The sequence below is a fragment of the Hibiscus syriacus genome, unplaced genomic scaffold (genome assembly GCF_006381635.1).
Source record: "Hibiscus syriacus cultivar Baekdansim isolate YM2019G1 unplaced genomic scaffold, ASM638163v2 tig00111952_pilon, whole genome shotgun sequence".
Classification (NCBI taxonomy): Eukaryota; Viridiplantae; Streptophyta; class Magnoliopsida; order Malvales; family Malvaceae; genus Hibiscus; species Hibiscus syriacus.
Window position 1 is genome coordinate 554,703 of NW_024063220.1, and position 72,089 is coordinate 626,791.

Sequence of the window (72,089 nt, forward strand, 5' to 3'; positions counted from 1 at the left end):
ATCAAGAGAAGCTCGTGGTGAAGGGTTATTTCAAGTTCCAAGGTATGATTTTCATGGCACATTCAGTCTGGTTGTGAAGTCATCGACTATAAATGAGGTTCTCTTATTAGTTGTTTTGAATTATAAGAAGCTTCGACAAGTTGATGTTAATAATGAGTATCTTTGTGGTGAACTTGTTGAGGAAGTTTTTATGGTTCAAACACCGAGTTTTGAGCAAGAATCATCAAAAGGAGATAGAATTGTATGTGATTTAGAGAAAGCTTTTAATAGGTTGAAACAAGCTCCTAGAAATTGGTATTCTAAGCTTCGGTCCTTTTTACTAAGTATCGATTTTACTAGGACTCAAAATGATGCTTCATTCTTTATTTCGGCATGGTGGTGATCATTGTTTATAGGTTTTGGTGTATGTTGATGATATTATTATCACAGGTGATTCTAATGAGATGATTGAAAAATCAGCATCGTCTCTTAGTCGTGAGTTCTCATTAAAAGATCTTGGTGAGTTAAGTTTCTTTCTCAAACTTAAGGTTGAAGGACATGATGTCGTTTTTTTTTAAGTCAGCAGAAGTACATTCGTGAGCTACTTGAGCGTGCTGATATGTTGGTTGCTCGGTCAGCTCCTACTCTCATGGTTTCCACTCCCAATTTAATGCAAGATGTTGGTCGTTTACTTGATTATGTACAACTTTATTGTAGTTTGGTGGGTGCTCTTCTTTACTTAAGTAACACGCGACCAGATATTACGTTTAGCATTGGGCGTGTTTCTCAATTTATGCATCATCCTTGTGAGTTCCATTGGTTGGCAGTTAAACATATTCTCTGGTATTTTAGTGGTACTATGGACTATGGTTTAGTCTTTCGTGCTTCCACAACAAATCTTCGTTTACGTGCATTATTTGATGTTGATTAGGCCAGTAATTTAGATGGCAGACGTTCATTTTTTAGTTATTGTGTTTATCTTGGTGATAATGTTTTGTCTTGGTGCACATGTAAACAAAAGTTCGTGTCTCAATCAATTACGGAGGCTAAATATGTGGGTTGGTTGATGCAGTTTTTGAGGTTACGTAACTTTGTGCTCTTCTTGGTGATATGGGATGTTGTGTGTTGACGTTTATTCTCCTTTTGAAATGATGTTGTAGCCTTCTTTCTTTTTGTTTTTCTTTTGCACTTTTCTTTGCAGTTCTTTTTTGTTTGTTTTCTTCTTTGTTATTGCAACGTTTTTCTTTCAATTAACACTTCTTTGTTGATCCACCAATTCTCTGAATATTGTTAGATATAACATCTTCCACTCTCCTCCAAGGATAAAGAAGAATAAGTTGCCTTGATTGTTTCCTGATCTAGGATGAACAATAAGTGTTGTCCTTGTATTGAAAGTTTGGGCTTCAAACAAAAAGGTTTAAATTAATAGTGATATAAGGTAATGAAATATATGAAATAATGAAAAGATAAGGTGATAGAAATATAGAGTTGGTTGCGAAAGAAATAGATGAAGTTGATGATATGTTTGAATGCCTTGAAGTAGTCATTTGATGATGATGATGAAGATGGTGCTCGACAATGGTGATGAAAATGGAGATAGTATCTTAAAGTTGTCAAGGAAGAAATTATGTTATAAAGAACATAACCTCATACCTTATAAGACTTCTTTAAGGGGTGGTAAATAGGACGTTGACCCACTAGATATAAAGATTTAGGAACCGGAAGTATCAGAGTTAAAGATGGGGTGATGCCACAAGTATGAATATTCGATAAGTCAAAATAATTGTAAAAAAACTTTGAAGAGAGGAACCTCACAAAATGGATACTTTGATTAAAGTGAATGGTGTGTTTACAAAGCCAAATGTCTTTCTATTTATAAGATTTCAAAGGGTTTGACCGAAACATTACATAGTTATAAGGCTAAGGCATGCACCCTTATTTTCATACATGATCCTTTTAATGAAAGTACATAATGAATGGATTAAATGGATTGTCTTCTCATGTTCCATGCATGTGTCGTCCATCCCCCCTTGTTGTGGCTAAATAATCATGTAGCTTGCCTCATGACTCTTCGAGTTCTAGGCATCTGTTAGATATCTCTTCACCAATGTGCACCTCTTGAAGTGGGGACCTTTCATGAATAGTCACCTTAATGGAAGGTCACAATGGTTAGAAGTAACCTTCATGAAACGGTATGTTGTAGGATGAATGAGTTAAAGTTGAGCTGGTCATAGGTGGATAGAGGCATGATAAAGTATTTGGAAGCTTATAGTGAAAAGGTACGTCCCGAAAAGACACCTCTTCGCAAAAAGACACGAACTATAGAAAATTGACTTTGTGTAGAAGGCATGTTCATTGATGGAAGTTTTCATCCTTTCAACTCCCCAGCTGATTTGAGTAGCTGAACTAGCTCATTTGTTTAGCTCAATCCAGCTATGAGCTCAAGTGCAGTTGTCGACTTTTCCTAGATTTGATCGTAAGCTTCCATGGAGTTGTCCTAAGTTGGTTTCCATAACTTTGAACTTCCTTTAATAGCTTAAATCAACTCTCATCCTTGTGTGACCAAATGTACCTTCACACAATCCAACAAGAATTAGTTAAGTAAAAGACATTAGATAAACTTATAATAACATAACATAAAGATGTGGACTATAGGTTATATTAAAACAATATCATGCACCTCATATGATAATGAATGGAAACATGTTATAATAACCTAATACATGGCATAAACTAGTTACGATGTTCATAACATGGAATGTGATAAGCATAACATAGTATATAACTAAAGTCATGATAATTAAGGAATGAAAGTATAAGAAATGAAAATGAGTAAAGATATTGAAAACACTCTCTTCTTTCATCTTGAATAAGCTCAAAGATGTAAGCAATGCTATTATCAATAGGTGCGCATGAAGGCTGATTTGAATCACATCATTGAACATTTATTATCAAATAGTTAAGAGTATTTAAAACAATTACTATTTCATAATCACTTTAATTTAATCAAATATATACTACACTTTGAATGAAAGATACATGTTGAAACCTTACGTAATGTTCAGTAAAAAATAACTTTTATAAACATCATATTAGACTCCAAAACATATTATAATTATTAAGGTTAACTACATGATTGATCACTTATGTTTGTGTTTTGTCCACTTTTCCTCATTGATTTTAAATAACAAAATATACGGTCACTTTTATTTTTATTTAATTAAAATATGGTCACTTTCGTTTTTATTTAATTAATATGCGGTCACCATGGGTTAATTGTCGTTAACTGTTAACAGATTAGGTGAAGTGATATTTTGGTATTCACACATTTGATCATTTTATTATATATTCTCTCAATTTAGTCTTACTTTTAATAAACTAAAATAAATTTAATCTTTCAATTGAATGATTTCACGTGTCACTATTCAGTTATAAGACTAACTTTATTTTAATTTATTATATTTATTTTCTACCAATGTGTCACCCTATTGTTGAAAAAAAAACAAGCAAAGCAAAACAAATTTGGGCTAAAGGGATTCAAACCTAGGTCTCTTAGGAAACCAAGCATGTAACCAACCAATGAGCCAAAATCAATGCTTAATCTAAAATAGACAACATGATGTATATTTTTTATCTTATTGTTTAAATACTTAACCTAAATTCATAATTTTCTTAATCTAAAATAGACAACATGATGTATATTTTTTATCTTATTGTTTAAATACTTAACCTAAATTCATAATTTTTTTATGTATATTATTTTTTTATATTAACCTATTAAATATATTTTATTATTAACTTAATTTAAATATATTTTAATTTTATTAAAAATATGACTAAATTAAGAGAATATGTAAATAATAAAGATCAAATGTGTGATTATACCAAAATATTTAACTGTTATTAACGACAATTAACTCGCAGTGACCACATCTTAACTAAGTAAAAACAAAAATAATCATATATTATGTTTTTAAAATAAATGAAAAAAATAGATAAAACACAAATATCAATAATCAATTATGTAAGTTAAACAAATCATTATAAGTTGAGTAAATTATAAATTTATACTATTTAAATTTTATTACTTTTATTTTAGTCATTAAATTTTAAAGTGAATCAAATGAAATTTAAACTAATAGAATACTATATGACAATAAAATAAGTTTATCCATATATTAAGTGCTTGAAAAAATAATAATTTTTATAACATCCACATAATAAAGGATGAAATTATAACAAATTTTATTTCTTCCACTTCTATTTATGTTTTTGTTATAATCTTTAAGGAGTAAATAAAGAATGAAATCAATAAAGATAATAAAACATAATAAGGATATCTATGTAATTTCACAAGTCAAAAAAGATAAAAAGCCATCGCTGTTTTGTGAATTCCAAAACTGGTCTATGGGTACTAAGGTACTGACATATATGCATATAAATCCTTCCCTATGTCCCCACCACCACCACTACCAAACCCTAAACCTCGAATTTTCCCGCCATTTTTTAACAGATTAAATCGTCTCACGTCACTATAATTAACCCACGTGACACTCCTTTAGCCACCTGTCATCAAGATCCTCCTCCACATCATCCAAATCATTTAAGACCCTCCTATCGACGGCTGATATTAAATGCGTCATCCATCAAATCAAAATAAAATATCCAGATACTTCCTCTCCACGTTTTTCCGGTTTATATATGAACTGTTCTTTTTCTGCATTTTATTTCTTCCGATTAAACCCAATGGAGGAAGAAGAGGCAAAGAAGAGAGCCAGTGAAGATACCGGCGCCGGAAACGACGAGTCTACGGTGATGAAACGACGGAGGGAGGGGGAGACGGTTGAGTTCAACGACGACGTTTTGGCCTGTTTATCGACGGACGGAGAAGGTTGCAAAACTGACGCTATGAGCGAGTTGTTGAAGCTTCTTGACGAATCAGTGGAATATACGTCTTCTTCGTCGTCGACGACTTGTTCCACGGCTTCGTACGGGGTGAAGGTCAGGTTTAGCGAGAATCCATACTCATCGGCGTTGGTTTTCCAGTCGTCATCGTCGTACGTCACCATCAACGGCAACGAAGAGAGCTGCGGCTCGTCATTTTCGGACTCGGAGTCGAGCGTGATGGCGAGCGTGGACATGAGAGGGATTGTTAACTGGAACGTGAACGTCGTGAACTGCTTGGAGGAGATCAGAGGGTGGTTGGATAAGGAGGATGGGGGCGCGTGGAGTACAAGTGAGGGAGAAACGCGTTGGGAATGGGACGAAGAGAAGCTTGCCAGGTTTTGGGTGGGGAATGCCTGTTTTGAGAACTATTTTCAGGGTTTATGTTAATACTAATTACTTAGTGGAAACTTTTGGAAATAGAAAATTAGGGTTTGTATAAACTGAGCAAAAATGGAAAGATTTCGAATTTAAATGAAAACGGTGTGTGTGTTTTTTAATTTCCTTTGGTTAACAATTAGTTACTCCTTGTGTTTTTTTTAGAATTATCTTATTTAAAATATTTTATTATAAAAATTAATAAATAATAATAGTTATATATATATATATATATATTTATATATCTCATTATTTTTTACTTATAAAATTAAATTCATCGATTCTATCACTCATCTTTTAAGAATAATTTTGTTATTTTTTTAAGATGAAATTCGTCTTCTAAATTTATATACATAATAAATGTATGACACAAATATTATCTTAAAATAATTATTATATATTATAAAATAAATATAATTTTAATAAAATATTGTATTATTATATAATATTTTAGGGATAATTAAACAATAATTAATTATGTTTGTGTTTTATTTATTTTTAGTCATTACTTTTAAAAAACATAAGATATTATCGTTTTATTTTTTATTGAATTAAGATTTAGTCAACTCGAGTTAACTGTTGTTAACAATAGTTAAATATTTTGATATAATAATGTGTTGTTTATATACTCTCAATTTATTTATATTTTTTAATAAATTAAAATAAATATAATATTACAATCGAATAATGTCACATGTCATATAATGTGTTATCATTCGATTAAATAATTAATTTTATTTTAATTTAATATATTTATTTTCACCCATCAAAGAATAACAAATGTCACTCTCTAGTTGAAATAAAACAGAGAAAAAGAACATTTGGACAAAAGATTCTAACCATTAAACAAATATCATTGTTTGGTATAAAGTAGACAACATAGTATATATATTTTGTATCATAGTATATAAATAATTAAATTTATTTTTATATATATTAGCTTAAAAAATATTTTTATATTAATTTATTAAATATATTTTATTTTTATTTAAAAATATATATTTTATGTTAAAATTGATTTAAAATTGTGATTAAATTAATAAATATGTAAATAATATATATTAAATGTGTGGTTATACCCAGGGTTGGGTATGAGACCCGAACTCGACGGGTTCCGATCCGACCAGATCAAGTCGGGTTTTTTTAATAAAAAATGGGTTTGGGTTGGGTCGAGTTTTTAAATGTGATGCTCAGATCGAGTTCAAGTTTATGGTAAAAATATCTGACCCGAAAAAAATATAATTTTATCTTATTGTTTAGGAATAATTATAATAATACCCCTCTATATATTATTTTTTTTCAAGTAAGTCACTGTTTTTATTGAATAAAAATAATATTTTTTATTATTTCAGATCGGGTCGGATTTGTAAGTTATATATAGGGTCGGATTTGAGTTGGGTGAAATCTTGTTTCATGCGGGTTGGGTCGGATCTCGGGTGGAGGAGTTATTATTCTCGGGTCGAGTCGAGTAGACTAAAAACCCGACTCAACCCGACTTATGACCATCCCTAATTATATCAACTATCACGCCACATATTCTGTTAATTGATAATAAAGTTATGTGATAAACAATTTTAATTAAATAAAAACGAAAGTGATTATATCTTAATTAAATAAAAAAACGATAATATTTTATGTTTTTTTAAATCAATAACTAAAAGGGGATAAAAGACAAACATAAATAATCATTCATATAATTAACCCAATATTTTATTTAAATTCTAATGAAAAATATTATTTTAGTATAATTCAAATACAGTTTATGACTGTCAAAAATGATCATTTATGTGTTTTTACATTAAACAAGAAACAAAAACCTTCGAATCTTGGTGTCTTGTTGTTTACAACTTCTGATCGTCCATGCGGGAGGAAAACACCGTCGGTAACGGAGGTGACCCAGGCAGGCGAAACTTCAGAGACTGCAGGGAAAAAAACAATTTAGAACTTCAGAAGGGGAAGGAACGACGGAAGAAAGAACATGGACAAGGCCTTGAAAAGATATTGTGGCAGATTCACCCATTTTCACTGGGATGTTTAGGAGTTCGGCAAGAATTGAAGAAGAAAACTACAAGTCGGGGGCTGAAGAAGAAATGCAAGATGACGGTATTCCTATAATCAAGATTGATAAAGAAATGAAGGAAAGAATACGAAAACCATGGAGGAAAGCCAAGTTTTTGGGGGAAACATTTTCTTACAAGATTATAATCAGCAAAATCACCTCGATGTGGAAACTGGAGAGCGATTTTGACTGCATTGACTTAGGTAAGGGCTTTTACGTCATAAAATTTCAAAACACGAACGATAGGATCAACAAAAGGCCCTTGGAAGATCATGGACCATTATCTAACGGTACAAAAATGGAAGCCAAACTTTTTTGTGGAAAAGGAAAACATATCGTCCACTTCGGTATGGATCCACATCCCGGGTCTCCCGATAGAATATTGATGAAGGTATTTTGGTGAATGTTGGTAAGATGGTTAACACTACTTAAAAGTTGACTCTCGTACAACGTGGACAACCAAGAGAAAAATTGCAAGAATATGTGTGGAAGTGAATTTAAACAACCCTCTGCTCTCGAAGATAAGGATAGGTAACATGACTTTCAACATTAAACATGATGGCATAAATCAAATCTGTTTTTACTGCGATATGGTAGGTCACAGGACGGAACAATGTCCCATTAAAATCATCGACAATTCTCAGAAAGAAAATGAGGAAACCCCACAACCAAATTTAGAAAACCAAGAATCCAAGTAAGAAGACCTACCTAACGAAACAACAGCAAATGAGACCGTTATGGCCTCTGGATGTTGGTCCAAAGAAGGCAAAGAGGTATGCGCAGTAACAACAAAAACCAGAACAATAGCACCCAAGCGAACACAAATGAAACAGCATATTTTAAGCGGAGAAAGAGACACATAAAACAGTTGAAATCCTACGATAAATGAGAATAGCCGGGAAAAGGAATGAATCATACAACAGCGGTAAGAAAATACGATTTATGAAGGTACCCATCAATCACCAATCAGAGCAGTAAGGAGAGACAGGAAAAAAATCATTTGGTATCAGTCGAATTACTACAGTCAAGGAACGAGTAATGAATGCCCTGATGGACATATTCCCTTTGCTCATAAACTTCAAATGGAAATAAAGGAAGCAACTAAAGGAAATAACACTAACATTAGTAGACAACCTGCTAAGGAGAAGACTAAAAACATCAAAGTCAACACCAAACAAAGTCAGAAAGAAGATAACCAAAAAGGGGACAAAGAAGGGAGGACATGATCATTGACCCTCAAAGTCCAAAACACTTGAAACAAATGGTGGATACCAACATAAAAATTGCTCAAGCAGTGCAAAATATAGATAAAAGTATTACAATTCTCAGAAACAAAATCGTAGCTATTCCCGATTATCAGGAGGAAACCATAAGCAAAGTTCTATCATGAAATTGATTTGAAATTGTAGGGGTGTGGAAAGCTGTGAATTCTTGAGGAATTGCAGACATTATTCAAAATGAGAACCCTATAGTTTTGGCTTTGCTTGAAACCAAAGCTGCGGCAGAGATGGGTAAAACGCTTTACAAAAAATTGAATTTCGATAACCAATTTGTGGTTCTAGCCGAGGGGAGATGTGGGGGGTCTTATTATTCTATGGAGCTCGAATATCTTAATGATAAAGATCCTACATAATGCCGATCAAGCGGTTCACTGTGAACTAAATAAAAATGACAAGGTTTGGGTAACTGCTTTCACTTATGATCAACCACACACCTACAAAAAATCGGATTTCTGGAATGACATGAGTAGCGACTCGGACACTGTTGATAAAACTTGGATCATAGTAGGTGATTTTAATAATATAGCTTCGACCAAGGAAGGGAAGGCAAACTCAGATTGCATGGATCATATAGTTCAGTTTTAAGAACGATGGGACAGATGCAAGTTGATAGACATAGGTGAGGTAGGAAACAGATTTACTTGGGTGAGACATGTACAAGGAAAGGTGGTTTACAAGAAAGGTTAGACATAACTCTTATAAATGCAGAAGCCTTGGATTTTCCCCCCTAATATGCTCACTGTTATCTTGGCCAGACACTACTCCGACGATCATCCCATTGTCGTAAATATTGATTTGACAGTCATTTTGGAAAAGAAATAAAGGTCGTTTAGATATGAGGATTTAGGGCTCACTCATCCAGATTTTACGAAGGTCTTTACCATTGATTGGGACGGAAAAATAATGCCATAGTTTAAGCTATAAATGAAGAGGAACAAGAAATTAGTGATTGGAAGGAGTCCTTTCGAAAACATTTTCAGGAAAAAACATATTCTGCACAATTGTTTAAATGGCATCCAAAGATCCCCAAAATATCAAATATCCAAACACCTCCAAGACCTCGAGAGGACTTTAAATGAAGAATACCAGAATATTTTAAATCAGGAAGAGATCATGTGACTTCAAAAATCTAGATAGGATTGGATTCTAAAAGGGGAAAGGAATACTAAATTCATTCATATCACAACCAAAATCAGGCATAAGCGAAACAGAATTGTCAGCTTATTCATTAACGACACGTGGTGCACGGAAAAGCAGCCCCTGATTGACCATATTATAAACTACTATAGACCTCTTTGCCAAGAAGGAAGTGGGAATACTGGATGAACCTTATGACAAAATTAAAGTTGTGATGAACGACGAGGAAATGGTTGTGTTAACAAAAGATGTCTCCATTGAAAAATAAAATCGGCAGTTTTCTAAATGAAAGGTTTAAAAGCTCTGGGCCTAGACAGAATGCAACCTATTGTTTTCAAAAGCAATTGGGATATAGTTAAAATTACCTTGCTAAATTTTGTTTAATCTGCTTTGTCAAAGGGAGTAGTCGATAGCCAAATCTTGAAAGTCTACCTAGTTCTTATTCCCAAAACTGTTGTGGCTGATAGATTACCATTATTTCACCCCATAAGCCTCTTCAACATGTCTTATAAAATTCTATCAAAGACTATCGTCACAGACTTAGACCTGCGCTCCAAAGAATAATTGGTCCTTTTCAAATAGTTTTCTGATTGGAAGAAGTGATGCCAACAACATCCTTGTGGTTCAAGAGGCGGTTCATACCCTCGTAAACTTCCAAGGTCGCAAAGGAGTTGTGATCATGAAGATCGACATACAAAAAGCTTACGATAAAGTCAATTGGCAATTCCTTCAAGATACCTTACAGGAGTTCAACTTCCCTGAAGAGACCATTGCTATTGTTATATAATGTATTCAAAACAACACTATTGAACCCCTCTGAATGGGAGAAAACTGAATGCTTCTTACTGAAGCATGGACTTCGACAAAGAGACCCATTCTCTCCTTATCTTTTTATTTTAGTTATGGAAAGACTCTCCCATATGATTTTGGAAAAGGTCGAGAATTGATAGTGGAAAGCCTTAAAATTAGTTAGAGGAGGAACTAATATTAGCCACCTACTTTTTTACAGATAACTTACTGTTATTTTTTGAAGCAAGCGCGAAGCAAATTGCAAGAGCCAGGGAATGTCTGAGGATCTTCAGCAAAGCCTCGGGTCTTGAAGTAAATCTAAAAAAATCCAAAATTTTTGTCTCGCCAAATATAAATAACGAGGCTTCAGATTATCTTTGTCAACTTAGCGGCATCCCTCAGACTAACAATCTAAGAATCTACTTGGGCGTACCCATTATTCATAATAGGGTTAACGCAGACACATATGCTCCTTTGGTGGAAAAGGAAGAAATTGGCCGAGTGGAAGGGAAATGTTCTATCCTTGGCTGGTCGGCGGACACTGATTCAATCTATTATTTCAGCTATACCAATGTACACGATGTGAACAGCCATGCTATCAACATCAATAACAAACAAATTAGATACACTAAACCAAAACTTTCTATGGGGAGGACCGAGGAGGACCAACTACACTCACAATCACCTAACGAGTTGTGACATTGTTTGCAAACCAAAAACAGCGGGGTCTTAGCATACGCAAGCTAGATTAATGAATCATGCATTAATGACAAAGAACATGTGGCGTATGTTCAAAGAACATGACACCATTTGGTGTAAAGTGTTCAAAGAAAAATACATCAAAAACACATTTTATAGAAGCTAATATGGTTGGGAAAAAATGGTCCACGTGAAAGGCATTTTAAACACCAGAGGGCAGAGACATCATTAGGAAAGGCAACAAACACCTAATCGAATTGGTAATCAAACGAAAATGTGACATGATTGGTGGATGGGGGATTTACCTCTAGTAAACGAGTATCCAGAAAGAGATCTCTACAACGATTAGAAGGTGGCTAAGTTCATTTCAGAAGGAAAATAATGGGACTTGATAGAACTGCAAAATCTAATCTCGGTTGAAATGACTAATTAAAGCTATTCCGATTCCAAAAACAACTGATTCACAAATAGAAGATAAGATGGATGAGGCTTCTCAAAAGATGGAAACTACGGTCAAATTGGCTTTCAAAGAAATCATAAACAAGATTTCTACAGGACAACAAATTCATAAGCTTGGATGGATTGGGAAGGTGGAAACAATGGAACGTGTTAGGATGTTTGTTTGGCTATGTTACCTCAACAAATTGAACGCAAGCGAAGTCAGATTACACAAGCATATTACACAAGAAGGTAGCTACAAGGTATGCCAAGGAGTTTTGGAAACATCAGAACATGCCTTAAGGACATGCAAAACATCAAGAACAGTTTGGGATGGCATCCAGAAAACAACACATAATAACAAGTTTAATGACGGTGAGTTCTAAAATTGGCTAATCAAAAACTGTTACTCAAGAAAACCGAGTACTGAAGGTGTATCTTGGGGTTCCTTATTTTTGGCAACGTTATGGGGAATTTGGACGGGTAGAAATGAAGTAGTTTTTAGCAACACAAGCAAACATCCAAAAGAAATCCAGTACAGCATAAACCTAGCCAGAGATATCAACGATAACTGAAAATTCCCGCATCAAATAACCAAAGAACCTCAATGGATTAAGTGGAGGAAACCACCTCAAGGTTGTTGGATCTTAAATGCTAATGGAGCGTGCAAGACAAACTCCGGTTTGGCAGCAGCGGGGGCCTAATCAGATGAGAATGACGATTGGATTCAAGGATTCTTCAGCAACATTAGAAGAGCCACAAGCGTCATGGCTGAACTATGGGTACAAGGTCTGTTATTGCAAAAGCTGTAGGTGAGAGAAAACTGGTTGTTGAAGCTGATGCGAAATGGTAATCAATGCCCTAAACAAGGATCACTTAGATGGCATTCAAAAAGAAGCAACTTTCAAAGACTGAAGAAATTAGAAAGATGGGCTGGATTTTGGAATTTAATATACCTGACGAGAGGAGAATCGTTATTCCGATCTTTTGGCGAATACGGCTTTTGAAAGATAAGGAGGAACACAGATCTTGAGTGAACCTCCAAAGGAGCTCATAGCTTTCTTACGACTGATAGAAATGAAGAAACAAGTCTACGATGATAGTCTGAGAGTCTATAGTTTTTAATTTTTCATCTCAACCTTTTGTAAAAAAAAATGTGTTTTTACATTAACTAAACAATAGAAATATTAAATATATACATAATATACTTTGAATTGTAAATGACAAAAAAATTAAATAATTTTAAAACTTATATAAATTTTATTAAAAGCGTGGGATTTTAAACGTGAATTTCATTTCAACCTTTAATATGGTAAATTACATCCATTATCATTTAATTATAGTGAAATTTAAACTTAATCATTAATTTTTAAATTTTATCAATTAGATCATTTAACTATTTAAATTATATTAAATCATCATTTGATTAAAGAGAAAAAAGATTAAATTAAGTATATTAAAATTAAGAAAAACATGTCACTAGTGACATGTGTATTTATCTGAAATTAAAATTATTGAATTAAAATTAAGATTAAATTAATAAAATATGTAAATAACGAGGATTATACCAATTTTGTTAATTTTTATATTAATTATTTCGTCAAATATTAATAATAAGTGACTTGATTAACATTATTTAAATATTTAAGTGACAAGATTGATAAAATTTTAAAATTGATGATCATGTTAAAATTCCACTCTTGTTAAATCGTCACCGATGTAGTTCGATCTTTTTATACGAATTTTTTTTATACAATTACAAAGAATAATTAATATATATCTGCATAAATATGATAATTTTATAATATAATATATAAAACAAATTATAATTAATTACTATTAAAATCAAGTATTATAAGTGCAAATACATTACTATGATTTAAACTAAAACAAATCTAGATGTTATCATATATTTTTAACGATGTTGTACCTTCGTTAAACATACTTCGTTTGTTATTATCACTCTTTTATCTCAAAACCTCAGAGATGAAATCTCATCATATGTAGGAACTTAGAGAAGCATCTTTAGAGAAATAACCTTGAGAACTCTAGAAGACAAAGTAGAACGTTTATAAATATGATATTGGATATCTAACCTCACTTAACAAGTCTATGTGATCTACTGGAATCAATCTATTACTAATTAATTCAGTCTGCAAATAATCATAATGATATAAGTTTGCATCAGTTTCAAGAGTCGTTATAATATATCTCGAGTAAGATCAATAGAAAAGAAATGATACACAGATGAAAGCATCTTCTTTTCACTTGTCTCTCTTCCACCTGGAGACATAATATTTTGATATCGTTCAACGATTGATCTATCATTATCTGTTGCTCTCCAAAGAAAGAATGAATCGAATCGTCCATACCTATTATAATGATTAATTATTAGAAACACAAATAGACTTATATAGAAATTATATTAGAATAACTCTAGATATGGTACAATCTAATTTGATTTTATTCCAGTTATTAAAAATGTGGTTAATTTGTTGTAATTAAATTAGAGGGGATTAATTTTAAATGCATAAAAAATACGATCACACAAAGTAGAAGACCAAAATTTAAGGTATTCCCAGATAATTGGAAACGAAAAACGTGACCCATGTTGTTTTCTCCGGAAAAGAACCGTGGAGCCGATTCACTGAAACGTGGAAGGCCGGCAGGCGGATACATACAGCCGACCGTACTCTTTTACATAATTCTACCCATCTCCGGGCTAAATTACCCATATATCACCATGTTTAAAGAAATCATGGACCTCTTTTGTATTTTCATTATTCAATTGATTTAAAATAAAACTATTGATCGTTAAAAACTTACTGACATAATATCATTTTATTAATATTATCTATATAACTATATAAATTTTAAAATTTATGATCGTCCTCAATTTCCATCGGTCCATTTCTAATTTCAAATTGTAACCTTTGTGTGCTTGGGCATTTGTCCTCCTAGTGCATGTAAAGCCATGGTACCATTTAATGTTGGGTCCATGCTTCAGGACTCATCTATATAATTTATAATATAAAGTTTTAGTCACGAGAGACAATGTGGTAAATAAATGTATTGGGGAACTCTTGAAATTTTGACTTTTCCTTGAATAAGCCTTGATTGCGATGCATCATAGTAACATGGCCGTGGCTAGTTTTCGGAACCATGTACAAATTCTTATAAAGGGCACTTATTTTTTAGATATATTCGATTTTGGAATAATAATAGTGGCTTTTTTGACAAACGCCGCAATAGATCCATCTATAGTGACGTTTTTTCAATAAAACCTCAACAATAGCGACATTTGTTTTTGAAAAACATCACAATAGTCCATCTATAGTGGCGTTTATTGAAAACGTGACTATAGATATACTTTTTTGGATCCCCATGTTTTGGGGCCTTGCGCCGTCGTGCAGTTCGCACCGCCGGCACTGCATAGTAAGCATGGTTTGTGCACTTAAATGCCCCTGATTAATTTCACTAGATTTTTTTTGAAAAATAAAATCTCTTGATTATAACGAGAAATCTAATTTTAAATTTGAATTTTAAAAATATAAATTTAACTAAATTAATATTTTAATTTTTATCCGATTTAATTGAATTGATCAATTACTCACAAATTAGTGTCTTACTGGTAAATTTATTGGTAAATGATTAAGATAGGCCAGATAATAATGAAGATCAATGACATGTTCCAGTGGGTGCGTAGCCATCAACCCCAATTTACATGTGATGGTTGATGAAAGGCATTGTCAACCTCTTTTTTGTCCTTTTTTTCCCCTCTACGAATCAAATTGATAATTAATATTTATATCTCTTCTAAACTATTTTAGACCGAACAAAAAATTCAATTTGATTTGAAAAAGTTTGATTTAATTTGATTTCAAGTTATAATTTATAAATTTATTTCGATTCGATTAAAAAAATTATTTTTATTGAATTATAAAATAGAATTAATAACTCAATTTTAATAATTAGCGAATTAGTTTTCAAGTTTAAGTTGAATCTTTTAACATTGAATGATATATCTCTGTTACATATGAAAAAAGTATGAATAGTATATATATATATATATATCGTATATAATAATAGAAAATCATTTAAATTAAAAATAAATAGTACCATATTAATATTATATAATATAATTAAATATAAACAAAAACTTGAACAACTCAACTTGATTAAAAAAAATTTAAATCAGTTTAAGTTATAAAATATGACTCTTCAATTCGAATACTCAAATTTGACCTGATTCGACTCGATTGAGTGCTCTATCTATTTACGTAGTAATAGAGTATGTAAATTTAAATTATTATTATTTTAATTATGAAGAAATGCCTAATTACATAGGCTTATAATAAGGGGACCAACCTCAATTCTCTAGCGTTTTATTGGTGCATCTTCTGTCTTCTTTGGATTCCTTTTTCATAGTTCCTCATAGTTGCGGCTGTAGATGATTACTTGAGGTCATGTCCTTCTTTTAGATCCCATAGGGCGTATAGGGGCGGCTCGACAGAGTGGTGTCAATGAGACTTGACTTAGAGTTTGTACGTTGAATGTAGGCACATTAAATGCTAGGCTGCTGGAGCTGACCGACTACTAAGTAATAGGAAAATAGATTTTGCATGTATTCAAGAGACTAGGTGGAAAGGGGCTCGCGTCAGAGTGTAACGGGTACAAGTGTGTAGTATTCAGGCGTAGATAACGCTAGAAATGGGGGGGTATCTTGGTATCCTCTAGGCTCAAGAAAACGTAGTTGAAGTTTGTAGATATCGTGATAGGATCATGATGATTAAGGTTATTATAGAAGCGAAAGTGGTGAATGTCCTTCAGTGTACCCCCATACGTTGGCCTAGGGGAGGGGGAGAACGTTGCTTCTGGATTCGTTAGATGATGTACGTAGGAACATTCCGGAGGACCAAAAAGATTTCATAAGGGGAGACTTCAATGGCCATATAGGTAGTGAAATCAACGGGTATGACGGTGTTCATGGGGTTTCGGTTTTGGTACTAGGAACGAGGAGGGCGTACGTTGCTTGAATTTACTAGTGCAACGATTTGGTGGTCACTAACTCCTTCTTTAACAAGAGATATGTGAACTTGATTACGTTCTATAGCAGGGGACATTGTACCAAATCGCTACATCCTGGTTCGAATCGGGATCAATGGGATTGCATTGACTGTAAAGTGTTCCCTGAAGAGGCATGTGCATCACAACATAGATTGTTGGTTTTGGTTTCCATTTCGGTTTTGGTACTAGGAACGAGGAGGGGCGTACGTTGCTTGAATTTACTACTGCACACGATTTGGTGGTCACTAACTCCTTCTTTAACAAGAGAGATGTGAACTTGATTACGTTCCATAGCGGGGGACATTGTACCCAAATCGACTACATCCTGGTTCGAAATCAGGATCAATGGGCGTATTGACTGTAAAGTGTTCCCTGAAGAGGCATGTGCATCACAACATAGATTGTTGGTTTTGGTGTTCCATGTACACCACGGGCGGAGTACTCATAGGAGGGCTAAACTATGAAAACCTAGGATCCTTTGGAAGAACTTACATGGAGCGACAGCTGATGACTTTAGGAGTAAGGTTTTATCTCATACAGGTTTTGGTACTACAAACTCAAATAATGCAGATATGTTATAGAAAAATATGGCAAGTTCCATCAGAGAGGTAGGAAAAAACACCCTTGGGTTGTCGATAGGGAAGATCAAGGAACATAAAGAATCGTGGTAGTGGAACGACGAAGTCCAAACTAAGGTGAAGACAAAGCAAACTTGCATCAAGAAGTTGCTACAATACAATGACGACGAAGAAAGATCGAGAGTTAAACAAAGATACAAGGAGGCAAAGCGGGAAGCCAAGAAAATAGTAGCTAAAGCAAAGTATAAGGCATACGAGGAAATGTACAAGAGATTAGACACCAAGAAAGGACAAAACAACATCTTCAGGCTTGCAAAATCCATGGAGAATAGGAAAAAGGATCTAGGTAGCATTAGGTTTATTAAGGACAACAATGATGTCCTTTAAGTGAAAGATCATGATATTAAGAGGGTTTATGGTAGTTACTTCTTTGGCTTATTTAATAACGGTGCCTCTCTCTGTAGAGATAGTAATGTTTATGGGTCAGCCGACCATCAGAAAGATGGGGAGGGACAAAGCTTTCGGTCCAGATCAAATTCCTATCACTGTGTGGTTGACCCTAGGAGAAAAGGGAGTAAAGTGGTTGACTAACATCTTTAATATTATTTTAGAGACTGCCAAGATGCCAGAGGAGTAGAGAGAGTCTACAGTGATACCAATCTATAAGAATAAAGGAGATCCCCAACGTTGTGGTAACTACAGAGGTATTAAACTACTTAGTCATACCATGAAGCTATGGGAAAGTGTGATAGAGGCTAGGTTGAGACAGGTTACAAGGGTTTCGAAAAACTAATTTGGCTTTATACCAGGTAGGTCTACTACGGAGGCGATTCATCTACTTCAACGGCTTATGGAGAAATATAGGGAAAAAATAAAGATCTTCACATGGCGTTCATTAACCTTGATAAGGCGTATGATAGCGTACCCCGCGATACGATCTAGAAGAACTTGGATACGAGACGGATCCCAACTGCTTATATCCGGGCGATTCGTGATATGTATTGTAGATCTACTACATACGTCAGGACTACAGTTGGCGACACTGAGGCATTCCCGGTAGAAATCGAACTCCACCAGGGGTCGGCTCTTAGCCCTTACATCTTCATCTTGATTATGGACAACATCTATTGGGCACCTGATGGTGTTCCATGGTGTATGCTTTACACTGACGATATTGTCCTAGTTGCTGAAACAAAAAATGAGCTTAATAGTAGACTGGCTACCTGGAAGACTGCTTTAGAAGAAAAAGGTCTAAGGATCAATATTGAAAAGATAGAGTATTTATGTTCAAACTATAGTGGGAACCAAAACGATGAAGATGTAGAAGTATACATCAAAGGACACGTTCTCCCCTCAAAGGATTGTTTCAAGTACCTAGGGTCTATGATACATAAAGATGGGGTGTAGATGATGACGTTTCACACCATATAAAGGCGGGATGGCTAAAGTGGAGCTGCCACTGGAGTCTTGTGTGACAAGAAGGTGCTTCTAAAACTTAAGGAAAAATTTTATAGAATGACAATAAGACCAGCGCTGCTGTATGGATCAGAATGTTGGACAATCAAGAAGGATCACGTAAGGAGGATGGAGGCCGCAGAAATGAGAATGCTTTGATGGACATATGGTAGGAATCTATGGGACATGAAACCAAACTCTTCAATTAGGATGTCCTTGTGGGTGGTGCATGTATCCGAAAAATTGATGGAGGGAAGACTACGGTAGTTTGGGCATGTCCTTAGGCGACAACCGTCAGATGCGGTCAGGAGGGTAGAGTCAATTACAGTCGACGGTGCCAGAAGGAGAGGACGACCAAGGAGGAAGTGGGTAGACTGCTTGAGATCTGATTTGAAGGATTTAGCCCTTGCCGAGGACATGACCTCTGATAGGAAAGTATGGAGACTTAAGACCAGGGTAGCCGAGTAGTATGGGTCACAACCATATGGTGTAGCATCTCTGCCTTCCTTTTAATTGCCTTAGTAGTAATTTCCATTGACCTGTACTTTTTATACGTTTCTGTCATTGGATTTTATAAAGGCTTAGAACTAGGGTAGTGGAGTAGTGTTGCCTTAGTTTAGGTTTTAACCCATTTGACTTTATTCCTTCTTGTAGTTTGTTATCGATGGCTTCTGTGTATCCTTCTCTGCATATGAAGACTGTTCAACTATGTATTTATTCATTTATAAATGCATTGTATTTTATCTTTATTTTTTAATTTTCTGACTGCCGAGGTCTTACACGGAAGCTGCTCTCAACCTGGCGTTGGGGGAAGCCTACTACCCTACCTCCTCCTTACCCCATTACAGATGGGAATAGGTTTTTGTTGTTGTTGTTGTTGTTATAATAAGGGGACCAAACTGGTATCTTTCTAATAATCGAGGATATTGGTAGGGAGAGCATAAATAACATTGGAAGCAAGAGAACTTTTAGCAAGCTTTGCTAGCATCAGCAGATTGATTTCCTTCTAGGAATCCATTGAAACTCCATCGCCAACTACCACGACAGAGATCAGCTATAGCGCTGACAAGTGAGAGTGGATTGGAAGTAGCATCAAAATTTTGAAGTATTTGAATTGCTGGAGCACAATATGATTAGATCTAAATAACCTCGAAGCCATGTGACCAGGTGAGATTCATACCGGTATAAATAGCCCAAAGCTCTACTTGAAAAGCATCAACAAAACCAATTTTCTTACTGAAACCAAGAAGCCAGTTACCGTCCCTATCACGGATGAGACCTCTGATAGAGCCAATGCATGTGTTCGAGGATGAGGCTCATTAACGTTCAAGCAACACCTCATTTTAGGACTTCTATTGAATCATTTTCAGGGTCGAAGTTTCATCAGTCGTGGAATTGTTGCTACTGTAAAAACGTCTCTGTCATAACCATTTTAAAAAAAATATTAAATATTATTTTAAAAAACAATTATGACTTTTATTTTGAAAATTTGACGATTTTGAATTAATTTAAATTAAATTGAATAGGTCGAATACCTAAAAACGTCTTTTAAAACAATTTAAGAAAAATCATTTTATAAGATAAAATTGGTATGTGTTATCAAGATTCATTTAACGGGTCCGAGAGTCGGTACGCGTGGGGAAAGATATGCACCCCACAGCTCCCAAAAATTGGTACTTAGTCGCATACACGTTGTCGTAAATGGTGGAAATTACAAAACGAATAGAAAGTTAAATTATGATTCATTTATTGAAATTAATTAATTTGCTCCAAATTGATTAATTAGGGAAAATTCTTTAACTTGAAAATAAATCTCGAGATTAGCAATCCTCCATCGGGAAAGCTCTATCGTCTATTTCTTATCTGAAAAGATATTCCCTCCTTGATAAAAAATGCATATCGAATATAAATTAAAATCAACATTTTGCACCAATAAAATGAATTGTTACATAAACACATTGAATCATAAAAACGATTAGTTAATAAAATAAGCTAGATTTATTTCAAGTTCCAATTTCGTTAAAATATTGATCGAATCGCATCACTTCGACCAAGTGATACTTTCCACGCTCATTTACAAATCGTTTCTTGAAATATTCGAATCTCATTAATAAAAAAATATTTGAAATATGCGAAATAAATATTAACAACATAAAAAAATAAAACATTTATTTAATGTACACATAAAATACATAACATGTGAAATATATAAATTCTTTAAGGGACTAAAACAAAACAATAAAAATACATATCAAAAAATAAATAACCAAATAAACATATTTAAAATTTAAGGGACCAAATTGGTATTAACATAAATTTGAGGGGCTGAACAACAAATACAAACAAACCAGAGCCAAGATAAAAAAATATTAAACAATACAGGTACTAGAAATGAAAATAAACCATAAATAATATAAAGGACTAAAATAAAACAAATATAAACATAAAGGTCCAAAAAATAATTAAACCAACTGCCAAACATTGACTAAAATAAAAGATTTGCAAATGTCATGGCCAAATTCGAACATCAAAGAAAATGTCTTAACACATGAAATCAGTGATTATAATGAAATAATCTCAAACATTGTGGCCAAAGTCAAATATTAACAATAATAACATCACATATAATAATAGGACTGAAACATAAGTACTGAAAATAAGTGCTCAAAACCAAATAAAATATAAATTCATTAAATGCTTCAATATGAGATTACAAAACTTGGGGGACCTAAAAGGCTATTACCCTATAACTCATAAACACGGAAACAGAGGGGTGCAAAATAACACCGTTTCGCGTAGTGTATTTAAGCCTAAACACAAGGCTTAATCCCCCACATCCCTCATTTCACCCCATTTCAGAAAATAAGAGAGAGGAAGAGAGGGTTCTGTGAACTCTCTCAACTTCCCTCGTTGGGAAAGAAGGAGCCGCCTTCCTCCGGTGATATTCACGGCGGTGATCGCAGTGGCGCACAGCGGCTAGAGGAAGCCAAAAGGCTCCGAAATGATCCTCTCTCCTCTCTCAACTTGAATCTCAAACTTGTTTAGCCTAAAACCACCACAAGATCCCTAAATCTAGCATTTTACCTTTCGAGAATTCGAAAATCGTTAACACTTGGGATTTCCAACGACCTTCCGACCAAGGTAAGAACCTTCTCTTCCTTTAAGTTTTCTTTTGGTTCTTTGTTTTTTGTTTATGAATGTCCTTTCCTTTTCTCTCTCTCGTTGTTGTTTTTCACCCCAAATGGTTTTTTTTGTTTTATGAATGTCCTTTCCTTTTCTCTCTCTCGTTGTTGTTTTTTCACCCCAAATGGTTCCCTGATATCTTATCTTTCTTCCTTTATTTGCATGCCTCTGATTGATGATGTTGCCGAGGAGATATGATATCATTATCCTATCTCAATTGACTGACCCAAATGAAATTATCTTTAGATTTCTTTTCATTTTTTTTATTAGGGGTTTCTCTGACTTGATGTATCTTGGTGCAGAAATTAGTCACTATGGATGAGGCGGCAGGAGCAGTCGACGGCTGCAGCAGGAAGGACTGGAGGCGGCAGCAGTTATCTAGGGCTAGAGTTTTAGAAACCCTAATTGGACCAAGTCAAATCTTGGGGTTGCTGAGTTCTCTTACAGTGGACTGGTTGGGTCAATTGTTGTTGGGCTACCATTTGTAAACGGGTCGGGCTTCAGGTTCACTTGTACTGGGCCTTTGGGTAGACTGGGTCTTGGGTGTTATCTTTGTGGGCTCCGGGTTTGTTAATGGGCCTAAAAAACATGTAACATGTAAAATAATAATAATAATAATAATAATAATAATAATAAAAATATTTTTTAGACCAGGACAAAAAATGTGTCTACGACTGCCCCTCTTTGCACATTCTTGTGTTAACAAGTTACTTTCACTAATTTTCAAAGGGGAGGATTTTTCAAAGAGTTTTGAAAGATAAAAAAGGAGGAGATTGTTTAATTAAGATTTTGATTTAATAATAAATTGCAAAAATAATTTTGGACTTAATTGAATTCATCAAAACTTTATCAAAAATAATTCGAAGTCAAAATTAACTTGAAAAATATGTTTTAAATGTTTTCAAACTTAGTCGAACATTTTCAAAAACATACTCGATTATTTTTGCGCTGTAAAGTCAAGTTTCCAAATATTTTTCTCTCAAAGGATCGATCCCTTCACCAAAATAATCAATCCCTAGATGAAAAGGATCGATCCCTTCCCCTAAATGATCGATCTGTAACACTCTTAACCCATATACATACCCGTATACGAGTTAAAGATGTCACAACACTCGTATAAAACATTTACTATGCCAAAAAAATGATAAAAAATTTGTTTCTTTTATAACTCCAATTCACATATAAATATTAAACATATAATTTCATAAAAATCGCAATTCATTTGTCCGGCCAAAATAAATTTCAAACATATGTTAGTATTTAACTAACATATTAAGCACATATTCGAATAAAATCTCAAAAATAAATAAATATGTATTCAAACTATTTTTTTAACTTAATAAATTTCTAAGTCAACTTTTACAAATAACCTTCTTAGTCCTTGAAAATAAACTTCTTAACCATAATCACTTAACTTTTCATAATTTAAAAATTAAACCACAATTACACATTTCTTGAATCATCCCCATAATTTAAAATTCATCATTTAGTCCCTACTAATCACTTTTATTTCATATCAGTCACCATTTCCAACTTCAGCAATATTTTCCAAGCATACTTCAATCTTATATTTTGTCATCTTGTCACCAATTTCTCCTAGACATTCCAAATTAGTCCTTCTTCCTTTACCATTTTCCAAAATACTCCAATTCACTATTCTAACACCAATTTCCAACATAGTACCTTAATTTTCCATTATTTACTTAATAATCCTTCAACTTATCAAAACTTGCATGAAGGTACGATAAGCTTTACGTTAATTCAAATTGATCCAAAATTAAATTCCAATCATATGAAATAATTCCTACATCCATTCTAAGCCCTAAAGAAATTTTTGCTTATTTTTTCCAAATTTCTTCACTTAGGCAGAAACTTATAGGGCATTTCCCTATTGATCTCCAACTTTGTTTCAAGTTTGATTTCATCACCTACAACTCATTTTCATTCATTCTAATCATTCCCATAAAAAAATCAACATCAACAATTTCTTATAAACCCCCTACATGGTCGAATCTTACAACTTGGTCCCCTTAGTGATTTTTAATCAACTTTCAAGCTTGTATATGATCCAACACACTCCTAAGATCAAATCCAATCTTATTCCATTGTCTACCATAATGAATCTTAAATTTACCTCCATGCCATCCTTTACTCCAATTTAAGAACCTTAAATAAAATAAAATCCTATTCAATTTCCATCTTTCTCCTTTCAATTTCCAAAATTCAATTTAGTCTAAATTCGTTATTCCACTTTAACATGGAAATTCCCACTAATTCACAATTATCCTGATTAAAATATCAATATAATATTTCTAACCTCAAACTACTTTCCTTTAATTTTTGTAACTTCCAATTCGATCGGTTATTGGAATATTTTATCGAAACTTTATTGCTTATCCTTTTATACAACACGATCAAAAATCCAATTCCCAAGATAATACTATTCTTGGGGAGAACTATTCCTTTCAGGAAATATATAACTTTAAAATTACACTTTAGTCCCTAAATGTTTACAAAATTTATACTTTAGTCACTAAACTTCAAAAATTTACATTTTTGGCACTACTCCAAAATTTGGGTTACTACAATTTGTCCCCTTAGGAATTTTTCCTTTAATTTTCACTGTAATTTAGATAAAAAAGTGAGGAGAAACTACTTTTTCATATCTTTTCTCTTTCCAAGTCGCTCCCCCACTTTATGATTCTCCAAAGAACCTTACAAGTAAAATATTTTTCAATTCTTTATCTTCTTGAGCCAAAATTCATTGGTTCTTCCTCATATGTAAGTCTGGTTGAATCTCAACTTCCTCTAGAGTGATGACATGTGAGGATTCGATCGACACATGAAAAAATTATGAATTTTGTCTATTTTCGGAGGCAATTCCAACTGGTAAGCTACTAGATCAACTCACTTCACAATCTCGTATGGTCCAATGAACCTCGGACTCAACTTTTTCTACCAAACCATAGAACTTATTCCAAGTAGATACTTTAAGAATACTTATCACCTACCTGGTATTCAATCCTTTCTTTTTAAGTTGAGTAAGACTTCTATTCGGTCAACAACTATCTGAGATTATTTTGAATGATCTTCACTTTTTCATTTTTTTATCAAGTCAGGGTTGATTATATCTTAATCTTTTAGCTCGAAAGAATTCAATGTGTTCGGCACGTTCTTTTATATAAGGCTTTATATAATTCCACTAACAACATATACTTTTCCCAAGATCTTGAATTCGATCACACAAAGTCTTAACATATCCTCCAAACTCTGAATAGTACGCTTCAAATGTCATCTATCTGGGATGAAAAGTTGCTGAAGTTAAGTCGGTACCCAAGGCTTATGCAAAGACTTCCAAAATCTTGATGTAACTTGGATCTCTGACAAATAATATTGAGACTGACACTCCATGTAGTCAAACTCTTTTTAATGTATAACTCGACTATCCATCGATTTGTCAGTATTATGGGGATGAAGTGCGTTGTCTTGATTAATCTATTAACTATCACCTAAATTGAATCCTTTTATCTGCCGTCAACGATAGCCCTATTACGAAATCCATCGTAACTCGTTCCCACTTCTACTAAGGAATGGAAATCAATTGCACTAGTGACATGTCAGACACTTTGCATCAAACTCTATAGTAGCCCTTTTCGTATCAGGCCACCAATACCGACTCTTTAAGTCCTGATACATATTGTTCCCACCTAGATGCATAGTCAATGTAATAAAATCTACTTCAGTATAAGCTCTTTCTTAGCTCATCATTGGAATAGATTATGCCTCTATAGTATAAACATCCATCAACCTTTATCTCAAAATCCTTAGTTTCTCCCTTATCTACTTGTTTCATCCTTGATAAGGACATTCCATCCTTTCTCTGATGCTCCTTTACTTGCTCAAATATAGTAGGATTTAACCTTAATTCTATAACTAAACTGCCATTATCTTTCATCGATAACCAAACATCCAAATCCCTCATGTAGAGAAAATTATTTCCGGATAATAGTCTATAACCACATCATAATCTTTAAAGAGTTCTACCATCTCATTTCCCCTAAGTTTAACTCCTTTTGAATCAACAAATATTTTAAACTTTTATGGTTTGTATAGATGTAACACCACTCACTATACAGATAATGATGACATATCTTCAAACAAAATACCATAGTTGCTAATTCGAGATTGTGAGTCAGATAGTTCCTTTCATGTGGCTTAAGTTGTCTCGAAGCATAAGTGACCATTTTTCCTTCTTGCATAAATACACATCACAAACCATTATAAGGCACGCAATATACCACAAAATATTACCTGATCTGGTGTACTAAAATCGAAGACCTATTAAAACCCTTTAATGTCTCGAAACTTTTTTGACACTTGTATCCAAATGAATTGCACATCTTTATTAACAACTTTGTTAGTGTGGAGGTAATCATCGAAAAATCCTTAAAAGATCTTATGTAATAACCATCCAATCCCAAGATACTTCGAACCTCATAAACATTTTTTGGAATTCTCCAATGCACTATAGCTTGAAATTTCTTGGGATCCAACCGAATTCCCTCTACTGATACTACATGTCCTAGAAATGTGATCTCCGACAACCAAAATTCACAATTTGACAACTTAGCATACAACTTTTTATCCTGAAGTTTTCGTAAAACAGTGTGAAGATGGGAATCATGTTAATCCTTAGTCCTCAAACAAACCATAATATCATCAATAAAAAAAACCACAGACTGATCTAGGTACGACTAAATACTCGATTCATCAGATCCATGAAATCATATGAGCGTTCGTTAAACCAAATGGCATTATTACAAATTGTAATGTTTGTACCGAGTGTGAAAAGTATTCTTGGAACCCTTTTCTTTAATCTTTAATGATGATACCTAGATTGAATATATATCTTATAAAAAAACCACAGAGCCCTTTAATGATCAATATATCATCAATCTTGAAAGTGGATACTTGTTCTTCACTGTCACCTTATTCAACTGTCGATAGCCATACATAACCTCATGGATCCATCTTTCTTCTTCACAAAAACACATTAGTGCTCCCTAAAGCGATACACTCGGTCTGATAAATCCTCGATCTAATAACTCTTGTAATTGGGCCTTTAATTCTTTGAACTCGATCAGATCTATATGATATGGAGCCATCGTGATAGGCACAGTTCCCGGAAAAACTTCAATCCTGAACTCTACCTCCCTATTAGGAGGTAATCCAGTAACTCATCTAGAAACAGTCTGGGTACTCCTGATAGTGGGAATATCTTCTAATCTAACCTTTGAGACTCGAGTATCTAACACACTGGCCATGTAAGCTTGACAATCTTGCAGCATTAGTTTCTTAGCAGAAATAACAGAAATCACATTAGTTAAAGGATTTACCTTTTCTCCAACCACTATCACCTCTACATCATCCGAGTCATTCAATATTAATCTCTTTAAACGACAATCTACAATGGCATGTTAACGAGATAACAAGTCCATGCCCAAAATTATCTCAAACTCTTCAAAAGGCAACTCCATCAAGTTTCAGGAAACTCGATGCCTTGAATTTTTATCAGACAATTTCTCTTTATCTGATTTACTCCAACACTTTGGCCCAAAGGATTCGTCGCAACTATATCACTCAAATACTTTCTAGGGGAATACCTTGTTCTTTAATTCATTTGTAATGATGTATGAGTGTGTGGAGTCAGGGAATCATAACAAACACAAGTTCGTCAAAAAGATAAAATGTACCTATTATGATCTCTGAGTCATCCTGATCCTCATCAGTCTTGATGTGATACACTCTAGTTGTTAGTATGCCCTCCAGGTGAGTAGCAGATTTGACGGCCACTTGTTTATATGTCTTGGCTTCTTTGAGGTGCTGCTACATATTCTCAATTGAATTATCTTCTCATCAGTCAACTAAGGACAGTCCCTAATAAAATGGGCAGTATCCACCACTTTAAAACAAGCTCCCATAGCAACTCGACATACACCTCCATGAAACTTGTCGCACACTTGACATTGCTAAGATTGACTCTGAGGTGCTCTAGTACTAGCAGCCACTGACTGAGTTGTTGACCCTTTTCTACATTGGATTCTCTTCGAGTAAAAGCACTAGTTTTTCTAAAGCTTGGCTCTGTTCAATGTCACCTTGAAGGTAGGAAGATTCAATGCTAACATAAAACTCTTTCAGTCTCAAGTACAATCCCTGATAAACCATTCACATCTGTTATTCTCACTGGGAATCAACTTGGAAGAAAATCGGCTTAACTTGTTAAACTAACACTCAACTCATAGACTTCGGTGCCTTGCTTCAGATTAAGGAATTGTGCTTCATCTCTCGAATAAAACTAGGCACCGATATATTTCTGAACTTTTCCCTTGATAAACCATTCACATCTGTTATTCTCACTGGGAATCAACTTGGAAGAAAATCGGCTTAACTTGTTAAACTAACACTCAACTCATAGACAGTTCGGTTGCCTTGCTTCAGATTAAGGAATTGTTGCTTCATCTCTCGAATAAACTAGGCACCGATATACTTATTCTTGAACTTTTCCAGGAAGAATCGTAAGTTAACTTGCTCTGGAGGAAAGTGCATAATGGCATTCGTCCATTAAATTCGAGCCTGAGCTTGCAATAATGATACAAATCCATCCAATTTCTCTAGGCTTGTATAGTTAAATTCATCCAACATCACTTTCACATCATTGAGCCACAAATCCATAGATATGGGAACCTCATTAGTTTCTCTTTTAAATTATAGATCTCTAACTTTTTAATTCTTCGCAATCGACACTCGGGAAGTTGGTGGATCAGGTGAGGTAGGAGGCTGAAAATACGCTACGATCCCCTCTAGGGTTTGGAAAAACATCTCTTGATCTTGCACAGTCACTTCCTGCGGTGTCGATGCTTCCTACTATTCGAACTGAGCAAGAGGTTCAAGGTTCATCTCGTTACTACCCCTATCGGTCTATTTTAGGACCTCCTGTTTAGTCACATGACGCGAGCCTTCACATCCGACATCTATAACATACAAATTTTAAACTTATATTAGTAAGGAGAAACATCAACAAAAATTCACTAGAACATTCTAGATCAGTGACACAGACAACCTAGTGGCATGTACAACTTTTAAAAACACTTTAACTTCGGTTTAGGCCGATAATCGACTAAACATGTGGCTCTGATACAAATAAATATAGGACCCTTAACCCATATATTTACTCGTATAAGAGTTAAAGATGTCACAACACTCATATAAAACAATTACTATGCCAAAAACCCATAAAAAATTGTTTCTTTTATAACTCCAAATCACATATAAATATTAAACTAGTAATTTCATAAAAACGTAATTCAATAAGAAAACATCAAAACTGAAATCAACTTTAAACAATAAATAAGAAAGTCAATATTGTTTAGTACTACAATTAAAATCATCTAATTTAAAAATTAAACTATCAACATATAAAATATTGTTCTTTTACTACTAACCATATTAATATTGCCATATTTTAATAGTATTAACTATATTTTACAAACCATGTATTAAAACATTAATATCAAAGCCACTAGAATATTATAATACATGCCATACCGATGTATAAAATACCAAAACATATGTCCTTACTGATTCATATGGTAGTTTGGTTTGTTGAAGTGATGTTCGGAAACTCTCTACGGTAATCTTTTCTTTGCCATTCCCTATGTGTGAAACAATCACATGCTAATATATCATACTTAGTAATGCATACTAGGCTTAATTAAAAAAAGAAAAGAAAAGAATAACAAGGAATATAAAATCTTAGATGTTCATAATAAATAGTTATGTAAAAAAATCAAGAAAATAGATATGAAACTATTTTAAATCTTTATTTTCAAGCCATAATTTCCATGCATTTTAGGTTCATTATTTAGTAGTCCAAATTTATACCGCGATAGAACCTAAGGTACGTGAGTCTCATCAAGTGCTAATTTGGAGTATATGTATTGTATAACACAATAACACTACACTAGGTATAGCTATGGTAGTTCATGACGTCAAAACACCATGAACCCTTAGTTGCACATGTAGTGCCTGGAGTACATAAATTTACCATATAATAGTACCAAATGGTACTACTGGAGTGCATAAAGCACTAAATTGTAATACACGAATGCACTAATCTATAACACTCCATCTCATGGCATGTCAATTATACTTTTAATACTCATTACACATACATTGGGCTTTCATGTTAAAATCTCAGTTCAATCATACCATAAGAATATCAAAATACTTTTGATATCACAACGGCAATCATAGCTAAAAATCATTCGAATATAAATTTTTAAAACTTTTCCTATAGATAAAATTGAGGTTGACTCATCGCAAGTCTTCCTCATCGTGTGTGTATATATATATAAATTTACTCACCCAATGCCTCACTCGCAATTCGTATTGTCAAATTTGAATCACTATTCAATTTGTCATTTTCTTTTCGCTCACTTTGACTTTGATTACAATCGCAACCTACCGAAATTCATTTGTCCAACCAAAACGAATTTCAAACCTATGTTAGTATTTAACTAACATATTAAGCACATATTCGAACACAATCTCAAAAATACAGTGAATACATATTCAATATTATTTTCTTTAACTTAATAAATTTTTAACTCAACTTTTGCAAAATAACCTTCGTAGTCTTTAAAAAATAATGCTTCTTAACCATAAATCACTTAACTTTTCATAATTTAACAATTAACCCACAATTATGCATTTGTTTAAATTCAATTCCCATAATTTGAAATTCTTCAATTTAGTCCCTATCAATCACTTTGATTCCATGTTAGTCACCATTTCCAACTTCAAGCAATATTTTCCAAGCTAATACTTCAATATTATACTTTTGTCATCTCGTCACCAACTTCTCCTAGGCATTCCAAATTAGTCATTCTTCTTTTACCATTTTCCAAAATAGTCCAATTCACTATTCTAACACCAATTTCATCATAGTACCTCAATTTCCATCATTTATTTAATAATCCTCAACTTCTCAAACCTTACAAGAAATTTTAATCCAAATGATCCAAAAATTAAATTCCAATCATATGAAATAATCCCTACATCCATTCTAAGCCCTAAAGAAATTTTGCATAATTTTTATCCAGATTCTCACCTAGGCCGAAACTTATAAGGCATTTCCCTAATGGTCTCCAACTTTGTTTCAAGTTTGATTTCATCACTACAACTCATTTCATTTATTCTAATCATTCATAACAAAAATAAATCAAAATAAATAATTTTTTATAAACCCCCTACATGGTTGAATCTTACAACTTGGTCCCCTTAGTGATTTTTAATCAACTTTCAAGCTTGTATATGATCCCATAACACTCCTAAGATCAAATCAATCTTATTTCATTGAAATTTCAAACTCCCCTTCATCCATCATAAACACCCATCTAACACTTTGATCATGAAACCATGAAAAACTTATGTCAAATTAAAGATAATTTGATGGAGAACATTTTCTTATTTCACACTTTAGCACTTTGATCATGAAACCATGAAAAACTTATGTCAAATTAAAGATAATTTGATGGAGAACATTTTCTTATTTCACACTTTAGTCCAAATTCTCACTAAAATGGATCAAAAATGAAGACAAAAATCAAACTCACCTTGGCTTTGGTGTTTCGGCAGAACGAAGAAGAAGAGATAAATGTTTCTTGAACTTTTTTTGTAAAATATCTCCAAATCTTATCTTAAAAGCTAATTTAAATTAATTAAAAATTCATTTTGGTTTAAAGTCAAATCTACCATTAATAAATCTTAATATTTACCTCCATTCCATTCTTTTATCTCAAATTTAATAACCTTAAATAAATATAAAAATCCTATTTATCAATTTCCATCTTTGTCTTTCCAATTTTCTAAAAATTCAATTTAGTCGCAAAATTTCACTATTCCACTTTAACATGGAAAGTCCACCAAATTCCATTAATCCACATCAAATTCTACTGATTAAAAATACTAATATAATATTTTTAAACTCAAATTACCTTCCTCCAAATTTTGTTAACTTCCAATTCGATCCTCTTATCCGAATATCTTACCCAACTTTATCGCTTAATAGCCTTTTATACAAACTTTGGATTAAAAATTTGATTCCCATGAAAATATTATTCTTGAGGGGAACTAGTCATTTGTGGGCCAAAATATATAAATTTTAAAATTTACACTTCAGTTCATGAACTTTTACAAAATTTATACTTTGGCCACTAAACTTCCAAAATTTATATTTTTATCACTATTCCAAAATTTTGGGGTATTACAGGATCCCTTTCTTATAATGGTTGAATTATTTAAAAAGGGACCGGTCCCTTTCACAAAAGAATTGATCTCTTGTGCATTAAATGTTGTTTTTGGTTGTAGGTAACGACTATAATGATCTCCAACGACTCCAAACGACTAGTATTAATATGAAAGGTATAAATTGAAGGTTAAAACTTCCCAAGATCAACTAGAATCATATTGAACCAACCTACCAACATCAAAGTTTTGTTTTGTGCTTAATTTGTCAAATTATTTGTTGTAACACACTGTGAGCTACATTGTTATTTCGCTCAAGTGTGTATTGGGTGAGAGCTTAAATTGTGCAAACATATTTTCCTTGTGAGATTTCTTATTTGTTTGCTTTATTTGTATTTACTATTTGGGGAGAGTATGTATTCAAGGTAATTTTGGGGTATAAACCTTGAAATGCTTGTAATGTTACACCTTGTCTTTAAAGGTAAGCAAATCTAGTGGATTTGAGAAATCCTTAGTGTGGATGCTAAGGTAATAGATGCAGACTTTGGTTTAGAAAGTCGAACCACTCTAAATCATTGTGCAAAAAAAAATTCTGGTTACTTCCACAAAATTTCTTAAAAGGCCAATTCACTCCTCTTGGCAATTTCAGTTGATCCATAAAGCTAACATCTTTCAATTATATATAAGAGAATGATATTTATTTTAACTATTGAATATAAAAGATGTTTAATTTAAAAATAAATCAAGATTTTTAAAAACAATTTTAAGGGAAAAGTATATAAATAGTCCCTGAACTTTTAGGGCACTTGCACTTTAATCACCTAATATTTAAAAATTACGATACATTCATCAGACGTTTAGTTCATTTTCATTTTGGTCCCTACTGTTACATCCCTTTAGTTTTTGCTGACGTGACATTTAACTGTCGTTATCGCTCCCTTCTTGTTCTTGTTCTTCTTCTTCTTTCTTTGGCTGAAGGTTTCCTGAAGTTCTTTTCAAAAAGAAGCCAGTTGACACCATTATAATCATCATTCAATGTAGATCTTTCCTCAAGCAAGATTTTAAATTGCAACGCTACCTTAAGAATCTTTTTACCTTTGGTCGACATTCTAGAATAAGAGGGAACTTTCTCCTTCCTTGCAATACCATGACACAATTTATGTTCAGATTCTATGCAGCTGAACAATTTGGATCTGGAGAGGAACCTTGGTCATTCCTTCAATCATCATGACCATGTTTCTGATAAGGCACCAAAGCGAGATTTTTTTCATGGTTTTGGACCTATGAAGGTTTTCCTCGATCATCATCTCGAAGAAGGTGGGTTTTTTAAGACCCAGTCAAGTTGGCTCAACTGGAAAAGGTTATCAAAGAACAAAAACTAGATTTTTCTCGGAAGCAAGAAAAAATGATTGATTTATTGCATGGAAGGAAACCTTAGAAGGAATGAGGGATTTTCTTGCATAGTTAATCAATTTTTTCTCTCGAGAAAGTAAAGAGAGAAGTTGAATTTTCTTGGGAAAATAGGGAGAAAAAAATCCAATAAATGACAAGGCTTTATTGAGAGAGTGTGCGAGAAGAAGGGAGCATTAAAGGCAGTTAAGTGTTACATCAGCAAAAATTAACGGGGGGTTACGGAAGAGACCAAAATGAAAACGAACTAAAAGTTCGACGACTGTATTGAAATTTTAAAAATTGGTGACCAAAATGCAAGTGCCTAAAAGTTCAGGGACTATTTATATACTTTACCCTAGTTTTAATTTGGTTTGTGTTTGAGCCGAATAAAGCCATAGAAAATGTGGATAGGGAGTAGATTTAGGCGTTGGAAGTTGGGAGCCTGAAAGGATCTAGCTTCCCAAAAACACAACCCGACTACCTGAGCCTCTCGTCGTCTTTATTTCTTTACATTTATTATCGAAACCACAACAATTTTTTAAAACATCAACACGCCGGTGGCTTCGGTTCCCCGCCACTATTTATCACGTACTTCAAAGCTTTTACGTGAGTGCATGTAAGACCTTCTCCACTCTCCCAAAATTTTTCCAACAATTTTTATATTTTAATCTTTCAATATCGATATCTGATTTTAAATATTAATATTTAAATCATTAAAATATTATTGATTCGTGAGATAAATATTGATATTTTTTAAGTATCGATCTTCTAGTCATGAGTATTAATTAATACTCAAGTCTGTCAACCTTTGTTTTATGTAAAACAAAGAGCACATCATTTACATTGTTGTGTGATATTCTAGTGTTTCATCACCGACATTTCTCGTAATTAGACTTATTAAATGGGGCATGTCGGACCTATTTAGGTTATATTGATTCGAATTTTAAAATTTTTAAGTTAATTGTTTGATTTATTATAATTTTAAACTATTTCATATTTGGATCATTTTCAGGTTAAGATTTTATCTATATTTTATTTTATTTTATTTGTTGAATTCAAACAATTTCAGTATCAATTCATTTTAAGTTGGAGTCATTTCGTTATTCGGGTTGAAGTCATTTAAGGTTACTTCTTCAAATAGTAGACCTCTTATATTCAAACAAAGTACGATTAAATTTTGACTCGGGTCAATCAAATCAAAATTCATATAAAAAACCAACAAATTTAGTCGTAATTAATCACAATAATATTTGTAACATTCGTAATACATAGAAGCAAGTAAAAGTACATCTAGAATTACACTAACACCAACAACAAATAAAACAAACATGGCAACGAGAAGAGCTAGCGTTTGTAGCGGTTGACGAGCTCTTCCGTTTGTGCGTTTCTAAACGCACTGCAGGCAACAACATAGACGCAAATGAGCAACACCACCGCCACAATGAGAATTATACTGGCTTTTCTCCATTCCTTCCTCAAATTCCCCAGCTGCGTTGCAGTTATAGCAGAGCTGCGTCTGGTCATTGCTCCATAGGTAGCAGTTGGGATCTCCGGTCGGGTTCAACGGGTTCGTCCACTGTGTCGGGTTCACAAAAGTGTACCTACAGATAGTAGGGGGCTTGCAACATCCCGACTGTCAAACATAACCCCAAAAAATGACTTAAACATACAACAATTACGAATCCATAATAAACGGACTCTATAAAAAAAATCAATCAATCGAAAAACAATAAACAAGTAAATAAATCAAATTAATTGATACGAAACTGAAATATTTAATGGCTTTCACAATTGATGCTTAAAAATAATACTGTAAAAGTAAGAGGATCAAATTAGATCAAAAGAGTGACTAAAGTTTAAATTTAAACATAATATAAGGAGCAGAATAAAGTTTGACCCCTTTTTTAATGCAAATTGAGACGGAGACGGAGACAAAGCTATTACCTTATGGACAACTTTTCGTTAGGCCAAAGTTCCATGATTTCACGCTAATAATCCACCTTTACCACGTCATTAGCACGAGCCTATGTTACTCAATTTTATATGTACTTGCCAAAAATAAAAATGTTTTTTAATATTAACATCAGAATTTTAAAATATATGTTAAGATAATATTCTTATAACTATATAAAACACAGAAAATTTTAACAAAAAGAAATCAAACTGAACCAAACCAACATTAGAATTAATAATCGATTGATCTAATAATAATAACACTAGATCTTTTAAACAAAGTCAAAAGTTTAATATTAATATTTATAAATAGAAAAAATTAAGTTAGATGCATCATCCCTATAATAAACATTTACAAAACATGATTTAAAATAAAATAATAAATTAATAGATAAAGAAGGTAAAAATATCTAATTTTCGGACCCATAAAGTGGAATTTTATGGCAAGGTTGCCCCACAGAACACGTGTTTCAAGATTAATACATTCATGATTTGAGGTGTGATTAAACATGCCAGAAAAGTTGTGCTAACGAATCTGTGTGTGGATCAAATCTAGGGGTGTAAACCAATCGAGTTGAGTTATTGTTGTCGAACTCGAAAATTTTAAATGTAGGCTCGACTCGATTCGAAAATTCACGAACTAAAAATTATGAAATTCAACTCGAACTCAAAATATATCATTGAAACCCGACTCGAACTGAAAAAGGCTCGAACTCAAAAAAAATTCAGGAGCTCAATTGAAGCTCGATTTTGAGCTCGATTCAACCTCGATTCAAGCTCGAACTCAAACTCGAATTTAAACCTAAAAAAATCTTATATTATATTTAAAATATATAAATAATTTTCTCTTTAATCAACCATCACCAATACATTATAATATGAATGTATAAACTATAAAAAATCTAAAAAATAAAAATACAATTACAAGAAATTTAGGATAATTAATATAAGCTTTGAAGTTTTTAAAACTTTAAATATATTGAAAGTTTACAAAATATGACAACACATCTAAATTTATAAAAAGATGACAATGACAACATATCCAAATTTATACAAGATGACATTATTTTCCTTACAAAAGATAACAATATCATGATAGTTGCATGTTTACTAAAAAAAATACAAAAAATGATATCAACCAGTTAAGCTTACTTACAAAAGATGGCAGCAATATGTCAAGTTTACTTACAAAAGATTGCAACATGTCAAGTTTACTTACAAAAGATTGCAACATGTCAAATTAAGTTCCCACTCATAGTAATATGTACCTAGTGCTCTGATTATAGCTTTACTCACATATTTTTCTTATTATCACAAATTGTTTAGACTTAAAAATCTCAAAAGGGAAAAACTGAAAACAATTATGTTTCTTACTTCAAAAGATACTTAAAATCATGCTTTCGTAGAACATGCAAATCATCACAAAGAGCTTTGACCTGTCAAGACACTAGCAAAGTAAGTAACGACAAGTTTCAAGGCAGGTAAGACTAGAAATATTGAAAAGATATTCACCTCTTCTGAGGTAGAACTGTGATCCTTAATAGGCAATGAAGTTGGATCCTCAAAGGTTATGGTAATAACCGAACCAAGGATTTCAAGAGGAGAATCAGACCAAATGAAGTCAGCAGCAGTAGACACCTTCTTCGAGATTGTCTCCCCGTCTTCATACATGTGGTCGACATGTAGTTAGAAACAAAGTAAACACTTGAAAATATTTACCAAAATATGAACAAAGTAGTTACATTGCTGTATGATAAAGGAAAAACTTACCCATCACGGTGTCTCTTTTGTTTACTTACCCTAAGTACATCAATCACCTACATCAATCACGTGTAGAAAAAAAAAAGATGAGAATAAATACAATCAATGGGGTAAATGAGAGAGTTCGAAACATAAAATGAAACAAAAACCTTCTTTTATGGTTCTATTGATCCCTAAAATAGATGCTTGAAGTCAAGAAGACGTGGATCAATCTTTGCAGGGGCTTTATACCTTAGCCCCAAAACATAAATCTCAGCTGATGCTAAACGACTAACATCATGTTTATCAACTTCAACCTTCTCAAACAACTGCAAACCAAAAACGTGTCAAATTAAAAACATAACTTTACAGAGAGTCTCTACGGTTCTGTTTACTGTTTATCACCTGTTTGAGACAATAGAGAACGGAACTGTAATCTTGAGACCCAAATATGAATCAAGTTCAGACTTCACATGCGGTACAGATGTTTCTTCACTAAAAATGTCTTGCAAAAGCTCATACAAACCACTAGATGTAACATCACCTCCATGAACATCCATAGATAAAATACTTGTTTTTGTTCTCCTAAGATGCAAGGGGATGGGGAAAACCAGGAAGATAAAAGCAACCAAGAAACAAGAATCGATCATCAGCTATCATCGAGAGAAAAACCAAAAAACACACATCAAAGGAAAAGAAAGACACAAAACCGAAAAAACAGTGACCAACCAAGAAAAACTAGAAACTACGAGCCATCAGGAACAACCAAGCAACAAGGTCAAAAACAAGAAAAATCAACAGGAATAATCCATTATCAACCAAAAAACCCACCATCGAGCAAAATAGAAAACTTACTTTTCTAACCCATAACCTATCGTCGCCTTCGCCAGGAACCACGATCTCATCTAGGGAAAGGTAAACCCTTCATCTTTTACGGTTTTCCAGTCGTGCATGTGGGATTCAAACCGCGGTTCTAGGGATTTGAGGGGTTTTCTAAGTTAGCTGTTGGGGTTTGTGGGTAGAGGAGAGGTTCAGTAAGTTTGGGTTTCTTGCATAGGGCAGTGAGGAAATAGTGGTCCGGGCGTTAGGGGCTCTTCATCGGAGCTCGTTGGGACGGAAAAGGATGCGGTGGTCGTGGTCTGACAGGGCTACGGGGTGGTGAAGCTGGGTATTTACAATGGTATTCTGGGTTTAAGTTTAAGGTTTTGGAGAAGTTTTTTTATGAAGGTTGTCACCGAAATCTATTTAGGTGAAGTTTAAGCTCCACATCGGAGCATTAGACGGCTGAAGCCACGGAAGATGTGGGTCTCTGTTAGGGTTGAGCGAGGAAAATGATAGAAGGTAGGGAGATGAGCGAGCGGCAAGTTGTGTCTCGTTGAGGAGAGATGAGGAAATGATTTAGGTTAAGCATTTCACCCTAATCTTCCTATATATTCCAACGACCAAAATGACGTAGCTTTAAGCAGTACCAAAATGGCAACACTTCGAGGACTAGGGGGTAGCCCGTGTTTTAGAAATGGAGTATTAGCATTTTATGACCTGTTATATTTATAATCTTCTGATTTCGTCATTAATCAAGGTTTACGTTTTTATGATTCGAGTTGTTAATTTATTTTTATTTTATGTTTTGATCACAGTTTGTTTTGATAATGGACCTATTGATTGATTTGAGACCAAGTGTGATTTATTAGTTTATTTTCATATAAACCCTTGTTAATTTTATTAATTTCATTTTGCATAATTTGTATGTTACCTTCATGTGCATAACTTAATCCCTATCACATAATTGGATTAAGGGTTTATGGTTTAGAGTTTATGGTGTAATCTAACATGTGCTTAATTAAATGAGCTTTTATTTTTCTTTTAGTAATATACAATGTAACAATTGGATTTGGGCTAGTTAATTAAAAAAATTAAAATTTGAGGGTAGTTGTATTATAGAATTTTTAATATATTTTTAAAATTTTATAATTATCAATAATGTATTTTTAATAAATTTTTTATAATGTAATTTTAAAAAACTAAAATTATAATATAATATTTTTTCGAGCTGCTCACGAGCTTTTCGAGTCGAATAACAAATAGTTTGTTTCGGCTCGTTAAGAACTCGAGTCGAGCTTGGGTCGGGTCCATTCGATTCGAGTATTTATCGAACCTTGATCAAGTCGATATCGAGTAGCTCGCGATCTGTCTCGTCTAATTTAAAAACCTAATCAAATCAATCGATGCCATGGGGTCCAATGAATAAAGGTTTCATTATTTAACCCTGAGGTTAAGACAACAACCCCCATAATGTGGGTCCAAGTTTCGTATTATTTAAGGTGAACTTGTCCCTGGTTTTGGACTTTCAAAGCTTTTGCCCTAATATCCAGCAACTTCGACAAAGATTCCACCACTATCTCTAAAAGTTATCTATGTATCTATCTATATAGATAGGTATATTAGGTGAATAGTCAAAAAGTTGCTCGATGTTTATCGTTGAAAACTGCAAGAAATCACATTCAAGCAACAGTAGACATAAAATAATCGGATATTTATCAAAAACAAGCAGAGAACGTGCCACATTATTTTATCCGCTGAAAATCATTTTCAGTCCCTACACTTCAGTAAACCATGTATAAACTCTGGTCTAACTGTTGAAAAAAATAGTATTCTGTATATCCTGAGTATAAGGACTAAATTCAAACTTCATTCAAAGACAAGGATTGACTAAGTACTTTGACCATAGTTTTTATATATATGTAAGAAAACAGAGCATGAACTTGCCTGAAGAGGAGAGAGATGAGCAGCGAAAAACTGATCAGCTGTAATAAATCGTTGAGTCAATTGGGACAAATATCCGAGTCACCCAAACAACCCCTGATTTTTCTCCTGCTCTTGGAATCAACCACGTGGTTCAGAAGCTAACTGGAGTACCCGTCGAGCCGGTACTCCCTGAAGCCCTTTCCGGGCACGCCGTAGCTGGCGTCGGTCCTGGTGACTACGAAAACGAAGATGAGCAGCACGAGGAGGAGGAGAATGAGGATGGCCATGCAGAAGAGGTAGAAGGCCAAAAGGGTTTCTTTGTAACGGTAGGCGCCGACAAAGCCGATGAGGGAGAAGACGAGGACAAGGAAGCCGAGGATGACGACGGGCCACCGGAAGAGGTGGACGCAGCCGTTGTCGAGCTTTTGGGCTAGCCATATGCAGGCGGCGATGATGGGGATGGAGCAGAGGAGGGCTACCATGTTGAGAACTGCGGTTATGTTGTTGGATACTCCCATGTTTAGAAATCAAAGGAAAGAGGAACTTGGAGAACAGAGACCAGTAAGCTTGAAGCTTGGCTTTTATGATGTTTTGGGCTTCAGTATAATTATAGTTATAGTCCCTCAGTTATGTTAGAATTTATGATTTAATTTTTTAGTTTAACTTGCCATTTAATCACGTTATCGGTATGTACAAATTGATCACGATGATAAATGTTAATTTTTTTTGTTAAAAATGATTATGTGGATTTTTATGAATTTATTAATGCTATTAATATTGTTATTAAAAAACGATTTTAACGTTAATACTTTGATGAAAATGATTAATAATGTTCTTGAATTGGATATATTAATGGCATTATAAAATTAAACTATCAATTTATGTTAAATTAAAACAAAGAGATTGAAGAATAAATTTTAATATAATAGACGTACTAAGTTTATAATTAAACCTTTTATAGAAATGTTTGATATGATACAGATGAAGCTTTAGAATTTAGATCATGGAAGGGAATTAAGACTCGTTATTCGAATTTAAAAGAAAAGGCATTAAAAGTTGATGTTAGTATGGTCTTTTCCTGGCAATTATCGTCTAACTCGGCGTTGGTTCCATTTTATGAACAGGAAAACGGTGTTAGAAGCTAGATCAAGAAGCCAGTTTGGTTCAGTCATGCCATGGGTGTCTATAATGTTACACATGGACACAGTGTGACTACAAAAGCATGCAGGGATCGGCATCCGAAGACCGGAGACGTCGATCGGAATTTTCCGATACTAGAAATAGACAGGAGAAATAGAGATGGCAATGGCAAACAATGAATACATTTCCAATTCTCCTTCAGAATTTTTTACATTACACAGTTCAATGACTCGTTATTACTGCCTACAAAAGAATGAACCATGTTTTACCCCATTATGATTCCTTGCTTTTTATCTACACCCTTCTCCTCACCCCCTCCCAAACTGTGCTTCTCTACCCTTCTTATACACTTTCTTTTCCCGACAACAAAAATAAATGGAATTCCGTCTTTCTCGCCCCCACACTGTCAAACTTTGAGCAATACACACGTCTTTATGGTTTTAGGTTCAAGCCCAGGCTTTCAGGCGAGAGAAGCTCCGGTGAGATGCAAGATGCAGTTAATGGGCTCCTCGGGCTACCACTTAGATGGCATGGCCTATACAACCCGTATCGCATGAAGAAGTATTCCATAGGTATCAGCATTGCATCTGGCTGTTCTTCAGTCACCATCGATCCACAAGCCTGGACCTGCAGAAGCAATAAAACCTCCATTAGTTCGTGATATTTACATAATCCGGAAAAACTATGGACTAGTTGGTACTTACCTCAACCAAGGCACTAAATCTTCTATCAAACTTGAACGCCGTGTAGAGGGCCTCAGAGTGAAACGGTGAGCTATCCCTAACAAATATTAAGGTACGGCATCTTAGCTTCTTCAGCCCACTGGTAAGATCGGGTCTTCTGCAAGTTGGGGATACAAAAGTTTTGATCACTACTAAGTTCTTTATTTAGTGTGATAAAAACAAGTAATATGATACTGAAACAGTCTCTTGTCATACCCGTTAATTGCTTCAAGAAACCGCATCACATTTGAGGCATGTCTCTCGTCCAACAACTAAGAAAATAAACATGCAACCAGGTCAACTACCGGAAATTCAGTGTTTAAAGCAAAGCAAAAGAGAAATGTTAGGCACCAACTCTTCGGCAGGCTTGGACTATATCCGACTCGGGAACATCAGCAGTACCACGAACTTCCTGTTGCAATATGTAGAAACCTCATCATTCAACATACTCGAGAAGTGAAAATATAACAAAAATAAACACTATGATACCTTGCTATAGTAACGTTGAAGCAAAACCTCTTTAAGCAGTCCGCACATTCCGTAAAAGTACAACAAATTCAGCATCACCTAAGATTTTAGGTCAGTTTAGTTATATGATAAAAATTTATGCACAAAGAATGTTAACTATAACCAGCAATCTTAGGAAGGAACCTTGTTATAGAACCATTCAGTCCAAGAAGGTGCTCGGCAAAGAGGGGACACGAGTATCAAACCAAGTACACGATCTCTGTATTTCATCTGTAATATAAAACTGTCAATTAACTCGCATAGAAAATTTTAAACATATTAATCAAAGATATCATAAGGAAACCTACGGCAAATAGTGTGAGAATGTAAGCTCCCGCTGTTACTCCCATGCACAACATCACGGCACCTAGCCTGAACAGAATCTCATCTATTAAAACTCCTTTTCGACTAATACATTGACACCAACCAAATCTGATGGCTCTGTACTAAGATGCTATCTTAAGTGAGATGACAGCATCAACTAAAGAGTGTTATAAAAACAATGTTAAAAATAACACTAGTAATAAGATTACCCGAAAAAGTTGAGAACCTCAAGGATCTGATCAGCCAAGTCGTCAACAGAATGCGGAGAAGTACTTTCACAAATTGGAGCTGCTCCCAACTGGAAGAACTCTTGTGAAAGTGCCAGAAAGGAAACTATGTGAATAATAAAATCCAATAATCGATTTAGTTCATTCCAAGGTGATAAAAGAGTGCTCATAGAACATAATCGAGCAAATAGGAACATGCCAACTAATTTAACCTCATGTCCAGGAGGACTGATATGGTAAATGCAGAAGTTGTGCAGCAGCAAGTAGGCTGCTTCTGGACAAAAGAACAATCCTTGGAAACAAGACATATCTGAAAAAAGTTTTACAGAAGGAACAACACAATTGTTAGAAAGCAGATTTGCTAATAAACACTGACTAAGAGGAACAACTGAAATCATCCTAATGAACGATAAATCATGATAATTGCAGAATCAGCCAAAGGAGAATACTCGAAGCAAAGGGGCTATGGCCTATGGTATCTGGCAGTATTGTACTTACGATTCAACGCCAAATCAGGATACGTAATTAGTGCCGGCTTGTCTTGATCCCCATATACTATAACAGACACGGAACCACAGCGCGTACGTACATGATGTTCCTGGCAGGTGATTGCAGGAACACCGATTACAAACAAATACAAGATGCATAGAAATCGACATAGAGAGAGTTAAGAATTACAATTAAGCATATAGAATAGATGCATTTGAAGCTTTAATGAGTACCATAATGTTCTCGAACGTGCAGCCAAAATGTAAATTTTACTGCTAGACAAATTTTAAAATAATAACAACAATGAAAAAGGTGCAGCTAAGCAGTGTTTTAAAAGGCGGGAGGCGCTCCAATGCGATTACCTACCCGAGAGCCTCAATATTTGTGGCGCTTTGAGGCGAGGGATTCACGTACGCGAGGCGCTTAATTTTACAAAACATTTGTAAAATATATTATAACCATACCTCAAACACAAAACAACTTAATAATTAACTTAATAAGCAAAAACACCAAATAGCATATGTCATTTGTATCTCAAAAAGACAAATAAAAAACATCATCAATAATCAAAATGCCTAAAATGTCATATTGTATCACATCGTTGGTGTGATGATTCCGTTATTGGCTGCTACTTTTATGAGACATATTGCAAAGGTGGTTTTGATGGGTACTGGTTAGCTATGCTTTGGTGATGTTTGGAGTGGTGGGTGCTTTGGTTGAAGAATCCTTTGTCGAAAAGTCAAAAGTATCATTAGATAGGGCTACACGTTCGATCGAGTCGAGTTAAGAAAAAAAAATTAAGTTATTCGAGTTGATGAGTCCTATTTTATAACTCGAACTTGACTTAAATGTTTATCGAGTCGAATCGAGTTTTTGAGTGTCTATTTAAATTTAATTGTAAATATTCATAATAATATGATATTATATGATTCCAATTTAAATGGTTTTTTTATACTCATTTACAATACATATATATTTCTTCATATTTTTTATATGTGATATACATATATCATACAGAGTTGAGAGACTCGACTCATACTTGAAAATCAATCCACTAATTACTAAAAAATTTGAACTATCATTCGAGGTTTTCAAGTTGTATTTTATAACTCCATTTGAACTTGAAATTTTTTTAAGTCGTGTTTTTGAAATTACAACTCGAAGTCAATTCAAGTAGATTAAAAAAATAAATTTTTTGACTCGAGTCAAGTTTTTGCTCACCCTAATGTTAGATATGATTTTGAAAGAAAAAAAATAGTTGAGTGACTAAAAAGGAATTGCAGGAATATATGAGTGACTAAATATGAGTTTACCCGCAGCATGGACTAACCCAAATCAAGTCCTAAAACAAAATGAATCTGGCGAATAACGCATCCAGGTTCATCTCTTCTGCCCCATACCATCTCATTTATTTAAAATCTCATTCGTCTCTCTCCACTTCTGCCATTGAAAGAAGAAAGAAAAAACTAAAAAACTCCTTTAAACATCACCAAAATCTTCCATTTCTCCGTTTCCTTAGAAGAAATGAAAGAGAAAAAACAGATGGAAGAGCCTCATTACCATGTCCTTCACAAGCTTCCTTTTGGGAACATCCCTTACTTCGAGCCAAACATGTTCAGGAAATCTAAATCCCAATCTGAAATGGGTCATTGTACGTGAATCGCTAAAAGCATTGTCTCGTCGCCTCTCGCTGCCTCCGACGACTGAATCGCCGCCTCATGTACTCACCACCGCCTTGGTGGACGGAGACTTTCTTCTAAATGCCTCGCCTCGCCTCGCCTAGCGCCTCAGGTGCGCTTTTTAAAACACTGCAACTAAGGTTTCTTCAATTAGCTGCAAACACAAGTTAAACAATCCCAAAGGAAGAATCCATTATCCCAACATCTTTTGTCATCACAAGCAAAAACAAAATCTAAGAAGGAAAGACTCTCCAAAAAATCAAAGAAACCAAAATTAGAAGCAGATAACTCCAACGACAAGGCAGAAGACAAGAAATGTAAATGAATTCTTAAAGTCGAAAATATTACAGCACATTATCAAACTTTAAGGAAACTCGAATTCGATACAAATTAGGATACCCCAATAGAACCCTAAACTAATTATACCCTAGGGATATGATTTAGCCATCACCACCGGTCCAAGCTTGCTCAACAAAACCCCAGAATATCTGGAGCATTAAAAACGCTCCATCATCAACACAGTATCACCACAGTAGATCTAGGATTTTATTTAAAGCCTATGTATTTTATTTTTCCATGGGTTATAAAAACCCGATTGAAATGTAACACAAGGGGATTTTTTTGGAGAAAAAAAGAAAAAAGAAAGTTCATTTTCCTAGTAGAAAATGTTCATTTCCTATTCATTCTTTTTTATTTTTTTATGCATGTATGTAGTTTCCATAAAAACACAGTAAAGAGAAAAGGAGAGAAGAGTGCTTACCTTTCTTGTTGATTTTCTCGATGGAATATAGATGGGTGATGGCTGGGATTCCGGTTTAGTTTCGTTCGGGTTAGAGCCCGACCACCGATGGAGGTGGTCGGAGCATAGGTAGCCACCATGAGTTGAGGGAGAAGAGGAAAGGGAAATGAAAGTTTGGGTTTAGAAATCCACGGGCGAAATGAATCTGGTATAGGGGGAGAGTTGATATCTTTACATTTTTGGGTAAACCACGCTAAGGTCCCTGAACCTTTAGCGTGTTTTACATTATGGCCACTAGTTTTAGGATTAATCACCTTACTAGTCCTTTATGTTTAATATGATCAACATGTTAGTCATTTTTAGGGTTAATCGTACCTTAGGTCCCTTTAAGTTTAGCATTTTTTATGTTTTAGTCCCTATTTCTTTTTATTTTCTAAGATTTACGAATTAGATGCTTGGTTTTGTATTATTTTAATTTAGTCCTCTGTTGTATGTATTTTTTTGTGTTCGAAATTTGGTACTGATATTTATAATATTCCATTATGGTCCTATAGTTATGGTTTTATGATGATTATAGTTCTTCTGTTTTGGTTATGTTCTTGTTTCATGCCATGATATTTGTTTATTAATGTTTAAGATCCTAATGTTACTATATATTTAATTTTATCACCATGTAATGAGTAGATTCATATGTATATTATTTACTTTACCATTAAAGTATGTTTTATATATTTATTTTGTTTGTATTATTATTATATATTACTTTGTATATAATATTATAGCATGATATAAATATTTTATTTTATATTTTTATTATATTTTAGAATAAATATCATGTTCTATGTTTAATATAATATTTAGAAAATATGTATATAGTTATAAAGTAAAATAAAGTTAAAAATAGATTTAAAATGGTTCTTTTAATCCATGTGTTTATATTTTTTCTCTAAGTGCTTCAATGTATCATATTTTATTTTGTTTAAAAGCCTCATTAGCATAACTTAACCGATTACATAATTGGATTAAGGGTAGTATTTATGTATTTTAAAATATTAAGAAGGGACAGTCCTAAGACAACTAGATATTCTTTTTCAATATTTTAAAATAAATAAATATCCCACTAGAAAACCTAAAAAAAAATTTGATTGCATTGAAAATTAATTAATTTTGAAGGGAAAAGTAAATATTCACTATTTTAAACTTATCGAGACAATTTGCTAATTTTATTAGGGATTAAGTCTCGGTATTTTTAAATTATTAAATATCACTTATCTTTTCTAATAATATAATTCGGATTAATGAATTTAATTTCTTTCTTTGGTTGAATAAAAATTATTGAATTCTTAGGAAAATTATTATATTCCTTTTATTTCAGTTGGAAAGAGAAATACTCGTCTTAAAGTATTTTAGGGAGTATTTTCTCTTCAATTGGAAATAAGAGAATATTTTATATTTTTCTTTAGAATTTTTGTATGGTTGAATTCAGAATAATGGAATCGTAATTTAAATATGTATTCGAACTCTTAGATTTTTACTATTTAGAGACAATATATAATCGATGGGTACCAATTTTGGGCGTTGTGAGAGTGCTTATCCTTCCTCACACGTAATCGACCCCCAAACACTTTTTCTTACTAAAAAATGAATTTTGGTTACACGTGGATCGGTGTATCTTTTAAAATGACGTTTTTCTTAAAATCTTTTTTTAAAAGAAATTTTTTTAGGTATTCGACCTACCTAATCCAAAAGGTCGATGGCGACTCCGAAACAATTCTTTTACAAAATCGAGTTTTCACAAAATGAGTCGAGACACGTCGTATCGCCAGAAATTGGTTACGATAGCTTGGCGACTCCGCTGGAGATGTTAAGAGGGTCAAGCCTTAAATCGGTTATATATTATCTCTATAGTTAGAAATTGAAAATTCGATTTTATTTAGTTTACGATTCTTTTGATTTCTTTCAATTCTGTTTTTTTATCATTGGATATTAATGTTTGTATTTAATTGATTTCAGATATTGAAATTTTGGATTTGTTTTAGCATGATTTTATTTTGTGTCAAAGGTTTGAAAATTTCTCCTCACACACAACACGTGCATTACATAACATAAGCTCTATACTCGAGCTCTTCCTTTTAAGTGGGAGTGAAAGCGACACCTTCGTGAGAATTTATTCTTTGTGTCAGACCTAGCAATTAGCTTCCGGGGTTCATATGTTCTATGTTTTCGTGAGGATTTATTCTCCGTGTTAGACATAGGGAAATGTTCCCCCTCGAATTGAACTCAATCCGTTTAAGCCTATAATGGGTGAGGATTGAGTGTCTGACTCGCCTAATGGGGCACCGACAAGGGAAATTCGAGTACCTTTATTCCTAGAACCGAAATTCTGCATATAGTCAACTGTAGAAACTCACCCGATCTAAGATCGTAGTGAAACTCTGTCCATAGGTACCCATATAAGTGTACACAAAGGAGAATTGAACTCTAATCTTTGTCTTTCAATTTATTCGATAGACCCTTTTTAAATAATTGCATGTGAACTAGAAATTATGCAGTTAGGGTTTTAATTTTCTCTATGTGTTTTATTCCCTATATTTTATGGTTCATTTACCAGTGGAATTTAATCTTTTCATATTTCACTAACATACATTTCCTCTCTTTGATTATTATTCTTGCTAACATATTTTCCTTATCTTGTTGCTTTATTTTGTGCATAAACATGTTGTTAATACCCGAGTTATTTATCAAAATTAGAAGGTTTTTGAAACGACAATGTCACACGAAGGGATAAATATTTTATCTGCTTTGACATGTTGGGACGTTGTGAGTTCTTTGAAAGTTGTTCTAAGATAATTACCTTGAAATTAACACATGTTTCATATATATCATGTCATAGAAGGTATTGATTCTCGATTTAATAGTCTCATTATGAGGCTTTCAATACGACAATGTCACTCGAAGAGGTAGAATAGAAATGCAAAAACGCATCAATGGTCCAGAAGGGTGCTCCAGGAAATAGTTGAAGAGGTACGTCAAGCTGAAATACATGAAGCTTAAATGATGCAATAAAACAAGTTTTTGAAGGATTCTACGATGATGTTGATACAACTAACCGAAAAGAAATAATATGTTTAAAGTCATCAAGTAACAATGGTAGCCAACACGAGACAATAGATGATGTCAATCGTATATGGTCGCTCAACAAATGCATTTTTGGAAAAGAAGTCGAAACATCGGAATTTTTTCATCAAGCAAAGGATAAAAGAAGATTGTTTCCTGTATATTCGATCAAAATTGAAGAAGTCGAGCAATACAACGTGATTTGTAGTTTCCATCTACCTCAGTGTATTGAGACAATGTATATTCTTTGGAGTTGTTTTATGACAATTACTTTGGAATTAACACCTTCGTTGCATTTGCATCATTACACTTTGCATGCCATTCATTTAAGCATTTTTATAGTACATATTCGCATTTTATTCATTTCAAAATTTTTTCCACACATAAAAGTTTGGGAGTAATTTATAGAGTATTCCATGGCAGAAATTAAAAATTGGAGTCAACTTGGTATTCCTATGGAAAGATAAGAGCCATGAATGAAATTTCAACACGTGTTAATATAATCGAGAAACTCCAAGAGCAACTTATCAAGATTCAAAAAGAAATGAATGATCAAGCAAAGAAGTTTCAGGATGAGTCAAGGGAGCAAATGTTTAAAATGATGCAAATGATGAATGTCTTGATTCATGGAGAGAAACCACCAGAGGATCCTGCTATAGAGGCTTTCAAAGCGACTTTGAATGTTGTGGCCAATATGATGACAGCAAATAATCAAGGACATGCTGAGGAATATGGTAATCTGAGTCAATTCCGACAATCGGGTGTGATTCTAGAAAATGTAACAGAGATCAAACTAGGAAAAATGAAGATTGAGGGTGAAACTTTTAAGATGAAAGTTGAGTCTGACTCAAAGAAGAGAGGCATAAAGGAAGTTCAAATGCCAGTAAAGAAGGCTAGAAAGAACAGGAAGAAAAAAAAGAGGATACCTCTCGTTCCGATTCAAGGGTCATATTCAGAATTGTTACCATTTCTCTTTGAAAGTGGCCTTCTAACACCTATTCCTCTAAAGCCTAATACTTATTTGCGTCCAAATTGGCAAGGTGTCAAAAATTCATGTAGTTATCATTCTGGAGATTTTAGTCACTCGACGGAAAGTTGTGCGGTTATGAGATTAAAGGTTCAAAACCTCATCACGGAAGGGTTGTTATGCTTTGAAGATGAAAAACCTAAACTCCCCAAAAGTTTAAAACTTATCAATGAGGGAGGATCTGCAAGCCAATGTCTCCCACAAGATATTAGTCAAAAGTTGAACCTTCAAAATGAATATCTCAATGATCCTTCACTATGTCTTCAAGATGATCATAAATGTGTCAAAGAGAAAATGAAATCAAAAGAGCCTCAACTCAGTTTCCCTTCATCTTCATACAAAAAATTATATTCCAAGTTGCTCGAAGCCCAATTGATTACTCCACGTTTGGCTAAGTCGCTGTTACCACCTCATCCGAGTTGATATAATGAGAAAGTTTCTTGTGAATATCATGTCGGAGCCCGAGGACACTCCATTGAGAATTATGGTAACTTCAAACGACAAGTACAAGATTTGTTGGCTCATAGAGTTATAGAGGTGGATGTTAACAATCAGTTATTTTCAATCAAGCAATTGGGAGTCGGACCCCAGAATGGAGTTAATAGGGTCAAAACAAATAAAGAGCATACAGAAAAAGACATGAAGAAAGAAAAAAGCAAAAACAATGAGAGTAAACTATGTAGGGAAAATTTAAAGGATTCAACTCTCGAGACTTCTTTTTTACTGAAAAATGAGAAGGAAATAGGAAATGATGAGAAGGAAATCAAAAGAGAAGTAATCTGAGACTGGCCACAAAAGATGTCTTGGAAAAACACGACTCTCAAGGTTTTTCAAGTGCCCATTTTTTACTTGTTATCCCCTTTAATCAAGAGTCAATATCTCACCCCAAGGCCTTTGAGAATGAAGACTAACCCTTCTGCTTATGGCTATGACCAGAATAGTGCTTGTGATTTTCATTTGGGGGCATTGGGCCATCCCACTGATAAATACATATCATTGATGGAGGAGATAGAAAAAATCGTTGACAAGAGAGTCCTGACATGAGAAATGATCGAGATATATGGATCAAATAAGGGTAAAGACCCTAATCCAATTAAACATCCAACTTTCTAGGAATAATGGGATATTCTAGATGAACAAGTAGAGGTTTTTATCTACCTCAGCTGCACCTTATGTTGAGATTATTTTGTTGGAATTTGTTTTTTGTCTTTTCCCAGCTTTCTTGTAAGGATATTTGAATGAACTTATGTTAATTTAAGGATTGTGAGTATTGAATCAAACTGGCAATTTTGAAATTCTTTGAATATCAAGTTAATTAAAAAAAACTTTAATAATTGATATTGTAAATCTTTGATAAATGACAAGTTTGAACCCCTGTAAAAACAAGGATCCCTTGATCCTACTCCAGAAATACACCCCAATTCATACCCTTATCTTGAAGGGATTGATCTAGTTTTCTCCTTACATACAGAGTCAATCAAGGGTTTGGCATTCAGGTATGTGTTAGGAGCTGACAAAATGGGGCAACTTGCACATGAGATTGCTAAGCTAATTGGTTCTTACTTCTATTAATGATGTTCAATGATGATCATGATCTTCACAGATGGAATGGTCGAGTAGTTGAATCTAGTTTAAGTCAGTTGCTTGGAAATTGAACTCTATAGATGAGATTTTTCTGACCTATAACAAACACTGGGACTATAACAGATTCTCCTTGACAAGCTTAAGAAATGGAATCCGTATACCCAGAATATATATATGTATACAATAAAGCTGAGCTATTCCGCTAAAACAATTGGTTATAGAGGGAACTCGAAAGCCCTGGCTTTATGAATAGATTACATTCAAACTATGCCATTTATCGGGTACTTGGCAATTCGGTGTTTGCTCCACTGTGATTTTCAGGTCAAAGACTTTGTGATGACATGAATTCTTCAGCTAGCCAAACCAAGGCAATTATAATATATAAATACAATAAAGCTGAATTCAGCTTGCCCAACTATGGTAAATTAAATCAAATTTACTAAATAAGGAGTTTCAGTGAATATGGACTAAGGGATTTGAGGAACACCTGTTATAGTCAAAATCACACGAGCACTCAAAAATCTCATTTTTAGACCAATATTTCTGCACTACCTTTACTAGGTGATCCTACAAAGGTTGAACAAATGGAAGATTTTAGAGAATTGAAACAAAAGTTTTCTAAAAAGTCTAGCAATTGACTATGTTAGTTGCGACATTTTGTCTGCCTTCAATCAAAATGTCAAACTAAAAAAGAATGGCATGTCCTAATTTTCACGAGAATCGAGAAACCAAACCCTAAATTTAGGTAGCCAACCTCAAAACCAACCTTTCGATCCTAACATTTGTCAAAGATTTGTAACTATCAAAGATTAAAGACCAGTTGATTCTTTTGATATTCAATTAACTCCTGTTTTATGATTTGTTGCAATTGTTAAACTTAGAATAATGCATTATTATTTTTTTCAATATTTTTCAAAATTTAAAAAAAAAATTCAAAGGAAGAAAAATATTTTCAAACAAGATAATCTCTCTGGAAACATATCTTGGAATTCAACGAATATCCCTTCGAAGCTCAAGATCGAAGCTGGGGCAAGGAAAAGCCAAATTTTTGGGCAAATTTTGATGGGGCAAGGAAAATAAATTGTCTCAGGTCGAGGTTCACAAGAGTACCCTTGGTGGAAATAAAGACTAACTGAGCCAGGAATAAAATGAAGATTTCTCTCGCAACCATTCTACTTCGCACTGAGAAAACATACATACATCAACACATATATACATGATACATGAAATTTGCACATTTACATCAAACATTCATCATCATGTACATCAAAGACATTTTTCCCTCTCTCGAGGAAAAAGTCGATAATTCATCAAACACATAAAATACAAACTTCATCATGACACCCATAAACATACAAGATAGGTAGTCATAAATACATCATTTCGATATTTCAGGAAATAAAAGCTCGAAAATGACCAGATGTCTTCAACCTGAAAGAACAATGCCATCCACAACTTTAACTTCCTGAAGTCAACAATTAGATATTCTGAAGACATTTCCTCAATGTGTAGGAACAAGCAGACTCTCTGCCTCTTTGGGTGTTGTTTCTCTCGAAACAAAATGTCGTCTCACTTGAGACATTTTTCTCTTAAAACAAATTTTGTTTCACTTGAGACATTTTTCTTCGGAACAATAATTTCAAAGTTGTTTTTCTTAAAAACAAATTTTGTCTCGCTTGAGACATTTTTCTCTTAAAACAAATTTTGTTTCACTTGAGATATTTTTCTCTCAAAACAAGCATCGTCTCGCTTGAGACATTCTCCCAAAATTTTGGAATATTTAAAACAAAATTGATTTCACATGAGATAGTTTTCCAAAGAACAAATTTTGTCTCCCTTGAGATAATTTCTCTTGAAACAAAAGCTTTGAATATGTTTCCCTTGAAACAAAATTTTATCTCCCTTGAGACAGTTTCTCTTGAAACAAATTTTGTCTCCCTTGAGATAATTTCCCTTAAAACGGACTTTGTCTCACTTGAGACATTTTTTTCTCACAACAAGACATTTCGTTTCATTACAGATTATTTTTCTTAAAACATATTTTGTCTCGCTTAAGACATTTTACTCAAAACAAGATTATTCATTTCACTCAAAATTGTTTTTCTTAAAACTAAAATTTATCTCGCTTGAGATAGTTTCCCTCGAAATAGAAGATTTTATCTCGCTGGAGATAGTTTCTTTCCGAAAAAAAGAAGACTTTTAGAAACTAAGCTTGATTTTCAGGGGTTTCTCGATGTTTTCAAATAAACTTGAAAGAAACTAAACCTAATTTTAGGGGTTTCTTAATGTTTTAAATAAATTTCAAAGAAATTAAGCCTAATTTTTAGTGATTTCTTGATATTTTCAAATGAGTTTTTATAAACCAAGTCTGATTTTCAGGGGTTTCTTGATGATGATTTTCAATGAGTTTTTAAAAGGAAACTAAGCCTAATTCTTAGGGGTTCCTTGACAACTAAGAAATTAAGCTTGATTTTTAAGGGTTTCTTGATAAGTAAGTCTTTCGAGCATGATGAGTAAGTCCTTCGGGCCATCAGTAAGTCTTTCGAGTATGATGTTTAAATTCTTCAGGTCATCTATAAGTTTTTTGAGCAAGATGATAAGTCCTTCGGGCTAATCCATATAACCTTCGGGCAGGATGTTTTCAATTGAGTTTTTAGAAACTAAGCCTGATTTTTAGGGGTTTATTGATGATTATCTCCAAAGAATTTTTAAAGGAAGCTAAGCCTAATTTTAGGGGTTTCTTGATAAATGTAAATGAATCTTTTTGAAGAAGCTAAATTTATCAAAAGAATTTTTTTTACTGGGGAAAGATGTGCCCATTCAAAAGTCAAGATTCAAAAGAATACACTCAAGTGCGGCAGATAAAGAAGAAAATCAAACCAGGAAAAGAATGAAGACCGATCTAGCAATGAAGATTGCTCTTGCATCCATTTCCAACAGATTAAGAAAACCTACATTCATACATGAATTTGCATCTTCGCATCATGCATTTCATACATATGACAAATTTTGATTTTCCTCTCATGAGGATATCTATAAAGTCTAGTTTGAAAAATTATTTTATCATTCTTAGGATCATTTTTCTAGAGAATTGTTTGAGTCCTTCTTAGGACCGTTTTTATGGGATGTCACATGAGTCATTCTTAAGATTTTTCCCTAGAAGCATTTTCAATAATGCCTTTCTTCCAACTTGACTTTTCTAGGCCACTTCAATGAGAATGAGCATTGTCGTTTCCAAGATGGACCCAACAAAGACAAAAACTCAGCAAATTGCAGTATTAAGGAATTCAAAGAGTCAACAAAGATTTCATTTCTCGACTTCAGCAGAGAATCATTCTATATTTGTCACCATTGAAAGAAATGGATCTCAGCAGAATTAAGGACCATCGGGTCATTACCCTTGGGTACTTTAAATACAAATCACTAACACAATATTTTTTTTGCAGGATTAAAACTCTTCAAAGAGAGGATAAACCGATCAACATTTCTATAAGAGTTCATAATGAGAAGAACTCGTCCTAAAGGAGAAAGTTCGTAATGAGAAGAACTTGTTCCTTTCAAATTCACCCAGAAGGAGGTGAATCAACATTTCAAGAAGAGTTCATAATGAGAAGAACTCATCCGAAAAAGGAGAAGAAGTTCATAATGAGAAGAACTTGTTCAACCTTAACTCGATTCATCGTATATGGAGTTGAATAAGCAACACCTCACTTGAGGGATCAACATTTCCAGTGAAGAGTTCATAATGAGAAGAACTCATTCGAAAAAGAAGAATAGGTTCATAATGAGAAGAACTTATTCAACCTTAGCTAGATTCATCACATATGGAGTTGAATCAGCAACACCTCACTCAAGGGATCAACATTTTCAGTGGAGAGTTCATAATGAGAAGAACTCATCTGATGAGGGAGAGGAAGTTCATAATGAGAAGAACTTATTCAACCTTAACTTGTTTCCATTGCATATGGAGTTGGAACAACACCAACATTTCGTTCATCACATAATGAGATGGATCAAACATTTTCATCTAAATCCATCACATAAGGAGCTGGACCGGCATCACAATTGGGACAACTATCACGGAAAGAGAAGAATTGACATTTGCAGTGAAGATGTTGCAATGTGACAAGAAGAGACCAATATGAAAAATGGTGCTTTATATCTTTGCTTCATTCCCGTTTCACAATAATGAGCAAAGAGGGACAGCTGTAACCACCATTTTTTATACCCCAACAGAACCCTAACCTAACTATACCCTAGGGATATGATTCAGCTATCATCGCCGGTCCAAGCTTGCTCAACAAAACCCCGGAATATCTGGAGCATTAAAAAACGCTCCATCATCAACACATTATCACCACAGTAAATCTAGGATTTTATTTAAAGCCTATTTATTTTCTTTTTCCATGGGTTATAAAAACCCGATTGAAATGTAACACATGGGGATTTTTTTGGAGAAAAAAAAACAGAGAAAGTTCATTTTCCTGGCAGAAAAGGTTCATTTCCTCTTCATTCCTTTTTATTTTTTTATGCATGTATGTAGTTTCCATAAAAATACAGTAAAGAGAAAAGGAGAGAAGAGTGCTTACCTTCCTTATTGATTTTCTCGAAGGAATATAGATGGGTGAGGGCTGGGGATTCCGGTTTAGTTTCGTTCGGGTTAGAGCCCGACCACCGATGGAGGTGGTCGGAGCATAGGTAGCCACCGTGAGTTGAGGGAGAAGAGAAAAGGGAAATGAAAGTTTGGGTTTAGAAATCCACGGGCAAAATGAATCTGGTAAAGGGGGGGAGAGTTGATATCTTAATATTTTTGGGTAAACCACGCTAAGGTCCCTGGACCTTTAGCTTGTTTTACATTATGACAACTAGTTTTAGGATTAATCACCTTACTGGTCCTTTATGTTTAATATGATCAGCGTGATAGTCATTTTTTTGGGTTAATCGTGCCTTAGGTCCCTTTAAGTTTAGCATTTTTTACGTTTTAGTCCCCATTTCTTTTTATTTTTTAAGATTTACGAATTAGATGCTTGGTTTTGTATTATTTTAATTTAGTCCTCTCTTGTATGTATTTTTTTGTGTTCGAAATTGGGTACTGATGTTTATAATATTCCATTATGGTCCTATAGTTATTGTTTTATGATGATTATAGTGCTTCTGTTTTGGTTATGTTCTTGTTTCATGCCATGATATTTGTTTATTAATGTTTAAGATCCTAAGGTTACTATATATTTATTTTTATCACCATGTAATGAGTAGATTCATATGTATATTATTTACTTTACCATTAAAGTATGTTTTATATATTTATTTTGTTTGTATTATTATTATATATTACTTTGTATATAATATTATAGCAAGATATAAATTTTTTATTTTATATTTTTATTATATTTTAGAATAAATATCATGTTCTATGTTTAATATAATATTTAGAAAATATGTATATAGTTATAAAGTAAAATAAAGTTAAAAATAGATTTAAAATGGTTCTTTTAATTCATGTGTTTATATTTTTTCTCTAAGTGCTTCAATGTATCATATTTTATTTTGTTTAAAAGCCTCATTAGCATAACTTAACCGATTACATAATTGGATTAAGGGTAATATTTATGTATTTTAAAATATTAAGAAGGGACAGTCTTAAGATCTAGGTGTTCTTTTTCAATATTTTAAAATAAATAAATATCTCACTAGAAAACCTAAAAAAAAATTAATTGCATTGAAAATTAATTAATTTTGAAGGGAAAAGTAAATATTCAGTATTTTAAACTTATCGAGACAATTTGCTAATTTTATTAGGGATTAAGTCTCGATATTTTTAAATTATTGAATATCACTTATCTTTTCTAATAATATAATTCGGATTAATGAATTTAATTTCTTTCTTTGGTTGAATAAAAATTATTGAATTCTTAGGAAAATTATTATATTCCTTTTATTTCAGTTGGAAAGAGAAATACTCGTCTTAAAGTATTTTAGGTAGTATTTTCTCTTCAATTGGAAATAAGAGAATATTTTATATTTTTCTTTAGAATTTTTGTATAGTTGAATTCGGAATAATGGAATTGTAATTTAAATATGTATTAGAACTCTTAGATTTCTACTATTTAGAGACAATATATAATCGATGGATACCAATTTTGGGCGTTGTGGGGGATGCTTATCCTTCCCCACACGTAATCGACCCCTGAACTATTTTTCTTACTAAAAAATGAATTTCTGGTTACACGTGGATCGTTGTATCTTTTAAAATGACGTTTTTCTTAAAAACTCTTTTTAAAAGAATTTTTTTAGGTATTCGACCTATCTAATCCAAAAGGTCGATGGTGACTCCGAAACAATTCTTTTACAAAATCGAGTTTTCACAAAGTGAGTCGAGACACGTCGTATCGCCGGAAATCGATTACGACAGAGGTCAAATATAAAAAAAAGTCAAACAAGGTTAAGAAAATGCCAAAAATTCATTGTTATATATATATATATATATATATTACCAAATGTGTAAAAAAATACAAGACAACATGTAAAAAAAGGCAAATTTTGACCAAATAATGAAGATCTAAGCAAACCCATTTCATTAAAATTCTCGATATTGCAGAATCAAATTGGATTCTTCCCTTATTTTTCCATTAAAAAAAACTAAAAACTCAATTCAACACTGCAAAATGGAAATGTAGAAAAATGGGGTAAAAACCTTTCCACCAAGATAGATCTTTTCAGCATAGAGAGGAATGTAATCGTTTGAGTCAGCCATTGCTGTGGTTCTTTCTCTGTTATATTCAAACAAAGAAAGAAGAAAACTTTATTTTTTTCTTTTTTTCCCCTTCAAAACAATAGATATTAGAGTATATGACTCTCTCTTGCTTCGATTTTGATGGCTTATAAATCAAACAATTTTTTCTCCCTCGAAAACTCCCTATACGCCTCGCTCCATTGCTCCCTCTCTATTAATTATTTATTTATTTTTTATTTCAATTTCCTTCTTTTTCATTTTTATAAACAGAGCAGAGGTGAAGTTTCCACCGACGCTTTATGGAAACTCCAACGGATTTACTTCTTTTAACCCCACTTCTGGTTAAATCTTAACCCTCGGTTAGTTTTTCTAGGATAAACTACACCACTAGTCACCAACCTATTACTTACTTCCAATTTTAGTCATCAAACTTTTTTTTTTGGTAATACTGTGATAACAATCAAGACTCAACTGATCTGGGTTCAGTCGTTAGCCACAAGGGCCTCTACCTCCCTTGGGATCTCACTGTGTATGACAACACCAATAGGACAGTCTCTAGCCATGACAGCCAGTTTATCCGTCACTTTATTAGCTTCACGGTAAATGGGAACAATCTTAACTTTCCAGTCTCTGTTGATTGCTGTGCGGATTAAAAATATAATCGATCTGCTATCATTTGAATTGGCAGACTTGTTGATCAGATCTCCACAACAATTTTCTTCAAACCAAGGTCCCGAGCATGCAGCAGAACGTCGTGAATAGCCCATAATTCAGTATTCAAGGTCGAACAATACCATTACCAATGCTTCGAGAAAAGCCAGAAACTCACTCCCACCGAGAATTCACCACTACTGTTTGATAAAATAATTATTTTAACCCTTATTTTTTTAAACACTTTGAATTTAATATTTTATTTTAAAATAAAATATCTATAATCGAATAAAAATTAATAGTTAACTAATAATTGCCAACACACATTTTCGTCCAGACACAACACTCTCAACAACCTCGATTTAGTGGAATTCGGAAAACAAACATAACGTTAGAGTTTTACTAGGATTCAAATTTTTAAAAATATGATAGAGTTTTACTATGATTCAAACTCCTAAAAATATGATAGAGTTTTACTAAGATTCAAACTCCTAAAAATATGATCCATAAATATTATAAATATCGATTGTAACACACAATTTGATAGATGAAATACGAACAGAAAATTTGGAGTAATCAAAGCATTTTTTTTTGCAAAGTTTCGAGGGCAACAAAGGTAAAAAACCTTACCTTTTTCGGTTGTTAGGATTGCATGTGTCGTTTGTTTCTTGCTTTCTATTTGTAAAACCACAAAAACTCAAAAAGCAGATGACCAGAGGGTTTTTTTTTGAAACTAACTTTTTAGATATACGAAACCTCGAGGCTATTTTGTAAAAATCGTTCGGACATTTGGAAAGAAGAGGAGAAGAGCTATAAAAAATTTATTTTTTTATATTTTATTTTTTTCTTACTATTATTATTATATATACTTTATTATCATTATTATATTCTATATGTTTTATTTTGTTTTATCCTTTTTTAATTTATTATTATTTTTTAAAACATTTTATTTATATGCATATTCATTATATTTTTTTATCCTATTTTATTTCATTTCCCTACTATTATTTTATTTTCTCTCTCTATTATTTATTTATACATATTATTATTAATATATATATATATATATATATACATTTTTTCATTTATTTTTTATTTGTTGCAAATATTAGATTATTATTACATACATACATATATATATATATATATATATATATATATATATTATTTATTATTCTTATACCCTTCTATTTTTATTTTCTTTTATTACTCTTTACTTACTGTTTTTATTATTATTAATAGTAGTATTATTATTATTCTATTTTATTTATTTCTATTTACTTTTATTCCTCTATTTCATTTTTATTTTTATTCTTTATCTTTATTTTTTATCTTCTTTACATTTGTTTTATTTATTTGTATTTTCTTCTTATTTTTTATTTACTCGTTTATTATGTATATATTATTATCATTATTATTTTTCCTCATTTTATTTTTCTTATCGTATTCATTTTTATCTTCACTCTTTTTTGTATTCCTTTATTTCGGTCATTTTTTATTTTCTTTATTCTATTTAATTTTATTATTTTATCTAACACGTTTCTTGACTCTCTTAAGGGTATACCTTTAAAACTATCTAAGGTAAGTAATTGGGATCATATTTTTACCTTTTAATTTTAAATTACAATTTTCTTAATATAAGACAATTGGAAATTGCGTAGTATCGAAAGGGCAGTTCAAGGGTGCTAACCCTTCCTTGACTGTAACCGACTCCCGAATCCGACACATCTTTGGAAAGACGCAGATCAGGTAAAAAATAGGGTATCCGATCAACCCATTTATTTTAAAATAAATGATCGGTGGCGACTTCAATTTGTTTAATCCAAGTCGAAGCCCAATTTCGGCCCAACCGAAAGACGGTTCTGACAATAATAATGCATGTTATTGATGTGTCAAATTCTATGACGTCAAAAGGATAATGTGACATATATTATATTGTCACTTTATGCACACATGATATATGATACATCATCACTTATATATATATAGTATGTGTCACATTATCGCTTATGTACATGTGATACTTCATCATTTTAAACATGTGATATGTCATCACTAATGTACAAGTGGTGTGTACCACGTCATCATATTTGACATGTATGATTTTTCACGTGAGTGAAAAATATTGAATATTAGCCGATTAACGGTTTTCATCCAACTAGAGATCATTTTATCACAAAATGAATCATTGGGACTAGAATGATCCAAAAAAAATAGAAACTAAAATAATTATTTAATCAAATATTAATGACACATTTTATTATTATGCCATTATTTTTTCAAAAAAGTTAATATCAATGTCTCCGGTAAAATTTTAATAGTTGGTGATTAAAATAAAAAAAATAATATTGATTTTTTAAATATTAGTTCGATAAACAAAATAGGAGAGATATAATAAGTTGGTTTCCATTTATCAAAATGGGCTGGTTTTTTGGGGGTTAAACTGTGGATTTAGTCCCCATGTTATGCTAAAATTTGGAATTTAGTTTTTGTACTTTGATTTAGTATTATTTGGTTCTATGTTTTTGCAGTGTTATTAAGTTGGTTGAAATAACTAATACCCTTAATTATTTATATGATCTTTTTATTTATTAAAAAAACTACACTTTAAACTACTAATATGGATCTTTTGTGTTGAAACAAATGTTTTTAAGAGAAAAAACGAGTCAAGATTTTGATGGGAATAGTTGACAATGTTGAATATTTGTAGCAATTAGAACAATAAAATTGTATAAAAGTAAGCAGGTTGTGATTTAATTTGATAGGTACCATTGTTGTTGCAATATCCCATAAATTACATGTTTCAACACAATATCATCTTATTTAGATGTTTTGGAGGTTGGGAATGGTGTAAGCATTACTAATGAATTAGCCACCTTCAATCTTATTAAAATTCTATTATCTCTAATATAATTAAATTCATAACGTATCAATATTCACCAATGATATGAATACCTCATAAAATCAACATTAAAATGAGGTTCGATATTTTCTAAAATTCAAGAAAATCCCTCAAGTATCAATACATGCGTAAAAGTATCGGTATTCACTTCAAAATATCGATACATATGGCATACTTCAAGGCAACAATATGTCATCAACTAAAAATAACTGAACCGACTTGAATCAAATGGTACGCCCCTTTTCCGTACTTGTTGTCTGGACATTGACATATGCCATTCATCCTACTTGACAGGGTTCTCAACTTCACTGTCACTGCTCGAATCATCCTTCAAGGCACCCATGTCTGAGTCCGAACCTGAGCTAGGAACCGGGACCTCTTTAGTCGCTTTAGATTTGTTAGGAAGAGCATACTTAAAATACTTAATCTTCTCTTTCTCTTCACCCCCACTTCCTTTCCTTTTCTCCCTCAAGTTATCCATCGGTCTCATCGAAAGGGCAGCGGCCACATATACCGCTGTCATGGATTCATTTTTCATTTCATTTTCTTCCTCTTCTCCTTTGTCATCAATGTAAAACGAAGGCTCATCATCCTCAAGCTCCTTCGATACCAATTGCTCATCTACTTCCATGGAATCATCGACAAGTAATTTCGCGTGGTATTTCAACACACTATCATTGAATAGCTTTTTCCCTTGTTTCTAGAGCTTCAGTAGCGACTCTCTGCATTTCGGGGCAGTTAAATAATGCAAAACTGAAAAAGATACAGTTGTTCCATATAATAGGACTAATCGGGTTTACTCACTTATAAGAGCTTTGGGTGAGGATCCATTTATTCCTCCTGCTTTTTCGAACATACCATTCAGGCTCGAGATCCATTTGGTTATTTGAGAAGGTAAATCGGAATTTGTGAAAGCACTCGTATAGCGAGTTGCTCTTTTTTTATCCCCAATCTTGTAGTCACGATACTTTTACATGCTCGGTTGGTAGGTGAACTGTCTCGGGCTTGAGGAAAGAGTACTCCACCAAAATAATAGCATCGTAAAGAATATTTCTCAGCAGAATTACATCGTCAGGTCCCTGCACCACCAAGTGACTCCTCCGTTTAAAAGATCATCAATAAATTGAAGCATATTTACATAATCAGATTAGTGTTTGACCAACAAACAAAATCAACCAACAAGCTTAATACTCTAAGCATGACATAATTCAAGCACAAAGACGAAAACGAGCATGAAGACTTGGACGGAGTTTTATTATCGAGCCATTAATACTTCATACCCCTCACCCCCACTTAATGCCTCCTATTTGGTATTAGAAACTAATGAAAAGACTGGAGAATTGTTCATGTTCACCAAAAACAAATCAGACTGCTAAATCCTAAAAAGAAATGAGTTTGTAAGAGTCCAATGTTCCAAAGTGAAATCAGTTAGCAAAGAGGGAAGAGACTAACTACAAGCCATAATCCCCTCACATTGCGATAGTGTTAGGTATGGCTCATAAATATACTAGTAAAAAGGACATGAGATGGAGTGAACATCAATTGTCCTTACAAAGAAAGTCTCGTTGTTGGGTTGCGAATTATGTGGATTGGGGGTGCGGGGGCGTAGCCCCCGCGGTACGGTACAGGGTTGATTTTTGTAATTATGTACCAGTATTTTCTATTATAAATAGAGATGTAACCTAGACCTAAAATATCATTGAATAAAACTTCTAGCGCCGCCTAGGCACCGAGGACGTAAGCACATTGCCGAACCTCGTAAAATTCTCGTGTTCTTTTGTTTTCTTTACCCGTTTTCGTCAACAATTGGTATCAGATGTCAGGAGCAAAATTCAAAGTCGCGAAATTCGATGGTCAGGGTAACTTCGGATTATGGCAAACGAGGGTGAAGGATCTATTGGCGCAGCAAGGGATCTTGAAGGCTTTGCGACCTACAAAGCCGGCGTCGATGGATGAGGAAGATTGGGAAGAATTGCAGCAGCGAGCGGCAGGAACCATACGATTATGCTTGGCGGACGAGGTCATGTATCACGTCATGCATCTATCGTCTCCAGACGAAATTTGGAGGAAGTTGGAAAGTCAGTTTATGTCCAAATCCTTAACAACAAAACCGTATCTGAAGTAGCGACTATATGGGCTGAAGATGCAGGACGATCACGATTTGGCGCAACACGTAAATGTCTTCAATCAAATCATTTCTGATCTGGCTTGGCTTGATGTGAAAATTGAGGATGGAGACAGAGCGATGATTCTGTTGTGTTCGTTGCCTCCCTCTTACGAACACATGGTGACTACTCTTACATATGGGAAATAGACTATCAACGTTGAGGAGATTACTGCAGCCTTGTTGGCTCACAACCAGCGGAAGCAGAATGCAAGAGAAAGCTCTCAAACCGATAGCTTATATGTCAAGGGTAATCGAGATCGTGGACGGAAGCTAGAGAAGGTAGGGTCCGGGAAGCGGAATTCCAGATCCAAATCCAGGGATAAGAAGACGATTCACTGTTACAAGTGCAAGGAGGCGGGACATATGAAGCGAGACTGTCCGAAGTTGAAAAAGCAGACTGATGAGAAGCGTGATGGCTCATCCAAGTCTGTGAACGTGGTCGAGGATGATAATTCTGATTGCAGTGAGGGTGATATGCTTTCTATTTCAACGACACAATTGACGGATGCTTGGATTCTTGATTCTGGATGTTCTTATCACATCACACCAAATAGGGAATGGTTTTCGACATACAGGCCGGTTAATTCTGGTTCGGTTTATTTGGGTGATGATCGATGTTGCAATATTGTTGGTATTGGTGATGTCAGAATTAAGATGCACGATGGCTCCGTTCGGATTGAGTGGTGTTCGACATATCCCAGACTTGTAGAAGAATTTGATTTCCTTGGGCACTTTGCACAAGAATGGTTTTATCCCTAAGGCTGACGAGGATAGGGAAACCATTCGGACTGTTAAAGGAGCATTGACTGTGATGAAAGGTAAGATGACTGCAGGGAATATCTACATATTGTTAGGGAGTACCGTTGCAGGTGGAGTTCACTCTGTTGAGTCCTGTGATGATACGAAAAAATTGTGGCATATGCGTCTTGCTCATCTTAGTGAACGTGGTATGGCAGAATTACACAAGAGAAACTTGTTGCATGGTGTCAAAAGTTGTAAGCTCGATTTTTGCAAGTATTGTGTTCTTGGTAAATAGACTAAAGTCCGTTTTAAGACTGCGAAGCACACAACTCAAGGGATTCTTGATTATGTGCATTCTGATGTATGGGGGCCTTCCACGACATCGTCTTTGGGTGGATCTAGGTACTATGTTACTTTTATTGATGATTTTTCACGGAAAGTTTGGGTGTATTTTTTGAAACAGAAATCTGAAGTTTTTGAGAAGTTCAAGCTGTGGAAAGCTGAGGTAGAAAACCAAACAGGACCAAAAATCAAGTTTTTGCGGTCTGAAAATGGTACGGAGTACACAGATTCACAGTTCCTACAATTCTGTAAGGAGCATGGGATTCAGAGGCATTTTACAGTGCGCAAGACACCACAACAGAATGGTGTTGCGGAACGAATGAACAGGTCGTTGAATGAAAGAGCCAGATGTTTGCGGTTGAATGCGGGGCTTCCCAAACACTTCTGGGCTGAGGCTGTTAACATGGCATGTTACCTTATCAACAGATCGCCAAGGGCATCGCTGGCTGGGAAAGTTGCAGAAGAGGTATGGACTCGTCATGATGTTAGTTTTGATAACTTACAGATTTTTGGTTGTCCTGCTTATGTGCATGTACCTGCTGATGAGAGATCCAAACTTGATGCAAAATCGAAGGAGTGCATTTTTCTGGGTTACAAGAAAGGTGTCAAAGGATTCAAGTTCTGGGATCCAGTTGCGAAGAAAGTTGTGATTAGTAGAGATGTCGTTTTTGATGAACAGTCCATGTTGCAGCAGAAGCAAGACACGACAGTGGTGGATTTCGAGCAGTTTCCAGTTGAGAAACCAGAAACTTTTCAATCGACTTATGGTGGTTCCACTACGGATGATTTGCAGGATTATAGTCTCGCCAGAGACAGGGTGAGACGGATGAATATAAAGCCTCCGAACAGATTGGGTTTTAAAGGCTTGGTATCTTTTGCACTTATTGTTAGCAGTGATGATCCGGTTACTTTTCATGATGCCGTTACTAGTCAGGAAAACGAAAAGTGGATGGAAGCCATGGTTGAGGAGATGGAGTCTTTGAATCACAATCGCACATGGGAGTTAGTTCCCCTTCCTGAGGGTAAGAAGCCGATTGGTTGCAAATGGGTGTATAAGAAGAAACCAGCAGTAACAGAAAAAGAGGGGGAGAAGTTCAAGGCTTGTTTGGTAGCGAAGGGTTTTTCACAGCAGAAATGAGTTGATTATGATGAAATCTTTTCTCCTGTGGTCAGGCACACTTCAATCCAAGCAGTACTTGCATTGGTGGCTAGTTGTGATTTGCATTTAGAGCAGATGGATGTTATAACTGCTTTTTTTGCATGGTGCTTTAGAGGAGCAGATCTACATGCGGCAACCTGAAGGTTTCACTCAACCTGGAAACGAGCATTTAGTTTGCAGATTGAAGAAATCTTTGTACGGGTTGAAACAGTCTCCGAGACAGTGGTATAAATGGTTTGACTCCTATATGATCAAGATTGGCTACAACCGATGTGAGTATGATTGTTGTGTCTATGTTAAGAGCCTTGATGATGGTTCTTTTATTTTTCTATTACTGTATGTTGATGATATGTTGATTGCTGCGAAGAACATGGATGATGTTATCGGTTTGAAAACTTTATTGAGTCAGAAATTTGATATGAAAGATTTAGGTGCTGCAAAGAAAATTCTTGGAATGGAAATTTGCAGGGACAGAGACTCAAGGAAACTGCGGTTATCTCAACGGGGTTATGTTGAGAAAATGCTAGAAAGGTTTGCGATGAGCAACGCGAAACCAGTTAGCACTCCATTGGCGAATCACTTTAAACTCTCATCAGAACAGTGCCCTAAGACAGATAAGGAAGCTGAAGATATGGAAAAGGTTCCGTATTCTAATGCTGTTGGCTGCTTGATGTATGCGATGGTATGTACTCGTCCTGATTTAGCTCATGCTGTTAGTCAAGTTTGTAAGTACATGTCTAAACCTGGTAAGCAACATTGGGAAGCAGTCAAGTGGATCTTTCGGTACTTAAAGGGTACTGTGGGACATGGAATTGTTTTTGGGAGTCAGCGGGATAATCCTTTGGTTGTAGGATATGTTGATTCAGACTATGCAGGTGACTTGGATAATAGAAGATCTACGACAGGGTATGTCTTTACTCTTGGTAGAGGGCCTATTTGTTGGAAGTCTACTGTTCAATCTGTTGTGGCTCTATCGACAACTGAAGCTGAGTACATGGCAGCGGCTGAAGCTACAAAAGAAGCTTTATGGCTTACTGGTTTAGTGAAGGAGTTGGGTGTTCAACAAGGTGGAGTTCAGTTGCTTTGTGATAATCAAAGTGCTATTCACTTGGCTAAGAATCAGGTGTATCGTGCTAGAACTAAACATATTGATGTAAGGTTCCACAAGATCAGAGAGTTGGTTGCATCTGGAGAGGTTTTGTTTCAGAAGGTACATACTGATGAGAATGCCGCTGATATGTTAACCAAGCTAGTTACGACAGACAAGTTCAAGTATTGCTTGGACTTGTTGAATGTTTCGAGTTGTTAAAGAAGCAAGGTAACCCAACCCACATTGAAGTTTCCAAGGGGCAGGATATTCGCCAAGGTGGAGATTTGTTAGGTATGGCTCATAAATATACCAGTAAAGAGGACAGGAGATGGAGCGGAGCGAACATCAACTGTCCTTACAAAGAAAGTCTCGTTGTGGGGTTACGAATTATGTGGGTTGGGGGTGCGGGGGCGCAGGCCCCGCGGTACGGTACAGGGTTGATTTTGTAATTATGTACCAGTGTTTTCTATTATAAATAGAGATGTAACCTAGACCTAAAATATCATTGAATAAAACTTCTAGCATCGCCTAGGCACCGAGGACGTAAGCACATTGCCGAACCTCGTAAAATTCTCGTGTTCTTTTGTTTTCTTTACCCGTTTTCATCAACAGATAGTGTAAGGATTTGCATGGGAAAAGAAACACACAGTTAACATAGAATCACCACTTACAACAGACTACTCCTTTAAGCATTGGCGGGAAACTTGATATAAAGCACAAAACAAACTAAAAGTAAGAGGAAGATATATAATGAATTCAAAATATCCGAGCAAAGCAAACTAACCAGCAAGGCAGTCACTGGCAAAGTCGGCTGCAGTAACATCCTCATAAGCATTTCTGATCAGCACAAAGTAAGAACTAGACGATAAGTACAGCAAAAATACGAAGTGTGATTAAGGAAAATAGGTATATTTCACTATAGGAAACAATGCATAACACATAGTTATATACCGATTACCGAGACATGCACAATATTGGATGTTTCATTCTAATTCATATGAATTGAAGTGCAACCGAAAATACCAAAGTAGAAGCTGAAAAAAAATACACATATAAGCCTATGATTTAAGAGTAGAAAGCACTAACCCAAGAAATAAGAGTTGCGAAAGCTGGAATTGAAGCAACAACCCAACTTTTCAGCTCATCTTCCAACACCACCAAGCCTCCAGCCCCAATCCTTATATCCAAGCAAAGTTTCAACAAAAATGCTTCCACCACAACCACACCAGCCAAGTAATTCACATCAAACCCTCTCTCACTAATCAATCCACAAACCTCATGACTGACAAGTGGCAAAAAAGATTGTAAATTTATATTTCTATCTATCCAAATAGAAGCCAAATCCTCAACAGGAATTGCCAAATCCACATCAATGCCTTCATTCTCCTCACTGAAACCCTTACAACAACACATGCTTATATAACCAATGATCACTTCAACTACATACTTAATCTTTTTATTCACCTTCTTCTCTCCCTTTGAACCAGAGTCCTTTCTGTTGAAATTTCTTCAAGTAGTCGGCGGCTGCAAAAACAAGTGGGGGGTGCTAAATTTTTTTATTATTTTATAATAGGGATAGTTACAAAATTGAGTCATTAAACTTTAGAGTATTTACAAGATTAGCCCTTAAGCTTTAACTATAAATACCCTAGCTCATTTAGCTTCAAAATCCAAAATCAATTTCTTTCTCCCAATACTAAAGAGTTTAGAGAGTTCTCTTGTGAGTAGTGAGCGCTTTGTAAACACCTATAAGTTTTCTCTCTTTAGTAAAAAGATCTGCAGCAGTCCTGAGACGTAGGCAAAAATTGGTTGAACTCCGTTATCAATTTCGGGTATTATTTTTCCGCTTTTATTTTGCATTCTCACTAATCTGGTTATAGGGAAATTACTTGTACTGGGTTTATTTTCCCAACAACTGGTAATCAGAGCTTTTGATTGTGAATTTTGTCAATTTTTTGTGAGGTTACTATTCATATGAATAGTGAATTTCGTGAATAGTAAAAATTTTGTCGGCGATACGAGTTTATCGACGGAGGTGTTATAATATACGGTGGTTCACACAAATTGTCAGAAACGATCCAAAGAAGCCAGATTCGAGTGGGAGCGATGGCTGCAGACGAAGGGAATGTGAAAATTGAAAAGTTCAATGGTGCAGAATTTGGCTTTTGGAAGATGCAGATTGAAGATTTTCTGTACCAGAAAAATCTATATCAACATCTCTCAGGAAAACAACCAGAGGGCATGAAGAATGAAGAGTGGGCCTTTCTTGACAGACAAGCCCTCGGAGTTATCCGACTGACGTTATCCCATAATGTTACTTTCAACATAGTAATGGAAAAGACTACGGCGGGTCTTATGTCGTCTCTCTCCAGTATGTATGAGAAGTCATCAGCCTCAAACAAAGTTCATTTGATGAGGTGATTATTCAATTTGCGGATGACGGAAGGGGCATCAATGGCTCAACACCTAAATGAACTCAATACAATCACAACCCCAGTTGAGTTCAGTGGAAATTGAATTCGATGATGAAGTTTGAGCTTTAATTCTCTTATCATCTCTACCAGACAGTTGGAATGCTACTGTTACAGCAGTCAGCAGCTCGTCGGGAAATAACAAATTAAAATTCAACGATGTTCGGGATTTGGTACTGAGCGAAGAAATTCGACGGAGAGAATCGGATGAAGCATCAACCTCCTCAGCCTTACACACGGAGTCTAGAGGGAGAACTTCAGAAAGAAATTCAAATCGTGGCAGATCCAAATCCAGAAGAGAAAAATCAAGAACGGGAAAGAAAGATTTTACCTATTATAACTACGACAAGAATGGTCACTTTAAAAGAGATTGCCGAGAACCGAAGAAAAATACCGACGCACAGGAATCTGCCAACGTGACAGAGGAGACAAGTGATGCCATGATTCTAAGTGTCAATAATCTGATTAAATCATGGATCTTGGATTTAGGGGCATCTTTCTACTCCACCCCATGCCGAGAAATCATGGAGAACAATGTCAGTGGTGATTTTGGGAAGGTTCATCTAGCTGATGATGAAACCTTGAAGATCGTCGAAAAAGGAGACATCCAACTAAAGTTGCCAAACCAGACCACCTGGAAGCTGACAGGAGTGAGACATATTCTTGGCCTCAAAAGAAATTTGATTTCTGTAGGACAGCTTGATGGAGAAGGTTATAGTACAACCTTTTCAGGCTGTGAATGGAAGATTACCAAAGGAGCACTCGTCATTGCTCATGGTAAGAAGACTAGTACTCTCTATGTAACCTCAAATTTAGAGAATATCATTGCTGCAGCAGATGCTGATGGAAAATCAAACCTATAGCACCAAAGGCTTGGTCATATGAGCGAGAAAGGGATGAAGACACTTTTGTCAAAAAGGAAGCTGCCAGATCTAAAGAATGTAGATGTCGGACTATGCGAGGATTGCATCTTTGGCAAACAAAAGAAAGTCACCTTTGCAAAGATTGGTAAGACACCCAAGGCTAAAAAGTTAGAGTTGGTTCATACTGATGTATGAGGACCATCTCCAGTTCCATCTTTTGCAGGCTCATTATATTATGTCACCTTCATCGATGATTCTACAAGGAAGGTGTGGGTTTATTTTCTGAAGAAGAAATCAGAAGTCTTTGATACCTTCAGAAAATGGAAGGCCATGGTGAAAAATGATACTGGTCTGAAAGTCAAGCGGTTGAGGTATGGCAATGGAGAAGAGTACAGAAATCGTAGATTCAGAGATTTCTGCGCAAACAATGGGATCAAGATGGAGACAATAGTTCCCATGACACCACAACAGGATGGCATAGCAGAGCGCATGAACATAACTCTGAATGAACATGCCAGAAGCATGAGGATACATGCCCGATTACCCAAATTTCTATGGGCTGAAGCTATCAACACTGCAGGTTACCTGATCAACCGTGAGCCCTCAGTTCCTTTGGATGACAGAATACCAGAGGAAGTTTGGAGCAAGAAAGAAATAAACCTTTCACACTTAAGAGTGTTTGGTTTTATTTCTTATGTACACATAGATTCTGCTGAAAGAAGTAAACTTGATGCCAAGTCCAACAAATGTGTCTTTGTTGGTTATGGTGGTGATGAGTTCGGTTATCGATTTTGGGACTATGAAAATCGAAAGATCATCAGAAGTAGAGATGTTATTTTCAATGAGAATGTGATGTACAAAGACAAGACAAACATAAAATCAAGTAGCTCCAATACCGAAGCTGAAACAAAGGAATTTGCTAAGTTCGAGGAGATTTCCAGAAATGATGTTCAAATCAGTCCTGAAGCAGTTCAAGAAGAACCAGGCACACCAGAACTGAGACGTTCCTCCATAATTCCTAAACCAACCCAGCGTTATTCGCATTCTTTGCACTACTTGTTGCTGACTGGCAATGGTGAACCAGAGTGCTATGATGAAGCAATGCAGGTGGAGGATTCAGTCAAGTGGGAGTCTTCCATGAAAGATGAGATGGACTCGCTTATGTCAAATCAGACGTGGGAATTAGCTGAATTACCACAAGGCAAGAAAGCGCTCCATAACAAGTGGATTTACAGGATCAAAGAAGAGAACGATGGGAGCAAACGCTACAAAGCAAGATTGGTTGTCAAAGGTT

At 34.3% G+C, this 72,089-nt stretch overlaps 3 protein-coding genes, 1 long non-coding RNA gene and 1 pseudogene across 4 annotated transcripts; 1 reads left to right on the forward strand and 4 right to left on the reverse strand.

Annotated features, from left to right (window-relative positions):
• Window positions 1-4,723: 4,723 nt before the first annotated feature.
• On the forward strand, window positions 4,724-5,423 carry LOC120173441. The gene has a single exon (XM_039180620.1). The coding sequence runs from the start codon at window positions 4,726-4,728 to the stop codon at window positions 5,311-5,313; it is 588 nt and encodes a 195-aa protein (XP_039036551.1). The 5' UTR covers window positions 4,724-4,725; the 3' UTR covers window positions 5,314-5,423.
• Window positions 5,424-35,022: 29,599 nt separating this feature from the next.
• On the reverse strand, window positions 35,023-40,639 carry LOC120173445 (annotated as a pseudogene).
• An 800-nt stretch (window positions 40,640-41,439) lies between these two features.
• Window positions 41,440-58,560, reverse strand: LOC120173436 (protein NDL1-like). The gene is made up of 11 exons (XM_039180615.1): window positions 58,371-58,560; window positions 43,540-43,639; window positions 43,254-43,351; window positions 43,024-43,112; window positions 42,799-42,862; window positions 42,635-42,721; window positions 42,473-42,550; window positions 42,339-42,395; window positions 42,200-42,255; window positions 41,966-42,101; window positions 41,440-41,888 (listed from the first exon to the last, which is right to left on the reverse strand). The coding sequence occupies exons 1-11, from the start codon at window positions 58,428-58,430 to the stop codon at window positions 41,694-41,696; spliced, it is 1,020 nt and encodes a 339-aa protein (XP_039036546.1). The 5' UTR covers window positions 58,431-58,560; the 3' UTR covers window positions 41,440-41,693.
• Window positions 58,561-62,204: 3,644 nt separating this feature from the next.
• LOC120173446 lies at window positions 62,205-62,905 on the reverse strand. The gene is made up of 2 exons (XM_039180623.1): window positions 62,767-62,905; window positions 62,205-62,682 (listed from the first exon to the last, which is right to left on the reverse strand). Exon 2 carries the CDS (start codon window positions 62,591-62,593, stop codon window positions 62,246-62,248), a length of 348 nt encoding a protein of 115 aa, XP_039036554.1. The 5' UTR covers window positions 62,594-62,682; window positions 62,767-62,905; the 3' UTR covers window positions 62,205-62,245.
• Window positions 62,906-62,911: 6 nt separating this feature from the next.
• On the reverse strand, window positions 62,912-68,951 carry LOC120173447. Its single transcript, XR_005521059.1, has 3 exons — window positions 68,548-68,951; window positions 68,246-68,298; window positions 62,912-63,041 (listed from the first exon to the last, which is right to left on the reverse strand). It is a non-coding gene; the product is annotated as an uncharacterized LOC120173447 (long non-coding RNA).
• Between the last annotated feature and the right edge of the window lie 3,138 nt (window positions 68,952-72,089).

What these genes read in the sequence shown, in the direction of transcription:
- LOC120173441 (XM_039180620.1), top strand. Translation starts at nt 4,726, where the DNA reads ATGGAGGAAGAAGAGGCAAAGAAGAGAGCCAGTGAAGATACCGGCGCC.
- LOC120173436 (XM_039180615.1), bottom strand. Translation starts at nt 58,430, where the DNA reads ATGGCTGACTCAAACGATTACATTCCTCTCTATGCTGAAAAGATCTAT. An exon ending in TCAGTCCTCCTGGACATGAG is followed by an intron (nt 43,113 to 43,253) that starts GTTAAATTAGTT and finishes GAGTTCTTCCAG; the next exon opens with TTGGGAGCAGCTCCAATTTG. An exon ending in CTGAATGGTTCTATAACAAG is followed by an intron (nt 42,551 to 42,634) that starts GTTCCTTCCTAA and finishes CTAAAATCTTAG; the next exon opens with GTGATGCTGAATTTGTTGTA.
- LOC120173446 (XM_039180623.1), bottom strand. Translation starts at nt 62,593, where the DNA reads ATGGAAGTAGATGAGCAATTGGTATCGAAGGAGCTTGAGGATGATGAG.